The sequence below is a fragment of the Gymnoscopelus braueri genome (assembly GCF_963280865.1).
Source record: "Gymnoscopelus braueri genome assembly, chromosome: 13".
NCBI lineage: Eukaryota > Metazoa > Chordata > Actinopteri > Myctophiformes > Myctophidae > Gymnoscopelus > Gymnoscopelus braueri.
The window spans coordinates 54,232,569-54,293,516 of NC_137615.1; the positions used below are offsets into that span (position 1 = coordinate 54,232,569).

The following is a 60,948-nucleotide window of genomic DNA, read 5'->3' on the forward strand; positions in this document are numbered from 1 at the left end:
GTACTAAACTACAAAAACTAAAGTAAAGGAGAGTAAAAAGAAGAAAAAGTTGTGATCATTGTATGAGTGAAACCCAGTTAAAACCTCCTATGGACTGTACCATCCCTTACAAGCGGGGAAACTGCAAATATACTAAATAGCTTGACCCACGAGACCACTATACTAAGGATTGTCCTCCCACACAATGAAATCGTGTTTATTTCACACTACAAATGGACCTGTATGTCTCCTATCACCTGTTTATGATGCCACTCCTCTCTGCACCTGCGACACGCAGGCACACACGCACACACACGCACACACACACACACACACACACACACACACACACTCACAGAGAGTCACGCAGGCACACACATACACACGCACACACGCACGCACACAATGGCTGTAAACGCCTCACGTGGCTCAGGTTCCTGGCCAGTCAAACGCTTGTGAAAGTCAATCCATAAACATAAAGACCAGAGAGAGACCATGCGCCCATCCTCATCGACGGTGCTGCAGTGGAAAGGGTCAGCGAGTTCAAGTTCCTCGGAGTACACATCGAGGAGGACCTCAAATGGGAGACGCACTCCACACACGTGAGGAAAAAGGCTCAGCAGCGACTGTACTGGCTCCGCCGCCTGAAGAAGCTCGGAGTAGGACGTCGCATCCTCAGGCTGTACTACAACAGTTCTGTTGAAGGCATCCTAACAGGCTGTGTCACGGCCTGGTACGGGAACTGCACTGCCCGAGAAAAGATCAGCCTACAACGAGTAGTGCGATCGGCAGAGCGGATAATGGGAATCGAGCTCCCAGCGCTCCAGGAACTGTACAAAAAGCGGTGCGTGGTCAAAGCCAAGCGCATCATCAAGGACAAGCACCACCCAAGTCACAGACTGTTCAACCCCCTACAACGACCGCGACCGGGCAAGGGGCTCTACCGCAGTATCAAGAGTTCCACCACCAGGTACTGGTGTAGTTTCAATCCGGCTGCTGTCAGAATGCTGAATGGGGCATAAGCCTGAATGAGGCATAGGCCTTGTTCAGCAGCCTGACAACAGGCAGCGCAGACTTTTCTGGCTCTTCCTGAACACACCTGTGGATTATACCAGGGACAATGACTTGGACTTTAGCCCCCCCTCGGACACACCTGTGGACTACACCAGGTACAAATGACTTTTTGTTGCACTCCCTCATGGAGCTACTTGCGGATTATACTAGGGTCAGTCCACTCTAGGTGGACACGCACTGACCTTTTGCACCTTAATCCCTTGTATAACGCACTGACTTTTTTTTTTTTTTTTTTGTCTTTTTTTATTGTTCTCCTTTTCCTCTAAGCACCTTAACGTCCATTGTCTATCATGCACAGTATAAGTATAACATGCACAGTATACAATACATTGCTGCTATGCTCAGGCACCTTAGTTTAGTTTTTTTTAGTTTTTTTTATTATCTCAGGTAATTTGTAAATATGTAGATAACTTGTCTGGCCTTCTGTTGCTCTCTTGTTTTGATCTCCTTCCCACTTACCCCCCACCCTCTTCTTCTCCCCCCCCTCTTCTTTCTATGGAAACTAACGTTGCGATGGGAACGATGTACAAAAAAGAATTTCACCCACTTTTTTACCTTGTAAACCTGTGATGTGACAATAAAACTGATTCTGATTCTGATTCTGATTCTGATAAAGGCTTTCTGCTGGGGGGAGAGAGAGATAGAGAGAGATAGAGACGGACAACGAACAAACGCACAGACAGGTGGACACACAGTATATGTGAGTGTACAGTATGTATACAATCTTTACAGTATAAATCATTTTGTCTCAGTCAAGTAACGTAGCGATTTGTTTGCTCAAAAGCAGCGATAAAGGTAAACCCTTCCTGTAACTGTGTAAATGTGGTTCATTCATATGTGCACACAGGACTAAGTCATAATGTCATTTGTTGCTTTCAGGTGGATACCTATTATGTCCAAAACCGTTCATTTTAAGCTTGTAGATCGGCTATTTTTGTGTGACACTGATGAAGTAGCATCAAGGGCATGGATTTACAGAAACACATACCATTTTGAAACATGGAGATATGAGGTTTCTGCCTGACAGCAACAAATTATATATGTATATATTTCATATAGTACTGCACATAGTACTGCACAAACCTGAAGCACCTGAAAGAAGGGCATTGCTCAAACTACAGAGGGAGAGAAAGGAAAAGAGAAGAACCCTCCACAATCCTCCATTAAAAAAACAGCAGCAGCAACGTTGTGCAGAAGAACATCAAAGAAGCAGCACTGGTGCACCCATAAAAAGCTGGAGAGGCAGCCAGAGAGAGACTAACGGTTTGTTCGTTTAAGAGTTATACAATTTAGAACGTGCGTTCTAGTTCATGGTCATTTGTTTGTTTGATGTCTTCAAGCTAAAGCAACATGATTGTTTGATTTAAAAACAAATGTGATTTGTTTATTGAGATATGAAGACTGATAAAAAACGGTTTGAATGCTGCTAAAATTGTATTATATTTGCATTTCATATGAGACTGCATATGTTTAAAAACTGTTTAAAAACATAGTTCATAAAAAGACACTAAGAAGTAAAAAACAATATTTAGAAGTGTTTAAAACATATATGCAAAGCATGTATACTTGTATTTTTTATTTCATGTGCATTGTATTTACAGTAGTTAGTTTCATTTTAAGGTTTTTCACCTTACAATACTTACCTTACCCTTGCCTGTACAGCTGTACTAAACTACAAAAACTAAAGTAAAGGAGAGTAAAAAGAAGAAAAAGTTGTGACCATTGTATGAGTGAAACCCAGTTAAAACCTCCTATGGACTGTACCATCCCTTACAAGCGGGGAAACTGCAAATATACTAAATAGCTTGACCCACGAGACCACTATACTAAGGATTGTCCTCCCACACAATGAAATCGTGTTTATTTCACACTACAAATGGACCTGTATGTCTCCTATCACCTGTTTATGATGCCACTCCTCTCTGCACCTGCGACACGCAGGCACACGCACACACACACACACACACACACACACACACACACACACACACACACACACACACACACACACACACACACACACACACTCACAGAGAGTCACGCAGGTACACACATACGCAGGCACACACACACGCACACAATGGCTGTAAACGCCTCACGTGGCTCAGGTTACCTGGCCAGTCAAACGCTTGTGAAAGTCTATCCACAAACATAAAGGCTTTCTGCTGGGGGGAGAGAGAGATAGAGAGAGATAGAGACGGACAACGAAAAAACGGACAGACAGGTGGACACACAGTATATGTGAGTGTACACTATGTATACAATCTTTACAGTATAAATCATTTTGTCTCAGTCAAGTAACGTAGCGATTTGTTTGCTCAAAAGCAGCGATAAAGGTAAACCCTTCCATGTAACTGTGTAAATGTGGTTCATTCATATGTGCACACAGGACTAAGTCATAATGTCATTTGTTGCTGTCAGGTGGATACCTATTATGTCCAAAACCGTTCATTTTAAGCTTGTAGATCGGCTATTTTTGTGTGACACTGATGAAGTAGCATCAAGGGCATGGATTTACAGAAACACATACCATTTTGAAACATGGAGATATGAGGTTTCTGCCTGACAGCAACAAATTATAGTTTTCTCTACTGCCGTCGCTTCAAACCTTGTTCCCACTTCCTGGACAGGTGAACCGTCCGATCAAAGAACCGGTGTGGACTGGATCTGAACCAAGGTTATTATAGTTTTGGCATTTTCATCGTTTTTTTATTTAAATTTCGTTTTGACTCCATGTGTTCAATTTCAGTTTAGTTATTGGTTAGTTATTTTGTTTTAGAAAATAGCAAAAAGAGCGTGTCACAACACGTCGCAAGCTTTTAGATCAGCTATTTTAGCTAATTGTGAAGATTCTTGACAACAGGCCTTAAGTTGTCAAACACTAGTCTTATGTATGAAATATTGTCAAAAACTAAAACTAAGGACATTTTCTCAAACACACAATAGGCTACTGTTTCAGTAGCCTAAGTTATCGTTTTCTGTAAAGCCTTGTTTTGTATTCTTATTCCAACTAACTAAACTAAAATGTTTTTTTTTTTCAATTGTAGTCATAGTAATTTTTGGCAAAGCCTTGTATACATTTTTACTCCAGTTAACTGCCACACAAAAAAAGTGGAGAGTCCTAGGGTTCGCAAGGAGGCAAAAACTCAACGCTAAAACAACCGAGGAGGGAGACCACCTCAAACAGCTATATTTTACATCCTTTTCAGCAACGCGATTCAAGTACAAGTACAACTCTTCCTCAGGCAGCAATCTGTCTGAGGCAATCTGCCTCTTGTACTCAAAATACGTTACTGACACGGAGTAGTTGTAATATTTAAGCCAATTGTTTGTTCGTTTGCCAAAACAAAAAAGTTGTCAAATATAGTGTGAGTGTGTTTGTACACAGACAGAACAGATTTCTTACATAGTTTCCCTTTAAGAGTAAGGGGGTCTGCCAAATCTTTGTGTGATGGGGAACATTAGCCGAAAATAGCAGATCTACAAGCTCACAACGTGAGCTTGTAGAACAAGAGCTGACCAAGTACAGAGCCAACGGTCAAATTGACTATGTTATTGAGGGTTTAGAAGGTTAACTGTCTGAAAATACACACTGACATGAATCCAACATGTTAATAGAAAAGATAATGTGTAAACAAACAATGCATTTACACAACACCGATGATAGTGCTGTCAAATGACAGAGTTTAATCTGCAACAAAATCTTATATACAATATGCTTTTTAACAAAGCGTTTTCTTAATTTTCTTGGGCCTGTTTTCCCCCTTCTCTTTGCCCTGATTTTGAATTTGACCCTTTAGCCTAGTACGGTCCCATCATGTAATTGTTTGGTTGCTTCTGATTTTTTTATGCCATGTTTTTAAACCCTGTAGCACTTTGAGATTTGCAAAAATGTTAAGTGCGTTATAAATCAAATGTATTATTATTAGAAGATGGACGCCCCTCGCCGCGGTCTGGGACGCTGCTCGTGTGCCTTCTGGACGGCGGTGGCCTTCGATGTCTTCGGCCTGCTGGTGCTGCTGACGGGCGTGTTCGCCGATGTCTTCTTCTACGACTTCCTTATCTATGCCGGCGCTATCATCATCTTCCTGAGGTGAGGAGGTGTGAGAGACTTGGAAAGTCCTTTGTGCAGGTAGCTTTGAAGGTCTACAATTTGACAGACAATGATCGCTTGGCCAGGACAACCGTAACTTAACCTGGAATAAATAGATGTTTCAAAGACTCTGACCTCTAATGACATTCCGAGGGTGGGTTTCTTTGTGCTGTTGTTTCGCTGTGAGCACTTTCACTTCTCACGCTTTTGCACTGACCGAATGGACACTTTTTTGATTGGGATTGCACTGATAATTACTATTAGGCCTATTATTTGTTTTATGATGAGATCAGGTGAGACATTTATGAAGCACTGACTGTAATGGACAATTTATTTGTTTTTGCCTCTGTATACCGTTGCTCTGTATTGTTGATGCTTTTAGTTTTTTTGTTTTTGCCTTGTATTGCTGTACACAACAGTACTTTTTATTTTTCTTGCTCTTTACCTGTAACTCTGCAACCTTAACTGCTGTGCCGCCACTGGGCGCCACCTTTATATCCTGTGGCCGCCACCTTTATTATCCTGCGGGATAATAAAGGTATCTATCTATCTATCTTCCTCAGCCTCATATGGTGGGTGTTCTGGTACACGGGCAACATCGACGTGCCGCCAGAGGAGCTTGAGGACGATGTGGGCCTGCTGAAGAAGAAGAAAGACGGAGACCTGGGTGCCGCGGTCGGCGGCGCCGTGCGCCGCTTCTCCAGCCGCGTCCGGAACTCGTTCCGGCGGAACGGCGCGGCGGGAGGGGGAGGTTTGTTATGTTTTTTTATGTTCTATTTTGTTTTGACGTTTGATATAGCAACATGAGTTTTTCAGAATACTGAAATGTTGGGTAAAAAAATAAATAAAAATCAGTGTTGCTCAAACTTTTTCATCTCAAGGACCCCCAAAATTATATGAATTTGGCCACCGACCCCCATCTCAAAATATTTTGTTCCAGGGATCTCCAGAAGCAAAGATTTGAGTTAAAATGTTTCACTTTAAAAAATATCTTTATATTCAAAGATTTGCACAGATTGTTTTTTTTTAATTACTTCACGTAGCATTTTTTTTTTGCAGAAATCCGCAAATGGCAACAAACCGCTCTGTTCCCATTAAAGAGCATTGGCAGAATCGGCCCTCATAGGTAAAATTAAACTTCAGCAAGGCCGCGCTCTAAAGCAGGTTTGCTAGTATTTGAGTGTTTTTTATGTTGTTAAAAGGCTTAGGTTTTGGTTTAGTTTGTTCGTTCTAGCGTTAGTTTTAGTTTTTTGTTGTTGTTATATTGGGTAGTCAGGGGTGAGATTCAAAAAGAACCTCAGAACAATATCAAGATCTACTAATTTCTTTACTTTTGAGGATTTTGGACAATTTTCAATTATTTTTTATTTTGTAAGGCGTTGTTTTTATTTGTATTTCAGTTAACTAAAACGTTTTTTTCTCAATTCTATTTTTGGATATTTAGTTATCTTTTGAATGTAGGATAAGGATTTTGGTGTCTTGCTCAGGGACACCTCGACACATTGCTGAGGCCTGGAATCGAACCTGGGACCTTCGGTTTCCCAGGCGGGCTTCTCTAACCCAGTGGTTCTCAAACCTTTTTCATGTTAAGGACCCCCAAATTGACACATATTAGCCCACGGACCCCCATTTGAAAATATATGCCCCCCATATAAGAGAAGATTCTGACGGCTAAAGCAGTGATTCTCAACTATTTTAATTTCAAGGACCCCCAGTTTGACATGCATTAGACCACGGACCACCATTTGATACCATTTTGATCTCTGGGACCCAAATCTACACCATTATCATCTGTCCATTTACAGAAACATAAGGGTCCATTTGGTTCCTAGCTATCAATCATTTGTCTGGGGACCCCCTGGAAGCCCCTCAAGGACCCCTGGGGGGTCCCCGGACCCCACTTTGAGAACCACTGCTGTAATCATTCAGCTATGGCCGCCCCCCATAGTCAATCAAGGTCAAGGTCAAGGTAAACTTTATTGTCCACAAGGGAAATTTGGCTTGGGCTTTCACCCCTGCTGCAGCCACCCACAAAACATCCGTGACAAAAGACAAAATACATAACAGGGGGGGGACACAACATTACACAAATACACAGATCACACAGTGGTCAATCTAATCTTCTCACAGTCAATGCTGTTTCAGAGCCTCGTTCAGCAATTTAGTTGACACCGGTACGAACGTTTTTTTTAATCTGACATAGTTCCATTTTGGTTCGCTGTACCTTCTCCCAGAGGGCATCATTACAAACTTTCCATGTAGAACATGGGTAGCATCACTGACTATTTTCTGAGCCTGTTTTAACGTAGCCTGCTCGTAAATAGACTGCAGAGAGGGGAGTTGTCTTACTCCTATTATCTTCCCTGCAGTCTGCACCAATCGGAGCAATTTGGACCTCAGTTGCACTGAGAGATTACCAAACCAAACTGTGATGCCAAATCTGACCAGGCCAATGAGTACGATCAGATTATAGAAAGAGTACTATCAGATTATAGAGCTGTTTAACACTTATTGTAACAAAACAGTATCACGTACCTTAGCTTTAAAGGAGCAGTTCACCCAAAAAAGTTACTTATGGTATTTTCTATCAATTACACACCCCATGAAGCCTTGAATTTTTTGTTTTTGTCGTAATTCCTTAGCCAATAATTTGATGATGGTGGCTGCTTAGTGGGAGACTCAATTGAGACTCCGCTGATCTTCAAATGATTGGCTCAAGAATGCAAAAAAAAAAATCTCCATGAATTCAAGGAATTCGAGTGTAGATCTGCTATTTTTTTTAAATCGTGAAAATGTGTGCAAATCTTTTAATATATATTTTTTTAAAGCGAATATTTGTAACTGTCAAATGTTTCAACAAATGTCTTCATTTTTCTGAAAAACTATTGTTGCTATATCAGTGGTGCTCAAACTTGTTCATGTCAAGGACCCCCAAAATTACTGTTTTGCCGCCAATCCCCATCAAAATATGTTGTTCCAGGGACCCCCAGAAGTAAAGATTTGAGTTGAAAATGTTGTTTCAAAAAGATATATGTATTCAAAGATTTGCACAAAGATCAAGATTTTTCAAAAAATAACAGATCTACAAGCTCGTAGCGCGCTATGAGCTTGTAGATCTGCTATTTTTGAATAACCAAAGTCTATAAATAATAATTATAGCTAGAAATCAAAAATGACACAGATGCGTTCCCGGATTGAATGGGTTAACTATGATAACCTTGCAGGAGTGGGAGGCGCGCAGCAACAGGGTGCCGTATGTTCCTTTGCGGGCGCGAGGAAGACAAAAGCGGCACCCGGTGAGGCCCCTGACCCAGAGCGGCCAGACGACACGTCGCCGCAGGTCTCCCTGGCCATGACGACGGCCCCGCAGGAACACGATACGGTGACGAATAGGGACACACGTCACACACCTGTCCACGACGCCACAGAAACCTCACCTATATGACCCCGTCAAGTCGGACAGTTTATTTCCAGCTGGCATGGCCACATGTGGCCAGTGGTGGAAAGTAACATAAAGTACATTTACTTAAGTACTGTACTTAAGTACAATTTTGAGGTACTTTTACTTTACTGGAGTATATAATTTTTTTAATACTTTTACTTACACTACATCTCATAGTCAAATATTGTACTTTTTACTCCACTACAATTATTAAAAAAACTTTACTAGTTTTACTAGTAATCTACTTTGTAGATTTGGATTATTATCACAAAACATGCATTAACTACTTCAGCCCTATTTACAAGCTCGTTGTGAGCTTGTAGATCTGCTATTTTCTAACGATTTTTGTACATTTTATACATGTGAAACCTGTGAAATGGGACATTCTGCATAATGAGTACTTTTACTTTTGGTACTTCAAGTATATTTTGATGCCAATACTTTTGGACTTTTACTCAAGTACATTTTGAATACCGGACTTTTACTTGCAACAGAGTATTTCTGCATTGCAGTATTGATACTTTTACTTGAGTAAAACATTTGAGTACTTTTCCACCACTGCCTGTGGCACAGACTGGCGGCTCAATGTAGTGCCACCTCGGCCTCTGTTTGTTATTATAAGTTTATACATTTGCAGTGGTGGAAAGTACATTTAAGGAGTAGTTCACCCAAAAAAGAATCAAGAAAATCCAAATTTTCAATCAATTGCACACCCCATGAAGCCTTGACTTCATGGAGATTTTTTTTTTTTTGTCGCATTTCTACGGCAATAATTTGATGACCAGCAGAGTTTCCTAGTGACCAGCATCCCTGCCATCGAATTATTGTCTCAGGAATATGACAAAAACAAAATCTCTAGGAATTCAAAGCTTCATAGGGTGTGTAATTGATAGAAAATAAGTGAACTACTTCTTTAAGTACATTTTTTTGTGTAATTTACTTTGAGCATATCCTTTGTTTTGATACTTTAAACCTCTACTCCACTGCATTCAGAGGCAAATATTATACTTTTTACACCACAAAACAATATTTGATGTAACTTTCCTGTTCTACCCCTGATTTGAAGCCCGGTCTCCTGCGCAAGTGCTGACGTTTTTATTTTTTTATTTTTACCATTGAGCTGATAGAGCCTGCCTGCTTGCTCAGAGGAGAAATTGAATCTTGACCTTCAGGTCAAAATTTGTGCCAAACCAGAAACAGGATCGTGTCAAAGGTCATGTGTGGCCTAGACGCAGGATCTAAATGTCTCAATATAAGAGTAGGGAGATAAAATACAACCACCCCGATTGTATAAGTTATATTGTATTAACATACTCTAGTAGCCTGACACACAGCCTGAATTTTCATTTCGTTTCACTCCATTATTCAGTCTGAATGCCCCCTCAGTGCAGCCGTTTTCTGAGATGGGGGCTTGGCCAAAGTGGGACTCTTTGGTGATTGGTTCACACTGGATTATCCCGATTGGGCCGGGCCGCCGGTTCGATTTTCAACCGAGAAAACCCCTCCTTCTACAGCGTCACCACAGACCACACCCTGAATGCGAGGTTAGCGATTTCAGGGGCTGGAGCCAGGCTAATAAGTTATGTTGTATTAATATACTCTACCATACAGATTGTATGTTGTATTAACATACTCTACCATACAGATTGTATAAGATATACTTGTATTAACAGCTCATTCACTGCTAGACTTATTTCTGGCTGCGTTTGCCCACTGCCAGCGATTTCCGTTCTTCTTACCTTTTCAACTGGTGGTCACAGAATATTTATATCCAGTATGATCGATCGCCCGACGGTTGCTAAGCACGGAGGGTTTCACTGTGCTGCCGCAAGAAAGAAAAAAACTCAGGATGTTGAATATAGAATGTCTTGCCAAAATGCAGGGGAACAAAAGAGAACACAAGATACAGCTGATTTCCAAAAAAGCTAAACAGGAAGTGGATGTGGGGGGAAGTCTTTCGATCACGTGATCTCCTGGATTTGTCAGAAGTGGAGCGTGCCCTTGCTTGAGGGACGTGAGGGACTGGCCGTGTGCGGTGAAGCGAGAAGCGCGAGGGCGCGCTTCGATTCGAACCGAGGGGAGAGTGTAGCGTCCCCAAACCGCCACAACTTCCTCCACTGAGGGAGCTAGCTTCTTTGGCGCAGGGGGTTGTTGGCCGGACTGGTGAGCTGTGGGTCATGGGTTTGGCTCCAGCTCAGAGCGCTGCACTTCTCGGCCGTTACATTGGTGTCAGAAGTGGAGCGTGCCCTTGCGTGAGGGACGTGAGGGACTGGCCGTGTGCGGTGAAGCGAGAAGCGCGAGGGCGCGCTTCGATTCGAACCGGGGGTAGAGTGTAGCGTTCCCAAGCCGCCACAACTTCCTCCTCTGAGGGAGCTTGCTTCTTTGGCGCAGGGGGTTGTTGGCCGGACTGGTGAGCCATGGGTTATGGGTTCGACTTCAGCTCGGGGCACTGCACTTCTCGGCCATTATTTACAATATCAATGTAGATTTTATATTTATATTTCTCTTCAGTTAGATCAGTGCTTCTCAAATATTTTCATGTCAAGGACCCCCAAATGAATATGTATTTGTCCACGGACCCCACAAATACTTTGTGCCAGAGACCTTTTTTTAAAAGGATTTTCCCATTTATTTCAAGATTTTTTAAAATAGCAGGTTTAAAGTGGTTTAACTGTTTTGATGCTGTATTAACAGATTTTGCTGGGGACCCCCTGGAACCCCTTCAAGGAACCCATGGGGGTCCCCGGATCCCACTTTGAGAAGTGTTTTCTTGACTGAAAGAGTGGTGTGTGTGTGTGTGTGTGTGTGTGTGTGTGTGTGTGTGTGTGTGTGTGTGTGTGTGTGTGTGTGTGTGTGTGTGTGTGTGGGGGGGGTGCGCGCGCATGCCCATATCAGGAAGCAGTCTTATCAGCCATTACACATTAACCAGAGTGAACGCTGTGCACCTACTAAACACACTAGACACACCCTGCACTCTAAAGAAAAAATGGTGCTAAACAGCACTACACGTGATTCTTTGAATCGTAATTCTATAGCACCTATTTAACCCATTAACACCTGAGGCCGATTCTACAAATGCCTTCTAACTTTTTCATGCCCCCAAAATTATAATGTCATTAGACGTGGAACCCCAAGAAGAGAATTTGTGTGTTAAAAAAATAATATATATATATATATATATATATATATATATATATATTCAACATGTTTCAAACACTTTCACGATTTTTCCCAAAAAAATAGTACAAGCTCGCAGTACGGTACGAAGTGAGGCGCTGTGAGCTTGTAGATCTGCTATTTTTGTATAGCCAATGCAAAAATGTAATTACACAGATGCTTTCCCGGTACTATAGCCTACCCGACGTTTGCATCGTACGCTCTAACCTTTAATTGCCTTTCAATGAAACCATATTGGTAACCAGGTTTACTGATTTAGGAGAAAAAGAAAGCTTTCCATCTCACCCCATCCTATCCTATATTAAAATTGCCTTAAGGGTGGGTGGATGGGCGGGTGGGCCGACGGTGGATGGTGATCTGCGCTTTGTTGTGGATTAATGAAATTCCAGCCCACTTCTCTCTCTGTTGACAGTTTATTCTGGTAAGAATACACATACATCTCTGGTCAGTGACATCTTTTGGTGTAACACACCCAAGCCTCAGCACGTCTTGGGCAAATCTCATTTAGACTGGCCTATTCTAACAATCAATAAACATACAACACAATACATTACGGTATCACAGTAAACATACAGACTCTTGCTGAAAAATAATAGTTTGCTGAGGAACACATCTTACCTTGGGCAAATCTCATTTAGACTGGCACCACTCTAACATGGATGCCCATGTCTATCAATGAGGTGCCGCCCACTAACCAATAAGAAATGCACACGGTTGCTCTAATCTGCACCAAACTTGGTGCAAACACTGTTCAGGGGTCTGCCATGACATTAGTCACACCAGGGGCCAAATCAAGGGACCCCAGTGTACTCAGGCACACCACTGCTCCAATCCTCACCAAACATGGCACAAATGCTGTAATGGGGTCTGCCATGACAATAGTAAAAAAAAAAAATTGCACACATATGTGGCAACAGTGTTACAGCAGTGGCCATTTTAAATGGCTATAACTTCAAACTTCCAACATCCATTGCTCTGATCAGTGCAATATAGAACTAGATTTGAAAATCTAGTATAGAAAATATAAATATAAAAAAAATTATTTTTCCTTGCTTTTCATTGATGAAAGTACAACTTTATGCTGCACTCCCCAAGCAATGCACTATATGTATGTACATTATAGTACTGTACTGTACTGTTCTGAATTTATGTTAACACACAAATGTTCCAGTGCAATTACACATTGGTGAAGGTAAAATGCTGCTTAAGCACAATCCTTTTTGAAGAGACATCGACAATACACTTTTTAAAGGCCCTGAGAATGAATGATGTGTAAATATATGTACGTACATCATTACAATAGCCTTTACACACAGACACTCACGCACACACGCACGTATTACTTGTGAGGACATCAACATTTTAGGACACCCATTTACTCTGTTGTCACCTGTAACGTTACCAGTGGTTTGTGCTGATGTCATAACTATTGGTTTACCTCTTTTTCATGTTCTGCATCAGGCAGGGTGATTGTATAGTGTATACTGTATACGTCTGTATACTTGTATTAATATCTATCTATCTATCTTTTTTACCTCTTTTTATTTTCTTACATTTTTTAAAACCTTCCCCTAAAGCCTGAATACACCAACAATAGTAGATCTATAAGCTCACAATGTGTTGTGTTGTGTTGTGTTGTGTTGTGTTGTGTTGTGTTGACAGCCATGTCTTTTGGCCATTTATTGTTGTGTGGGTTAGAACCAGAATGATGAAATGGAAAACACTTACAACACCATTGGACTGTTATATACTGCCACCTTCTGGTGGAACACTTAAACTCCAGTACCTCCAATAATAAGGGGATGTGTTTTGCTTGTTGTCTTTTATGTCTCTTTGCATTTTTAATAACTGGTCTTTTAAAACCATCATGAGACTGTCCAGAAGACATAGACAATTCGACTTACTAAACCCAGTTAGTGAATTTAAATCACAATGGAGTGGGTGTGAGTGTGCGTGTGTGCGTGCGTGGGAGACATATCAAAGCCAAATATTGTACTTTCCACTCCATTGCATTTTTCTAGGAAGGAATACAGTACAGTACATTATGAATTAACTACTTGAGCCCTATTTAAAATAATAATGAAAATAGACGATCTACACGCTTACAATGTATTGCGATGTGACGCGATGTGAGCTTGTAGATCTGCTATTTTTAATATTATTGAACATTTTAGTACAGGAGTGTGTGTACATCATTACACACATTCCTACAGGACAGGAATTTACAGGAATCTTTGTTGAGTGATGTGGTCAGGAACGAAGCGCGTGCACTGAGCGCCGTAACGGCTTAGCCATTCTAGCAGTTGTGAGCTTGTAGAACGGCTAATTTTGCTATTCATGGTATGAGAAGTGCAATGTATTGACATTAAAGAGAAAATGCACTTTTGAACAAAGTATTTTTTTTAAAGCATTTACTTTTGAATACTCAAGCCAGTAACTCAAGTACAAATTGACTGAGCAACTTTTACTTGACATCAGAGATCCACACGGATCCCCACGCTTGTCTTGTATTCTAGTTTTACAAGTCAAGAAAAGCTCTTTCCTATTTTATCACATGAAACATCACCAATTTTGGATTCTTTGTCCAGGACAATGGTCAATATCACAGTGAAAAGACAATGAAACATGTTGGACAGCAGGATGAGGACAGTCATTTGTCTTTTTTAGAGATTGTCCTAACATGCTTTTTCTGCATTAATTAATCCCATGACCCTTGGTGTCCCTATTCTGGACGTGACCTAGGTGAACATTGGCTGAAAATAGCAAATCTACAAGCTCACAACGTGTCACAATGTGATGCGTTGTGAGCTTGTAGATTGACTATTTTCCTTGAAGAGATTTGATGTATAGGGGTAAAAGGAGGTGGGCAAGTACAGACCTCTGCAGGACCCCGGTCAATGAAGTATGTAGGGTTAAGTGTTTAAAATTAAATTAATTCAGCTTTGGAGCATTGAAAAGAAACCTACAGCATTTCTCTGCTTGGAAAGTTAGTATGCTGAAATAGAAAACATTAATAAAATGTTTTAAAAAGTTAGAAGTCTTGTTTGAAATGACTAAACCTCCCTGTGCACCATGTCCCTCAACGGTTATTTGATTAATTGATAAAGCAATCGATAGAATAATCATTGAGAAGCACAATCTCAGAATATATTTTCATGTTTTGTATATCAAAGAATCGATTAACAATTTGAGCCCCGTTTTATACTTTGTTGCACAATGGTCAATTGGTCATAGCCTACCCACTGTAGAGGTAGGACAGGCGGTCGCCTGCCTGACTAAGATCTCGCCTCCCCTAGAAGACCCAAATAACTCGAAAATGTGTCATTGCGTGCTTAATGTCCTCAAAGTCACGCATCCAAGCTTTGAACTGAGCAGATTGGACCTTCAGTTCCAGAGATAATGGCAAAAACATCTTGAAAACGGCCACTTTCACCGGTTTTCGAGGGGGGGGGGGGGCAAAACAAAAAATCTCGCCTGCCCTAAATGTAATTCCTGGGGACGCTACTGAGCCTGACACTCAGCCTGAATTTTCATTTCATTTCACTCCATTATTCAGTCTGAAAGCCCTCTCAGTGCAGCCGTTTTCTGAGATGGGGGCGATTGGTTCATACTGGATTATCTCGAGTCCGATTCGGCGTACAGATTTTCAACCGAGAAAGGCCTTCGACAGCGTCACCAGACCCTGAATGCGAGGCTAGCGATTCAGGGGGTGGAGCCAGGCTACAATGGTCAGGCAAAAATTGCAAATCTTCATAGTGATCTGCTATTTTCAATTTCTTTGGTGAAAATAATAGGCTTCTATTATTTAAATTATATATTTTTAATAAATTAAATTGATTAACTGTTGCACCCCTAACAGATATACAACTTAGAAATGTTACTTCACAAAGACTTTCAATAAGAAAACTTTCAATAAGGTTTCAGTTCAGTTGACAGCTTTCAGCATGTACCGCCAGTCAATTTGCTGCACGGCGGTGACGCTTGCCGACAACAACTGATCTTCAAGCAAAGTTGAAGATCAGTTCTTGGTTGGCAAGCGATAGTGTCATACTTTATATTCTAGAACCTGAACTTAGTACTTTGGCTCCTCTAGCTCAGTGGTTCTAAAAGTGGGGTTTGGGGACCTTGATGGGGTTCTAGTAATAAAGCATCAACATCTGTTGTGTTGGGTTGTAATGTGTAGTTATCTTGTCATACTGCAACTCCAAAAATGTATTATAGATAACTTCAATAGCTGCTCTGTTGATTAAACAAATCCAAGTCTCCTCATTTACTTATTGCAGTGAACAGCTCTCAAAGTCACTCCTAGTACAAACAAGTGGGTTGTATGTATGACATTTTCATTTCAAAACGCATTTTATTTAGTAGTTGACATTTCATAAATAATGCTGTAATGGGTTTTTTAAAGTTGTACATGGAATTTCTTAGTGTGCGCTAAAATAGTTACCGTTTTACTGCAATGCAGTTAAATTTCTAATCAGGAGCAGCTATTGACAATATCACACCAATATTTGGAGGTACATCATAGCAAGCTAACTACACAACTCAACTCGGTACGAAAGTAGAATTGTGCTTTAAGCCCTGATTTATAATTAATTTTGCAATGGTGTCTTGTGGGGAGAATACCCAATCTGTCAAAATTGTGAGCTTGTAGGTTGGCCATTTCCCATTTTTTTTAAATGTTTTTTTCCCCACCATACATGCCCAAAATTTAGATTAAAGTGATTTTAAAATCCAAGAGTTCAACAAATTAACACGCGTCACCGTTCCCCAATTCCATATTTTATTGTCATAGTAGTTTGCTTTAATAACATGTGAACACGCCCAGGCACACAGCCAGAACGCCATTAATGAGAAACCAAAAAAAAAAAACAATAAAATATAAATGGGTGGTAAAGTATAACCAGGATATCAACATTTTGGTTTCATCTGGTTAAACTGTTTCAAATTTTTTTTGCCGTTTACTTATTCCTAGCAAACTCCTGCTGGTCCACATCTGTGTAGAGATATAACGAAAGTTACCAACGTAACTACGGTTCTACAAATTCCCAATGACCACTAGAGGCGGAGTTTTAGGCACTGAATATAATACTGCACGCAGGATGTGCGGAGGCAGACATTCAGTGACTTAAACCCTATATACTTGAGTCCCCCAGAGGTCAATAGTAGGCCCCCTGATCCTTTTTGTCTACACTAGATATATTTGCCGAAAATAGCCGATCTACAAGCTCAGAACGCATCACAAACGCGACACGTTCTGAGCTTGTAGATCTATTTTCGCCAAATGCTGGCCCCAGAAAAGTGGATAAATCATCGCCTCTAGTAGTCAGCAGGGATTATATAGAATGTCTGCCACCTGTCATTTTCATCGATGAAAGCATAAAAAAAAGGAAATAATCATGAGTAGACTGGAATAGGTACATGGGGGGAGAGGGAGGGGGGGGGCTAACCCAAAAATGGCATAGCTGAGCTCTCAATATGAGAAAGCCGACTCGTGTGGACTTGATCTTGGTTTTTAATTATTTGCTTAAAAACAGGTTTTTCTTTTTCACAGAAGTGTTTTTTTAAGCCAGGCGGAGAGAGAGGGGTGGTGGGGTGCGGGGGGGGCGCGGCGAGGCGCTGGTTGCCGTGGTTTCCAACGAAGCAAGCCTCCGCCACCCTCCTCACATGGTCATGTGACCGGGGCTCCCATCCATCCATCCATCCATCCATCATGTGACGTGTTGGTCCTCTTCAGTCCCTCTCTGGAACCAACTTCAATACCTTACCGATGGCAATGGTTTTACCTGGAGACACAACACAAATATTCAACATGTGTAATATTGAACAAGGATTCATGCACATATAAAAATAAATGAAATTGCACAACTAAAACTTTTGGTCAGGCCAATTCGATTTGTAACAGAGCTCAGTTTCCGAAACAATGCATGTTAAGTTATTATAATGTACGTTTAGGTATTACTGTTCTACATACAGCCAAACAGTTGAAATATATAGACCATCAGGGTTTAATGGAAGATGCTTCCAAACCTGTATTCTATTGCTAGTTGTAACAATTCAAATACTGTTTAATCTTAAAATATGTAACATTACTGTACCACTCACATGGTGCAGAGCAGAAGTGTTAAGAGTTATAAGCAAAGTGAAAGACATGCTGGCCTCTATGGACATTCTATATACAAGTACGAAAGTAGAGCCCGACTGACGCCGATGTCCTAGCCCACCCATAACCGAAGTTTTGACACACATGTTGTCAAAAAGTGCACAATCTAGTCTAACCAATTTGAAAAATTTAAAATAGCCAATCTGCATGCTCACGTGAGCTGGTCGATCTGCTGGTTTTGAAAATATTTTTGCCTATAATGATATGTCTGAAATAGGCTGAAAGCAGGACACATTGGATGCATAAATTGCAATTTTGCCTTCAGAAAAGCTGATATCAATATAACACAAGTTAAGTCTTTGGTTCCTTAACTTTGTCTCAGTAATAAACAAAATAAAAAATAGCAGCAATAATTAACAGTAACAAAGATTTTTTTTTTTACTGGATTTGGCTCCATTACACTCAGAGTTAAAGGGACACAGTGTCCATCCCATAGATAAAAATGTTATCAAAGGGGGGTCTGTAGTTTAATGGAAATCAAACTGGGGGTCCTTGAAATTTAAAATCTTGAGAACCAGTGTTCTACGTTGGCCGTACCTTCGTCCCGTAGGGTGAAGCGTCCCATCTGGGGGAATTCTTTGAAGGTTTCAAGGCAGATGGTTCCTGCGGTGCGTAGACGAGCGATGCACACCTGGTCCTGTTTGACAAACCGCGGTCGCGTCTTGCTCTTCTCCCCCGACTTCTTGTCCACCATACAGATTAAGGCCTTTGGAAGAGTAGAACAGACCAGGGTTGTTTAACTAATGAAAACTAGAATTGGAAAAACATTTTAGTTAACTGAAATAAAAGCTATGATTAGGCTTTACAAAAGGGGTATTCATCTAGATTAGAAAGAGGGACAAAATTGTTAAATTAATTGAGGACGGGGCCACAGGGCTATGTATACAAAAAAAATAACCAAATGTTAATGGTTAACCGTTTAACCGGTAACTAGAGATGGTCCGATTGATCGGCCAAGGATCGGATCGGCCCGATTGAATGTAAAGAATGTGATCGGGACATTCCGATCACAGGTAAATTTACCGAGCTGATCGCCTTTGTATGGAATTGTATTCTCTCTCGGTAAAACACCGTTGTATGGAGAAGTATTATCTATGGGTCCGGGACCCTCCTCAGAGTTACTACAGGGGGGTCTCCAAATCATTGGGTGATAGGACCTTTTTCTAAGGGTGTCACGATACTCGATACGTACCAAAAATTACTTTCGATACAGTGTATCGTAATCAAAAGCCGTATCGCGATTCAAGGGTTAATTAAAAAAAAAAATACTCCCACGCATGCGCACATCCTATTGCACGTCCGGATAAAGCCATGCTCGAGCCGCTGTTATTGTTTTTCCGTGCATCGCGCATGCGTGCATACGACGGGGGAGGAAAAAAAAAAAGACAGGACAAACCCACACACACCACAGAGGAGTTTGGAGGAGACAGAGAGAGAGACAGCTGTAGTCTGTACTTTACATTTCACCATGGCCACTGCTGAAGCCAGCGATGGTAATGATGATAATACACAAACGGAAGAATTGGAAAACCCTCCCGCTTCCTTTAAGTCAAAAGTCTGGCAATATTTTGGCTTCCCAGTGAATTATGAGGGCACCCGACGCGTTGTTGACAAAACGGCTACCGTTTGTCAATTATGCTCCACACGCGTATGGCTTAGCTCAGGGGTCTTCAACGTTTTCAGCCCAAGGACCCCCTAGTTGAGAGAGAGATGAAGCAGGGACCCCCTCTATATTGTATAAAATTGTGTTTCAGATGAAACTTTTTTTGTTTACTTGGTCTTGGTCTCTTTTTCCCCTCTATAGATGGGTTTCCTGTTTGTAAACATGAGAGGATGATGCGCGCGCAGTGGAGGGTTGAGCAGTAGAGGGCGCTATTACCCGCAGCAGCTCTAGTCAAATGTACATTCATAAAAGAAATGGTCTTCACCGGGTTTAATGAAAGTAGATTAAATGATGCAGTTTGTAATATCTTCTTTACTCAATAAAAATGATTTGTCGGAAGTTGGATCTGTTTGTATATAATAGCAGCATTATGCCTATAATAGCAGCATTATGCCTATCTAAATCCCGAAAATAACAACAGAGTGAACGGCGCTTCCGGTTCGTTCTACCCCACGCATGCGCAGATTGCGCACTCTGCTCTGTGATGACGTCGTGCGGAAACCCATCTATACCTCTTTGCCAAAAATAGCCGATCTACAAGCTCACAACGCCTCGCAGCTGTGAGCTTGTAGATCTGCTATCTTTGGCTAAAGTTCACCTCAGAAAAGGGATGGGGTTAAGGTAAAAAAAATAATCATATCACACAAAGAATTGGCGGACCCCCTGTAGTAACTCTGAGGGTCCCGGACCCCCTGTTGAAGACCCCTGGCTTAGCTTATTATTCAATTTTTTTGAATTTGTTAAAGCTCTTACCTGTTCAAACAATGTGAACATACTTTAAGTTTAACTCTTCCAGTGCCATGCTTATTTATGGAATTTTGGTTCTGAGAGCCACAACCAAAATTAATTGTAAAAAAAAAGTGCCTTTTTCAGTAAAAAGTTAAACAAGAAGTGAATGGAGCAGCAAATCATCATATCTTGGGTTCTGAACATGTTTTTCCAAAAAAAAAATATTATTATTTTTATTTTTTTTATGACGTCTTTTCATGACGTCTTGGCGCTCAGGGCGTCAGGCCTCGTGACGTCTTAGACGTCATGTGGCACTGAATGAGTTAAGAACATGTAGCCAAATAACAGTTGTCTTTGGATCCTTTTTTCTTACATGTTCAACTTTGTATTTAGATTTTGTTTAGTTATAGAGCTTCACAAGTTGTTGTTGTTAACTCATCTTAAATAATCTGAAAATGACAGTTGTTGTAAGGGCATAAAACCCTTTTTGTTATTCTCATTTGATATTATTCAAATAAAAGGGACTTATTGAGAAACATGTGTTTTTCTTTACAAATCAAGACAATAGCCTAAATTAATAATCATATAACCCTCAAAGCTGAAAAAAGGACGTTTTAAAAATATACATCGTATCGAAAATCGAATCGTGGATTAGGCGTATCGTGACACCCCTGCCTTTTTCTTTTATTTACATTAACCACTTGAACCCTAATATCCCTATATTCTGAGGAGACTTTAGAAGAGGTAGAGTGTAGAGGGAAAAGAGCAGACCAAGTACAGAGCCTAGGGTCAACTTTACTAAGTACTGAGAGTTTAAATGTCTGATAAATACACTGATCTCAGTGCTGTCAAACAAGTCTATCAAGCCATCTATGGAAACTATGAAAAGGTTCTATCTGCAACACAAATACAATATTTATACAATATACTGTCCCTGCTTCATCTCTCCTTCAGCTAAGGGGTCCTTGACCTGAAAACCCTTGGAGGCCCTCTATGTCCCTCTCCCTCAGGCTAAATTTAAATGACAACTTAAAAGGACAACTTTGTTTTCCATCCTGAATGACACGTCTAATATTATTGCATTTTGTTAGGTGCAATAACTGCAAGCCAATGTTCAGAGGCATGGTCAGTATTTGTCTTAATTTCTTAGTTTTGAGACATATTGTCTTTTAATGCTACACAATAAATGAATAAAAACAAATTCTACATACATAAATAATTATTTGTTTTAATTAAAAAAAATAGAAATGGCCTCCCACATGATCGGATCGGCGATTTGACTTTGGTGATCGGCCCCAAAAAACCCGATCGGACCATCTCTACCGGTAAATGTTAAGAAATGTCGAACCAGTTAAACCAACTGTTAAATGGTTAATATTTATTTGTCATTTAATCCCCCAACCTAAAGGGGTGCCTGGAGGCAGATGCACAGCCACCACGTAAGACTACAATTCTGCCTTAAGTTAAACGCAGGGAAATAAAGTACCATGCGCACTTCAAGAAGTTGACAAGCTGACACAGACCTGAAGGCTGTGGGATTTCCTTTTCAAAACGTTGTTTCACAGAATAACACCATGTTTTGCAGTAAAACTATGATCTGAATTAATTTTTTTCTTCAATCAAAAATCTTGCAGTTTGATAACTGAGGCAATACATTTCCTACCAGACAGAGTGGAGGATCGTCCCCAAATATTCTGGAATACAGCTGCTTCCAATAAATAATTAGGCTACATTGCACAAAAGCAGGTCAAATCAGTTAAGCATGTCACTCCTCCAGCGCACATTGGGACTGTGAAATTAATTGATAACAAGACTATAATTATTTTCCCCAAATTATCATCAACATTGACCATCATCTTCAGTTTAAAAGTACATAAACAAGTGGAGTAAGTTCTCACATTGTTTCAGAGGACATGTAGACACTAATAACAAATACAATATAAATACTGACCCATAAAGATGAATGCCACTTATGTCAATAGTCATATTCTTGTCATCTGGACTTTACCAACCAAGTGTAGCCTGCCTAGTTATTAACAGCTTTAACAAAATATATATAAGCCAGAGAGGGTTGCTTGTAAAAAAAAAAAAGCTTTGGCTTTGATGCCATCTTAGAATAGATGTAGACCTATTTGACAGTGCAGAAACATAATTGCCTTGACATAAACGAGCGTCAACGAGCATCAGCTGGACACAGACACACACCTCCCCTCTGCAATGCTCTTAAGTGACTGCAGTCTGTCTCATTTCTTTCCAAAAGCTCTTGATGGAATATGATAAAGGATTACTGTGATTATGGTAAACTCACATTTCATATCGCACACACCATACCATAACTTTCACTAAACCCCCCAAAAAACATTTTAGAACAAAAGAAATTGGAAAATGTTTTCGTTCAACGATAAATTACTCCAGGGGCCACAAATAAGGTCCTCTGGGGCCGCCAGTTGAATATCTAGGCTTTACAAACTCCAGGGGGACTCCGGTCAACTAAGTGGTTAATCACATCTGGATGAGAAAACATCCTGTGATTTGGTTTAACAGCGTCTTTCTGTCAAATTGTGAAAACATACAGTTTGATATCCCCAACACTTTTGTGCATTAACCTTGAATCTTTTATGTTTGTTTTTGATAAATAAATGCCCTATTTTATTATTCGTATGACAGTATTGTGCAAAAGTAGAGAAAATAGCCGATCAACGACGATCAATGACTATTTTTGTTGTGTGTTATAATAACATTCCCAAATTAAGTACAATAGGTTTAAAGTTTAATTTTTTCCATTTCCTGAAAAGTAATGATTTTGGACATTCAAGTTCCTAGGTAGAGAAAAAGAACATCCACACTATTCCAAATGCATCTGTACATTCAGCACCTGTTCCGTGTGAAGCCATACACTGATAAATGCTTCTTCCAACATAACTTACCGTGATCTGCACTTCTTCAATGCAGGTGTGGATATGAAGCACTGCGTTGTAACCAGGACAGATGATGGACTTGTGTTCAATGATGACAATCTTAGAAAGCAAAAAAACACAAATAGAACATCACTCAATGGAACAAGGCTGTCTCTTCACTTTGTGATGTCACTGATTATCTAAAATAGTTATTTTCCAAACAGACAAAGTTACAATTTGATGGAGAGCATATTGAAACCGATAAGCCACTGGTTCTCAACCTGAGGCCTGGGAAACACCAGGGGCCGTGTTTTTAGTCCCTGAAAATTGTCTTTTTGGAAAACTCTGACCAGGGTGAAGATATTTAAAAATGCAGTTTTTGTGTTATAAATAGTTTTTCTTCCATGTCAGTGTGCGCCAGAGGTTTTTGACATCATCTATGTGCGCCGTTGTCTCTTTTCTTTACATCAGGACTACATTATATTCAGTGCAATAGCCGCAAGGGCGTAACCTTGTTCTAACCCTGCAAAGGGTAACTCAGTAGAATTGTAATGATGATGAACGGTTGTGATAAAATAGAACAGCTGAAACAGAATTCACTGTGAATGGGTACATTGATGTCCGTGTATGCCATGTCTGGACTATGAATTGGTCAACATTTGTTGAACAGGTAGGCCAAATCCCTTTAATCACCTTGTTTGTTTGCTGGAATTAACTGAGGTAAGTGATAACACAATATGTAGGTGCCTGGGCATCATGAATAAATGATAACAATGTGTAGGTACCTGGGCATCGAAGGTGCGTCCTGAGTGGCAGAGATTCTCAGCGTTACACAGGATGAAGCCCGGTAGGATCTCCTCTTCCTCGATGCCCTTCAGTCGCAGCTTGAGGTTCTCTCCAGGTTCAGCGTCCTCCGTCTCCACATCATCTGACAGCAGACTGAGCACCTCCACCACATGCTGCATGAGGAGAAACCATCAACACACTATTAGGAATTTGACACCATCATGTCATGTCAGTATAAATTAAGCTTCCGTGCTCTGTGTGCACTCCTTCTACAGTACACAATTGTTTAACCACTTGAACCCTAGTCCCTCAATTATGCACAGTAGGGGTGTGCCGATACACTAATTTCATATGATATTGGGCTCACAACTTCGATACGCACTTTTTTATTATGAAAATATATGGGGGAGAAAAAAAGCAAATGCAAACAAATAATTCTGTTTTTGCATTATTCAGACATGCAAACTTGTAGCTTTTCAGCTACAATAGCCGTTTTGAATCCAAATAGGGCAATAGTGTGACACCTTACCCGAAAAAAAAAACAACATGTTGTCACCCTTTTCACCTCGGGGCTGTTTGCATGCCTGATTATTATTATTTCCAAAACGATACATATCGTCACGAAAACGTATCGCGATATATCGCGGGACGATATATCGGCACAGCCCTAATGCACAGGCAAAATGGGAACATGCCCAGGGCCCTGGAGCCAATGGTGGTCCTTGGCCTTAAGATGTATTAATTAATCAACATGGAGAAACATATGCTTAGCTGGTAGGCATAACGTAAACTGATGAACCAATTCATTTAGACCTAAAGGACTGAACATTCCTCCATTTACACTTCTAAGAAACAATTCTCGATTGTGGATCACTGACAACATATCCCTATGTAGGCCTAAACTCCATGGTGAGTTTGTGTCCAGGACCTGTGGTCATTGTGGTTAATCCATCCATGGTGTCCCTATTCTGGAGCCAACATTTGGTGAAAATAGCCGATCTACAAACTCACGCGTCACAACGCAACATCTGCTTGTAGATCTGCTATTTTCAGCAAACGACACAGGCGTATGACCGAATGCAAATACCGGTACACTCAAAAGTGTAGTGTCCTATGAGGCTCTTACCCTGTTAGGCATCATGATGAGCTGCTGTGCTTTGCATATGGAGCCCGACTCCAGTTTACCCAGTATTACAGTCCCCATATCCTACAGAGAAATGAACATACAAACAAACTGTTAACTGTCAAACAAACATATTACCGGTAAACATGTTGACAAATACTAATCTACAAGCTCTACTAAGGTCTGGTATTTTTTAAATGGGGCTAAAGTCATACTGCGTAATATTAATTTGAGTGTTTTTGGAAACACCTGCTACAACTGCAAGTCCCAGATTCAGATCAAAATAAAACCACGGAAGTACCAGACCATAACGAATGCTGCAGGGACTTTTGTTGAGGATACTTTGGAAAGCAACAAGTTGTCAGAAATAGCTGTTGAGGATACTTTGGAAAGCAACAAGTTGTCAGAAATAGTAGTATGTTAAAATACATTATAAAGAAATGGCATTTTGGCACGAGAGTCTGGAGCTCACACTCAAAGTTGTGTTTACTTGTTTACTTGTCAAAAACCCCATTTATGTGGAATGGTTAAAATATACCACAGTGAAAGGTTATATCAAAGATGCAGGTCACATTGTTCAACTGATTCAATGGCTTGCATTACTTTAACACAAAGGAGAAGCAGATCCCAACAGACTCATTGCATAAAGGTTCTTTGATATAAAATTGTATTAATCAAAACAGCAGTGTGCCAATTCCAATCCAAGCAGGGGGTAATTCTTACCTTGTATTTGTCTACGATGGGTAATCTAACAGGGCCGTCACTTGATCTGTTGAAATTTGGCAAGCTGTCCAGGTGTGAAATGAATGGTAACCCTCTGTAATTACAACAAATGGAGTCATGAGGAAAAATAACAAAACTTCGCAGATGGAGGGGATTCATCGATTTTGCCCAATATTTAAAGAGGGTGTGATTTTGATTTTAAAGAGGGGGGGTGGGGGACTTTTGTAGCACAAAACACAGCTGATTTCACCTCAACTCAGAATGCCACTGCAGGCCAAGAAATAAAAGGTGATATAATAGTGAAATGTTTTCAGACTTACGTGTACCACGTGCACAGGTCCTCTACTGGTTCCTTGAGGTTGGCTCCAGTCAGACCAGAGCAGGGCATGAAGTAAATGTCTTTCTTGGGGTTGAAGCCCACCTTTTTTAAAAATGGCACTAACTTCTCCTTGCACTCCTCGTATCTGCACAAGGTTGGACAGAGTAACACTGGTCAGTGCCTGAGACACACTTGAACAAATGAAGTTTGATATGCATTAACAGACAACCCGCTTTTTGATGTGATTTTTTATCCCCCCAGGCCGAAGGATTATGCTTTCCCTCCTAGTCTATTAGTCTGTATGTCTGTGAACAGCTTATTTTGGGCACCACTGGACTGATCACCTGAAACTAAGCCCACACACCCCGAGTAGGCCAAGGAAGAACCTCCACCCAATTATTTCAAATTGGCCTGTTATAGCGCCACCATGAGGCAATTATTTAAAAAAATACAAAAACACTTTCCACTACTCCTTAAGACTTTGTCCATAAACTGCGCTCCAAGGAACACACTTTTCTGGTTTATCTCTGGGACACCAAACTACACTGTAAAATCCTCAGTGTTAAAAGTGTACAAATGGAGGTCCATTTTACAAAAGGGTCCATTTTGTTCCCAACTATTAATCATTTAGCTAGGGGCCCGTGGAAGTCATTCAAGGACCCTTGGGGATCCCCAGACCCCATGTTGAGAACCAGTCATCTACGGTACATGTCGTCTGTCATGAAATACGTCACCTCTCAAGGCTCCAGTTGACTGTGGGGTCATCCATTTTGTTGACCAGGACTATGAGGTGCTTGACGCCGGCTGTTTTGGCCAGCATGGCGTGCTCCCGCGTCTGACCGCCCTTCTCAAAGCCCGTCTCAAACTCCCCTTTCCTGGCCGAGATCACCTGGGGGGGATCATTAAGAAAATTGTTATGTCTTCACAATGTTTCTGGTGGAATGAGGGATACAGGACTGCTGTAAATGATGGCTGGGGACTATGTGTTTGTAATCAATGTTTGATTATTCAAAGATGCAATTAAAAGGTCCTGTTAAATTTTGTTTTGTTATAATAAGTTAATATTTCAATATTCCCCTGGTAATCATTGATATTGTGCGTTTGTTCAGTAACAGTGGTCTCCCTGTGTTTGTAGCTCTTTAGTAAACAGAAAAAAATACATTTTCAGGTTGAGATACCAATTTAATCTAATCAGAACTCATACAGGATAAACAAGTGAAATTGAAAGTGATGAAACAAAAAATTAGCTGAAGAAATTGGAGCTGGATTATAATATTTAAACTGATAATTGGACAGAAAATGTGTAATCCACCTGAAACTGTATTTTTTGTTTACTAAAGAACTGGAGAGACAGGGAGACCCCTGTTACAGAACAAACACTCTATAGCAATGATTGCCATCACAATATAGAGCTTTGACCATTTTAACACATTGAGTGCCAAAAACGGCCCTGGCTGTTTTTCATAATCCAACCATTGAGTGCCAAAAATATATATATTATTTTTTCCTTCACAGCACCAAGAGATATAATTTTTCGAAGATTTAGACTCCTATCCACTTCCTGGTTAACTTATTACTTTAAAAGCCTGTATCACGGCTCATGTGTACTTTTTTTTTTAATATGTATTTTTGACTATTTTCAACTGGCTGCAACTATGGAAGAGATTACCGAATGTTTTTGGGGTTTTTTTCACGATTCTTCGAGACCCCTGTGTGTGTAATGATGGGATCATTGTGAGGAAGGTGATCACAGAAAATATTTTGTGACTACTTGCAAAAGGTAGAAAAATGGTTAAAAACGCTGGCACTGGCTGTACCCTGTTTTAAAAAACCTCTGGCACTCAATGCGTTAACAAAAAACATACTAAAACTAACTAAAAATACCACACCACCTACAACAGCAAACCTGACATTCTTGTTTTGGGCATGTAGTTATAGCCGGATATTCTAAAAAAAATAGCCTTTATGCTTAATATTTACATAAGGTGTGGCACATAACAATACATACAATATGTAAGTGGTTAAAGTAGACGTGTAAAACATGTTTATGCAATGAACATGTCAAAATGGACCGGAGAAACATGCAATTCAGTGGCAATCTCCACTATACTGCTCTTTCAAATATTGTGGCGTTTTTGCATTGACCTAAAACTATTATTTCAGTGTAACCTTGTGTAAAGTAGATTGACATAACAAGTTTAACTTCAGAAAGGAGTCGAAACCTCTTATCTCCATATTTCAACTTTATCATTTTTTATTCAAAGAAAATAAACAAATGACTGCCCTAATTCCTCTTAATACAGTGTCACACAAAAGTGGCAAATTCGCAGATCTACAAGCTTACCATGTGTCACATTGTGGCACGTGGTGAGCTTGTAAGTGAAGGTGATTCAGTCTGTCTGTGGGTTTTATAAATATTGAACCAATGAAAAGTATTAACGAGAGCTTGTGCCTACATAATAACTACATTGGATCCATAGGAACACAGGTTCTCTTTTTTTGTTTTTACATTTCTTGAAAAGTAACAGTTTTGGACACGTTTCCACCCGACAGCAACGATATACATCTATGCAGAGGACTTCCTAAAGTTGCATACATAAAGAACTCACCAACACAGCCAGGTCGGCTTGCGACGCTCCTCCTATCATGTTAGGTACAAAACTTTTGTGACCTGGAGCATCGAGGATGGTAAAGTGCTTTTTCTCTGTCTCAAAGTATGCCCGGCCAACCTCCACAGTCTTTCCTTTGTCTCTCTCCTCTTGGTTTGTGTCCAGAGCCCAGGACAAATACCTACAAACGTAGACAAAGTTAAGAGATGACTGATTTGATCATTTTATACTCTATTTTTTTTTCTTCATTTTTTTGGAAATAGCAGATCTATCATGTAGTAATTGTGACAGGCCTAGACAGTCGCTACATGTTCACAGTAGTGCTACAGTATTTGCTAATGTGACACAAAGCAACTATGAAAGCATAAGTCAAGTCAAATTGTATTATAGCCCAATATCACAAAACATGTCCCAAAGGGCTGTACACAAAAACAAGCAGTAATAAAACAGTAATAAAAACAAGCACTGCAATGTACACATGTGTACAAATTACACGTGTTGGTAATTTAACACATTGTGTGCCAAAAACGGTCCGGACCGTTTTTGAGAAACCATGCGTCATGTGCCATAAACGGTCCAGACCGTTTTTTGCCAATTTTTTTTTTTATACGTGGGGCCCACGTGGGGCGCTCTAACGAAACTTTGGGATCATCCAAGGAGTCTCTGAGAAGGAGAGGCCGGGTGTGGATACATGTCAAAAATCCTTTCGGTCGGCCGCTCCAATGTTAACTCCTTGACTAAAAGCTTAATATCTCCCATTTATTTTTAACGTGGTGGAAGTGAGCCGTTTTCGATCGCCGATCACTCTGCAATGGAGGATCGCGTTAGAAATATTATTGTTCCAGGCGTTAGTCGGGACCCTCCGCCGTCTTGCACACAAGCTTTGTTTACATGCACTTCCGCGTCAGGACTTCTACAGCACGAAACGTATCAACGTAAGTGGATGGAAGATATGCAGGCACTGAACGTACAGTATTTTAATAAACCTCTGGCACACAATGTGTTAAAAATAAAGAGCAATGAGTTGGATGACGTAATGTAGTGCTTAGTTCAGACTAGATGATGTCAAAGGCTGATGCACAAAGGTGTGTTTTTTAATTTATTAGTTTACAACAGCTGGAAAAGTTAAGGAGGCCACTAGTGATGAGCGGGCCGACCCGTAACCCACGGGTCCTGCGGGTCAACCCGCGGCGCGGGTGGTCGAGTCAGGATTTCAGGCAATTATGCGGGCTACAGGTGAGCGGGTCAGCCGCTCTCACGCAAAAATAAATATATATATATATTTTGAACAACATGCTTGTTTATTTAGCCCATGACAATGTTGTGCTACTGTAGACATTTAAAGCAAATTTGGGTACTTAAAAGAGCCCTATATAAATCTGAGCTATTATGATGATGATTATCTTTTTTTCCCACCGCGGGGCGGGTTGAGCCATAGATTTATATATGGGTTCGCGGGGCGAGTTGAGGCGGGTTGGGTTCCGTGGCGGGGCGGGGTGGGTCATGAAAAAACCCGACCCGCACATCACTAGAGGCCACTGTCCCCCCCCCGAATGTGCCTTGGTTTGTAAATATTTTAACTATCTACCACTGTCCTGTGGCTCTCTCTTATGGAGAGTTTACATAATACCAATTTTGCTGGAAGTTCGAAGCATCCCCATTTTCCAAACAGACATTTATTTATAAAACAGAGTGAGCCTCACATCTTTTTGGCAGGTGAGTCAAACCCAAACAAGGTGACTTTATTTTCGTAAGAAACAAACAAATCAGTGGAAAAAAGATTGGAGTGGACATACTTATGTGGCCTACTGTCAGTGTGCATGCAAAGTTTCGCGTTCATCAGTCCAGCGAATTGTGAGGTTAGAGCCAGAACCACACACACTGTTAGTCTCTAATATAAAGCAGGATAATTTACACCAAGGTGTGTGTATAATGTAAAATAATAAACAGAGTTAGCAAACGGTCATTGTGCCGTTTTGTACACAAGCACCAACGGTTGTAGATGTCTGTGGACGTAGAGCTGGACTCACCAGGTTTCCCTGTTCTTCTCCTTGGCCTCCCTCTCATACTTCTCCAGAGTCCTCTTCTCCACCATGCCTGTTAGATACCTGCAGGGTCATTTGTGAAATGGCATAAAATAACCCCAAACACTGTTGTTCCGTTTCCTAAACGGGGATAAAAGTGTCTCTAAGATAAACTAAAAATGCCATTTTTTGGAGATGTGTTCTCACTGACTAGAAGATGGTGTTTAGTTTATTCAATGTGAATGTGTGTGCCAATCCATATGCTTCATTTTGTATTAGGCTGTGTCACACACAAGACATTGAAAGCTGCTGTTAGGCTTTTGAATTAATGTTTGCTGCTCAGTGCTTTGGATACATCAATAAGGACAGGAGACATAGTAGCCTACTACTGTACATATGACACAGAATGCTCAGCCACACCAAGAATAACATTTTAAAAAAGTGTGTTTGAAATTACCAAGCCTGCCTACACAGAGTAGACAGAAATGGTGCCATCTTATAATGAGCATTAGTGAGCGCTTATTATAATTGGCGCTCACTAATGAAGACGTTCATGGGTCGTTCACTATGAAGACAGGAATAGGAGAAGTGCTCCTTTAAACACTTGCTATTTTATACTTTTTGTCATGTGTCAAAAATAGCAAATGTACAAGCTCACAACACGGTGTGCATTGTGAGCTTGTAGATCTGCTATTTTTGCATATAAAATGTGCTCTAGTCTAGAAATGGAACTCCAATAAAAGGACATATGGACTTGTGTACTCACATGATCTGTCCTCCAATTGTGGACTTGCCAGCGTCTGGAGGTGAAGGCAAATAGAGAGGAATTAACTAAAACACCAGTAAGAATGGAACAAGCCGCATCACAAGCTCTCTATTGAAAATGTATCAAATCTGTTGACTTGACGTACGTCAACGCATTTGGTGTGATGGTAGCATACGTTTAAATCAGGCTATAGTGGACAATAAGTTGGGTCTGGGGACCACGCCAGGATTCCAAATGGTCCCTTAACGCAGTGGTTCTCAACCTTTTCAGGCTGCGACCCGCCAAAATAATCACATTTGAACTGGGGATCCCCCGTACATGGAATTGTAGGAGTTGAGGCATTGTGAATTGACCTGAATATGAAGCGATATGCAATAGCCCCAGAGAGAAAACACTCCCATTGACTAACATTGTAACGTAGCAACATTTATTACCAATTCCAACTAATCGTTTATTTGGAATCTGTTGCCGTTTGCTCACAGTAGTAACTCTAGTGTGTCATAACTCTTTCAATGCATGTACGGGGATATGAAACATCTGAAGCGTTAACGTAAAATATAACTTTAGTTTATAAAGACATCATATGGGGCCATCTTACATCGTTAAAGACAAATACTCATAATTTACAGGAAAATTCAACAGCGGCGCTCAACTTTCAGCAGCGGTGACGCACCACTGTTGCATGCATAGAGGGGAAACACTGGGGTCCGTAGCCTATTGCATATCAAACTGGGGGTCCTTGAAATTAAAAGTGTCGAGAAGCAGTGGGATAAGATAAGTCACTCACCTACGTGTCCTATGAACACCACGTTGACGTGCTCCTTCTTGGGAGTGTCTGGTGGGATGGCCGCCACCTTGGGGATGATTGGCACTTCCTCCTCGTCCTCCATCACCTCCAGGGACGTCACCATGTCGTCCGTGGTCACCTCCGCCGTGCCCGGCACCCCGTCTCCACCAAACCCGCCTCCGGGCTCCGCCTCATTTGGCTCTGTCCCTTTCTGGTCCCACGTCTCCTCTGTGCTCATCTCGGCGTCGCCGTTCTCCACCGGTGCTGGAAAAGCAGGGTGACACAATTTACAATTTAGAGTTACTACAGGGGGGTCCGCCAAATCATTGTGTGATTGGAAATTCTTCTTTACATTAACCACTTGAACCCTACCATCCCTATTCTGGGGGGAACGCAACCAGACCAGTATTGGTTGGGTAGCTTGTCAATCAAGAACGGGGGTGGGGAATGAATGCTATTGGTTGTGTATCTTGTCAATCAAATCATCCCGCCCCTCCTAGAGCATACTTTATCGTCAATTTTACAATAAAATGGGACCATTATTTCCCAAAACGCATATCATGATGATTGAAAGGAGACTTTAAACTAGTGACTGGAAGCATATATGACAATGTTTATTAAAGGTAAGAAAAAATCAAGTCTAAAGTTTGTCAAAAACCCATCCGCTTGCATTGAGATAAATTCTTTCTGACACCAGCAGGGGTAAAACAGCGAAACTACAGGCCATTCATATGTACTGTCACTTCTCTTCCTTATTCGAGTCAATTTCAATGCAGGAAGCTGGGCCCTTGGTGTAAACAAACAAAAACCTTAATTTACATAACACTGATGATGTTGCTCCCAAACAAGTCTATGAAGCCATCTATGAAATCTACAAAAATGTATTAATCTGCAACACAATATGTAGTGGGGGTCCCTGCTTCATCCTTCTCTCAGCTAAGGGGTCCTTGGCTTGAAAAACGTCGAAGACCCCTGATTTAGGCAGTTAGCAGACACTCTTATCCAGAGTGACTTACAATAAGTAAGGTAAACACATACATAGAAGGCAGAGACGGTGTAGTGCCTCAAACAACTAGGATTCACAGGTAAACCAGGAACCTAGCATCAGTCTAAACATCATACGATCAAAATAACATAAAATATGTAGATTGAAAATGAAACCGGTAAACCCAGTAATAACATGCTAAATAACTCACTAAATTACAATTGTGGTCAGGAAAAAAACAAGCCTACTAACAAAAACATGAGCGAATGACAAAGATATGTCTGTAAGGCAGCCTTGATTGACTCTAGGACATGATGCATAGGGCTGTCACTATCATGAAATTGTACTAGTTTTGCCATTTTAGAACAGATATAAAAAACCCACACACGTTTAAATATTTTAACTTTCACTTATAACTATTGAACCAAAAAGCATCAACAAGATCAAAGACAAAATAATAACTACATTGGATCACAGGTTCTTTCAATTTCCTGAAAAGTAACCATTTTGGACAAGAGGTTTCAACCCCACAGTGACAAAATGCTGAGCTGCTAGAAAAGGCAGCAGCAATGACCGACACTATGGATGAACTGAGCGTTGCACACACAGCCCAGACAAGGTGAAGGGGGGCCAACTGCCCAGTGATGCTGTGTAGGGAGAAGCGCGTCATCCAGAGAAAGGCAGCGCTATGACGCTATTCACTGGGGAACAGTACTTTACCCCACACTTGATGTGTGACGTGGGTAGTACGGGTACAGACGTCAAAAAGGTGACAAAGTAGGTGCAGCAGTATTTATGTATCCTAGCACATCAGTTTCACTCTGGACCACATATAAACGCTCAAATTCTTAAGTAAAAACCAGCCAAGACTAAGGTCCATTGTAGAGTTGTTTTACTTTGCTAATAGGCCCCAGCCGTTAGATGGCCTTTTTATCCTTCCTTCTTCATTGTAGAATGCGTAAAACTTTAAGTTGACGATTCATGTTTAGTCTCCAATTACTTAAAAGTCCTCTAATTAAAATGGTTAAGATTTAGCTTAAGAATGTGCCTTGGTTATTGATTCACAGGAACAACAATTTGCCAAGTTGCAGCGGTATTATTTATTTTGTATTAATTATTCAAATAACAATTGGCAGTCATAATTCTGTGCTCAGCTTATATGACCTGTAATTCAGTGACGATGGTGAAAGAAAAGAACAAAACATGCTCAGCAAATTAGTACCTTGCGTAAGGTATGATGACCATTGACCCACTGAGTTCTGTGAATGTACTTGTATGGCTACACTTTTCCCCCCATTTTATACTTTACACACTGAAAAATTGCCAATCTACAAGGTCACAACGCGAAACGCTGAAACACGTTGTGGGCTTGTAGGCTATTTTCAGACATCTTCAGTGTTTGTGTGCGTGTGGCGTTAATTCAGCAAAAGCAGCACCACATACACAATATAAAAAGAACAACCCCTGTCCCACCCAATGACGAGGCATGGAGGGCTGAGACAAGTGTAACTGAGGTTGTTAGTGATCGTCATATGTTCTTACAAACAGATTATCTGTTCAGCACCAGTTCAGGGTGTTTTTTTTATAAACTTCTGAACTTGAGATGCTTGCTCTATCCACAACCACTGCAGTTAATCGATTATCTATAGCGATCTACAGGTAGCTGCTGACTTAACTTTATCTTTCTGCCGTCTTGCTAACCTACCCCTCTCCTTCTCCTGCCTGGCTAGCATGCTTTTTTGTTACCTCTCCCTCTTCTGCCCCCATTCCAGTGACACAGAGTGTCAATAGATGGGAGTATAAAATAAAATATGCTCGTTTTATTCTTAATTGCCCGCATTAAGGCACGAGGTCGACACGTCGAGTCGTGAGCTTGCAGATCGGCTATTTTCGGTGTGAAAACACTCGTACCCAAGTTAAAAACAACCTTCATGCCAAGACACATCACTACAGACACCCTGGCAGAACAGTACATGGGGCAAAACAGCATGGTGCGGCTGTGGAGCAGACCTGTCTGCGTAACCAGATGATCAAATAACGAATCACAGAGAGAAAAAATATTCAAGAAGATGTTTAGTCAAGTGTTTTTTTAAGGGGGGTCTGGGGACTCCCAGGGGTCCTTGAGGGGGTTCCAGGGGTCCTCAGCTAAATCAGTTAATATAGCATCATAATCATTTAAACCTCTCCAGCTCTATATACACATCGGCTATTTGAAAATAGGCGATCTACAAGCTCAAAACGTGAGACACACGTTTTCAGATGGGGGTCTGTAGCCAAATACATGTTAATTTAGGGGTCCTTGAAATGGAAACGTTTGAGAACCACTGCTTAACCACTTTAACTCTGAAATAAAATAAAATACAAAAAGGTTATCCTTTTTCGTCAGGGCTGGTATAGTAGACTTTACCACATCTACAGACATTAAAACAGGAAGGAGTGGCTTGGTTTAGGTGCTCATTGAGGAGATTGTCGCTGTCGGGTGGAAAACCTGTTACTGTTACTGTTACTTTTCAGGAAACAGAAACAACATCATGTGTTCCAATGTAGTTATATAATTTAGTCAAAAGCTCTTGTTAATATTTTTCATTGGTTCAACACAAAAAACAAGACAAACACAAGAACTCAATAGGTAAAAAAGCCAAATCGACAAGCTCACAACACATTAGAGGGTAGCATGGGTCAAAAAAAATGGACCCGAACCGAAACGGACCCTAGAAAGAAATCAAATTTACTGGACCCTGCCCGAAACGGCACCGAGAATGATTGGATCCGGTCCGAAACGGAGCCGATTAAAATTGGACCCGGGTAAAATGGAGCCGATCCGGCCGGGTCTTTAGACCCGAACCGTGTCCGATGCTATATTATGCTTATTTTCTCCATAACATCGAGACTGGTCGTCTCAGCGAGTCAGCGCCACCCTCCCCCGCCTCTCCGAGGCGAGCTACAGCGGAGGGTTGCGTCATGCAGAAGTTGAACAGCTATCACAGACTTTCATATCCCCCCAGCTCAACCTATAAATTAACATAGGAATGAGCCTAGATGCATATCAATTGTCCATTGTGACCTCTCCTGTTGTAGGTGTTAAAAATGAAATGAATAAAGTGGGCATGAGTGAACTGCTGCGCAACGAATACCAAAACTATGAAAACGCCCGCTCGCCCCAAAACACAGTCGCCCCGGGGAAAATCTGGCGGTATTCGCCTGGTATTCCTAAACATATCAGTAAACTATGCCTAAACCTAACCTTATTCCTAATCTTAACCTCAGTAAAACTATGCCTAATCCTAAACCTATTTCTACCCTTATCCTCAGTAAAACAAATACAAGAATACAAGAACCGCTGGTCGCCTGAAAAATGGGGGCGAGGGTGTTTTGGGGCGAGCTGCGCCAGAGCCTTTCGCTGCGCAACATCGTCGCCCAACTTTCACCACTTTATCCATTGCAGACAGACAGTCACTGTGCTTGCATAATATCCACGACCCACACGTGTTCGGGTCCCTTTATCGACAATTGGGTCCGGCTTGGTTCAGATTCTATCAGTGACACCTCGGAAAATCCCGGTTCTGTTTATCAACACCGAGCGAACACCCTACTCAGCGCTGATTAGGAGGAGACACAGCTGTGTCTCTCAGTCTCAGCTGTGTTGTGGCGTATCAAAAATAGCAGACATACAAGCTCACAAAGCGGCGCGTTGCAACGTGCTGTGAGCTTGTAGCTCTGATATTTTCAACGCGCGACACCATCGTACAACGAATAGGCTAATCTTTAACTGCAGCGCGCAGCAGCAGAACAGGCTGTCGGAATTAAACCACACAGTCAGATCATGATAAAAACTTTAAATTATTATGATTTTAATGGTTGTAGCCAGCTACATTATCCAAATAATAATATTAATAGGCTTAAATGATAAAATAGCCTATTTAACAGCATTTTCCCAACCGGCCACGGTGGCCGGTGGCGTTTATAATTACCGGCCAATTAAACATTTTACCGGTCAATGGCCGATTGGCCGGTAAATACCGGCTAACGGAATCCCTGATTATATATATATATATATATATATATATATATATATATATATATATATATATATATATATATATATATATATATATATGTTTTTTTTAAAAGCACGGGTCCATACGGGTCTATCCATTTCAAATGGATCCGACCAAGCCCTGTGGGAATTGGAACCGATCAGACCCTGCCCGACGGACAAGTCAATATTTTTTGACCCGAAAATGTTCAGTTCTCGGTTCGGGTCTCGGGTATTCGGTTCCGGGTGGACCCATGCTACCCTCTACAGCACATAGCAATACAATACGCTGCTTGTAGTTCTGCCATCTTCGATAGATTTGTGCGATACTCCTGAAGTAGGGCATTAATTTACTAAACAAACAAAAACTAGTTGAAATATGGAGATACAAGGTTTCTGACCGACAGCAATGATTATGTATCTATATGGACCTAAATAGATGAAGGAAGTGAGGCAAGTAGATTAAAGCTGCATTTCTCAAACAGTTGCTGTGACACAAACATGGATCATGCGACATTCTCCCAGGGTCACAGGCATAAACAAATGAGACAGAGGAACACGACCTTATCTAGTATCGTCACAGTGGTCACTTTTACTGATGGAATACCAGCATTTCACACATAGGTTTTTACTTGGGCAAGCTGCCCACTATATACGTGTACATTAACCCATTAACACATTGACTGCCATAGGGTTTTCTAGAAAAGGCTTCCCCATTGCCAGACATTTTGACCATTCTGACTCATCTTTGAGGACTCACAGAATGTTTTGTACTATGACTATGAACACATGGAATATCTCAAAACAAAGCTTAGAATCTCTTCTTTCATCTGAAGCTTCCTTTTCCAAACTTTTGGCCCACACAAGTCAAAATCTCAAGCCACACCTGTATTCATAGCAACAAATAGCAGATCTACAAGCTTTTACTGAGCTTGTAGATCAGCTTTTTTTTCTTTTATGCCATTTATGACAATTTGTGAAAATAAATAAAAATAAGGGATGCCAGGGTGTGACCCCCCAAAATAATCATATTTGAACTGGGGACCACCATTTTGTTTGACTGGTTCCACAGATAAATATTGTGAAAATAGCAGATCTACAAGCTAGTAGTCTTCTCCTCCTCCTCCTCCTCCCTCTCTCTCTCTCTCTCTCTCTGTGTGTCTGTCTGTCTTGTGTGATCTGTCTATATATTTATTTAATGTTTTTGATTTTTTTTTTGTATCCTGATGGCTGCTTGGTACAAAATGAATTTCCGCAAGGACAATAAAGTATATCTGTCTACAAGCTCACAACGAGGCGTTGAGATCCCAACCCACAGGTTGAAGACCCTCTGCTAGCGGTCACGTGAGACACATTCCACGCCAGGTTGTGAGAGAGAAATAAGCAACCAGGTCTATGAAAACAAGCCCAAACAAAGTGATAGATATGTACTATTTGTACCGCGTAACTTACTAAATTGACTAATAGTCCACACATCACATTTCAAGTCGAGTGGGGAAATAGCCGATCCACAACACACAGTTGTGAGCACGGCGATCCGGGAGAGGGAGAGACTAGCCTCGGAAGTTTGTTTCAAAGATACTAACTGTGTGTGTGTAAGCGCGCGTCTGTGCAGCCTCACGCACACACGCCCACGTTTTTCTTTGTTTGTTTCATAACAACACTTAGGGATCGGCAACTCTTGTGTGCGTCTGTGTGAGGCGTGCGCGCGCGCGCACGGACGCACGCACACACACACAAACACAAGCGTAACTTTTCTCTTTGTTTCAAACAACAACGCGATCGGCGACTACACGCGCGCACACACACACACACACACACACAGCCTCCGGTGAGAGAGAGGAGAGGAGAGAGAGAGGAGAGGAACCACCAGGGACCCCCGGAGGTGTAAAAAGAACAAACCTTCGCGGTCGTCCTCTGCAACCCGACGATCCATGAGTCACGCACGGATTAATCCATATAAAAATAAACTCCATGGACGGATCATGGCGACTGTGACGCACGCGTGTTCCAATGATCGCGGTAAGTTTTTCTTTATTTGTTTCAAGACAATTATAGCGAGGCGACCACATCACTCGGCTTGGCTGATGTCGGCTTTATTTGTTTCAAAACAATGATGGCGAGGCGATCACATCACTCCGCTTGGCTGATGTGTTTGGGGTCAGGGAAAGTGCATCCCCGAGCGTGTATGTGTATGAGCATACTTGTGCACGAGCATTACTAGCGCAAGCATGTGACGTGAACACGGATGCTTCCCCCCGGTGCAGCATGCATGCTCCCCCTCCCACTGAACACAGGCAGCCGCGCGTGCACATTACAAGCGCAAGCACGTGCGCAAGCACGGTCGGCTGCTGCATGTTTTCCCCGGGTGCTTCCTCACTGATCACATGCAGCCGCTTGCTGCTCGGATTAAACTTACGGTTTGATGGCGGACCCCCTGATTGACGTTATATCTTGGCTTTAGTGTTTTGTAATAATAACAATAATACAATTTAAAAAATCACTTTTTTCAACTTCTATGTAATTTTCATGGATGAGATTAACTGACAATGTGCCTGAGGGGGTAATCTAACCTGGACCATTAAAAAGACCATAGCCCGTAGCCTACGGGATCGGCACTTTACGGTTGGATTTATCGGCCCGTAGAACTACGGGCCCGGCGGTCAATGTGTTAAGACCGTGAACGCATGATCTTGTATATCTAACTCTTTTTTTTTAAAATCATGACTTGGGTTTTAAATCATGACTTGGGCAAGCTGCCCATATACGTGTACATTAACCCATTAAGACCGGGAACGCATGATCTCGTATATCCGCTTTTTTTTTTAAATAATGAAAATGTGTGCAAATCTTTGAATATGTTTTTTAAGAGAATATTTTTAACTCAAATCTTTGCCTCTGGGGATTCTACAAATGTCTTCTAAATACTTTAAAAATAAAACTTTTTTTTTTAGAAAAAGAAACGTATGTTGTTCTCAAACAAGGACCTCCAAAATGACATGTATTTGGCCGCAGACCGCAGATCTACAAGCTCATAGCGCGGCACTATGAGCTTGTATATCTGCTATTTTTGAATAGCCAAAGTATCAAATAATGGTATAAGTGCTTACACAGATGCGTTCCCGGTTTGAATGGTTAACAGCTGCCAAAGTATATTTGGAGAACCAAAACATTATTTCCTATCAGTCTGAGAAAACGCCATCTGCGATCGACTAACTGGTGTATAATCTCTCCTTGCTGCTCTAGCCCTGCTGCCCGTTTGTTCTGCTGTAGTGATACGAGTCTACTTCATCACTGGTTCTCAAACCGTTTCATGTATTTGGCCGATACAAAGTTTCACAATATTCGAAGATTTTTTTTAAATAGCAGATCTACAACCTCACGTGTCGTTAAAGATGGGACGATATGAAAATTACATGTCACGATTATTATGGCAAAAATAATTACGATATTATCGCAATAATCAAAATATGCTTCAAACTTAAAATGCCACTTTTGTTAACCACTTGAACACACAGCATCCCTATTCTAGGGGCATTGTTTGGCCAAAATAGCTGATCCAAAAGCTCAGTGCGTTGCGAGCTTGTAGAATCGATTTGTGTAGAGTGAAATAAGAGCTCTTTACAATGTCCATTTTATCAAGTACACTTGATATTGGTTTATTGGTACTGAATTTGCAGCTCAACAAAAGCTAATTCATTCCAGTGTATGACGGAGGACAATTTCACGATACATTAAAATCTCTGCGATATGATTGTGAGTGGTGTTTTATCACGCTAAACGATAATAACGATTATCGTCCCATCACTACATGGTGATCTTGTAGATGTGGCTGTTTATTTTCAAATAGTCTGCGTATATGGGCTTAGGGTCTGCAGTAGAGATGCCGCGAACCATGCCGGTCCGAACATTTTATGAACTGTCAACAGGTCCATGGTAACAGAAAGGTTGGGAACCCCTGTTTTAATCATTAACCCACAGGATTTATTATTGTCCGTCTTATTAAAAAAGACAATGCCTACATAAAAGGGAAACTTAGATGGCGTCTTTTGCAACATAATAGGCCTAGCTGTCCATAGGCTCTTTACACTGATGCTTTAAAAGTGATTCAGACACAGCAAAATACTTTTCTTTTCTTTTTTCCGAGTGGTGTGCGGAGCGAGAGGTGCGCGACGGGGTGGGGGGGGGTGGGTCAACATGAGATAGACAGTATAGAGACTATTATGTGCCTTATCGGATCGGAATTAATCGGAATCGGATCGGTTTTGATGCTGCCTGATCGGAATCGGATCGGATCGCAAAAACCTTGATCGCAGTACCTCTAGTCTGCAGAGAAGAAGTTCTCTGGCATTACACTACAGACAGTCCATGTCCAGTTCATTACAAGCATGGACCAAAAACCAAGGCCTGCATTTTGCTATGGAATGGGCATTAGGCATACTTTTACTGATTCTCTCTCACACACACATAATTGTGCTAAATTAACTAGACGCGTCGCAATTCAGGGCAATTGCAGAGTGTGGTTGCACCGACGCGAGTCGCGGGTCGCTGCCGCCGGGACTCGAGGAATACGCTGGGAGGAATACCATCGGAGGCTGCGCCAATTACATTGTCACATAACTCCTGAGATCACTTGCGTTTCATTTTGAGAGGATTGGTCCCCCCAACATATGGTTTTTGCATCAAACGGTTACATTTTGAGCATTTGTGGCGCCCCCTATGGATCAAAGTGGAAATGCTTTTGGCGATTTGTTGAGTAAACCACCCTTGACATGTGATTCAAATTTGGGATTGACTGGACGTTTCGTTCGTGATTTGTGGCCTTTTTTGTAAAACGGGCCCCTTCCGCTAACTTTGGAAGCCATTTACGGACGAACGGTATGGACTATCAAAATTCTGTTTCGGTCCAGATTACCGCATGGGTCCAGAGATCATTTGTACCGATTTTCGTGAAATTTGGAGAAAATATGTGGGAGGAGCTAAAAGTGTGTTTTGAAGAAAATTCAAAATGGCGGAAAATCTATCCTGACGCAAATGGGCGTGGCCTATATGGGGAGTTGCGTCATGACCCAAGGAATCTAGGGAAAATAAATTTTGATTTTACGACCTACGGTTCAAGAGTTATAGGCCAAAACGTAAAGGGGGCTGTTATAGCGCCACCATGTGGCCGATTAGTGTAATTATTTTTTAAATAATTTCAGACTAAATTATAAACCTCCCCTCCAAATCTGGTAACGCTAGCTCTTACGGTTTCTGAGAAAAAAATACTTGAATTTGAGTTTTCACTTTTTCATTAAAGTGGATGGGGAAATTTAATGCACTAATAAATCAATATCAATAAAACTATGCAACCAATCTCTTAGCAAAATACAAGCACGCGATTCCCGGTGAAGCCGGTCATTTTGACATATGGCACTAAATTGGGAAAAATAAACTGTGGGAGGAGATGCGGTTCAAAGTATTGTTTATCTATAAATAAATAAACAAATAAAGAGTATAGAGTATCTTCGCACGAGTATAGAGTATCTTCGCACTTTATTAGTGTGGTTGCCCTGTTAGGGCAACCACAATAATAAAGTGCGAAGATTACTATAGTCTGGTTGCCCTGTTAGGGCAACCACACTAATAAGTCCTGTTTTCCATAATAGTGGATGAGTCCACGGACACAAGTAGTAACACAGTAAACAACTCATGTAAGGGCTTTTTTTTCCTTCTTTAGAGAATCCCTAACCAAATGAACACTGGCAACCTTCTGGGCATGTCATAATAATAGGCGGAAATAGACGTACATTCGTCGAAAATAGAACTACAAGCTACAATCCATTTTCACTATTGACATGCAATTAAGTATATAGGGCTTAAATTGAATCTGAGATGGACAATGTTAGATCTTTAGTTAAACTTGCATGTAGTGTACACCCCCCCCTCCCAACCAACGCACACCACCCAAAAGTGTATAAACCCCCCCTATGTGAAGCATTTAACTCATTAACTCTCATGGACGAATTAATTCGTCAAATCTGCTATGGCAAGGACGAGTTTGGACGAGTTTTGAAAAAAAAAAAGATTTTTTTCACACAGAACCAGAGATAACGCGATCCGAAGATGTGCTGCTCCATTCACTCCCTGTTTAACTTATTGCTTAAAAATGCTCTCTCGGCTCCTGTGTACTTTTTTTTTACACTATATATTTTTGGCAAAACATGCTATTTTCAACTTGCCACAACTATGGAACGGATTACCGCTATCGGATAATTTCCCCCCCATTCTATGAGACCCCTGTGTGTGTAATGAGGGGATCACCGTGCGGATAGCATTCACAGAAAATATTCCATGATTTTTCAAAGGATGATAAAATCACTTGTTTTCGCTGGCAGCAGCGCAACACTATTACACTATTACTCTGGCAGTTAAATAGTTAAGGTGGGAATCCCCTCATTTCAAAATAATTATTTCATGTCCTGACATTAAGTGCGAGATCCACATGGGAGCCACGCCGTTCCTGTGTGAATCCTGAGATCCACATGATTCCTTTTTGGTCATTTGTCACATGTAGTAGTTTCTGTGCCAGCTGGTCATGATGACCGTGTGTGTCATGCACAACGTTAGCCCCTTTTACACAGCATGTACAAGACCAGAATGTTGCACCACAGTCACAGACCCGCTTCAAAATTTGTATAAAAGGATCAGCAGACATGGCGGAACAAAGGGGTGGCGTCTAAGTTCCGGGCACCATTCTGCCTCCAACCGCTCCCTGCTTCTTTAAGTTCTTCTCCAACATACTGCATTTCCAATCACACAAACCCATCGCTCGCATTATTCCACTATTGTAATGTTACGCATCAACATGTTCTCTCCCTCCCTCACACGCACACAGTAATTCGTTTAGGCGTATTAACATAGTTAAATCGATTACTCTAAATGAATAGCTCTAATGTAAATGCATGAATATATTTTTTGTCTATATTTTGTGGGAAGTGAGTAGGCTTTCGTAGGCTTTCGTAATGTATAAAACAGCTGGGGTGTGAATCTTCTGGTAGCCCAAGATTCGATTTTGATTCTTGTCATCACGATTCAATTCAAAATGCATTCGATTCCAAATATATGTTATCCATTTTTTTTTATACATAAATCAATGCCGGGCGGCTTTGTTTGATTCTGTGTAAAAAAAGCAAAGATGCCATAAACGACACATCTTTTTAGCACTATTTCAGGATCCTTGTGTACAAATGGCAGCTGATTAACATGCAAGCATAATGAGAGCCCTGCAATGGCCATGATGGTGAACTCTGCATTACCGGTGTCAAAGATGTTATGGGCATGAATGGTTAATCAATAATGTTTAAAAAAATAAAAATTATCCCGCGATTTCGTAATCCTTTTTCACCCGGTGCCAATTATCTAAGTGATCCTGGGCGCTACACTCCCCTCACCAGCCTAGGGAGCCCAGGGCCGAGCTCATGCCTCCTTCAATGCATGAGAGCCAACTGACCTTCTTATCACCTGATAGGGGGGAGTTTCACCGGGTAGGACGTAGCACGTGGAAGCAAACCCTAGCATCATTATTCTGGTGATCTGGACATGTCATAAGTGAACATTGAATCAAATTTGTGAAAATAGGCCAACTTTAGGGGGAAAAGCAGATGTACAATCTCTGCTTGTAGATCTCATTTTTTTGCATATATATAGGGTGTGGTGGTTTAAGAAGCACTTGCCTAACGGCTAAATATATGATAATTTTACCTTTGCGGCATTAGGCACATGTACGTAACAGTAGTGTGTGTGTGGGTACTTCATTGTACAATGGTGTTGCATGCCAAAAAGGTGGGTGTACGACAGAGCATAAATTAAGCATAATAGCACAGCAGAGAACCTTACTACCGTCTATACATACCAGGTGTTTCTGAGAGCTCCATAGTGGCTACCGATTCAACAGCAACTGAAAAGGAGGAGAAACGGGTTATTTTGTTTGTTTTGGGAGAGCTTTAAGGAGCCTCCAATAATAATAATAGTCTAGATCTGATGTCCTAACGACAGATGATATTTATTAACAACTGGTAACTGTGCACAAATTATGCAAATTACGAGTCACCGAGATGCAAACCTGACTGTTACTTCTCAGTGATGGAATATGGATTCCAATAGTTTTCTGTACATAGGTAGAGAGGTTATTGTGATCTGTTCTTGTGTGTTGACCTCTAGAGCCTCGAAATGAGTAAATGTTTTGTCTGCTGCTGAATGTAGCATTACCTCGTAGCTGTATTGTGGAGTCTAAGACTATCAGGATATTAACAGATCCAGTATTCCACAAGAAGCACTGACGTGTTCTAATGCCTTCCAACTAGGCGATATATGTAAGTGCACGGTGTTTGGGGAGGGGCGAGGCTCCCCCTTTTGGGCGGGGGCGCGGGCAGGGACTTTCTTCTACAATAGAAGAGTTAGGACGTCACATTCTAATACAGCCCGAATACCCAATCTCGGCACCGACCACTTGGCGTACCTCGCTAATCATCAGACTCCCAATCCATTACCACTGGGAGTCTGGGTTCGACTCCCGATTCGGACAAAACTTTTTCAAACATCCGCGGACTACATTTTTTTCGCTGATAAAGTATAGTTTTGGACCATGAAGGAGGCGCGCCGACTCAGCAGACCTTGAGGCCGAGGAGTCGCGCGTGCCCGCGACGATCGGCCGATGGTCTGCTAGTCGACTAAGCGCCGTCCGAGTTATGTACCGATAGGCACAGAATCGTAAATGATGTTGGTGGGACTGCGTTTGCCCCAACTGCCACTTAAAGTGACTATTGGCCAATCACAGTGCGTCTTTCCCGGGACTTACCCAGCTCTCAACTTCCAGTACACAACCACAGTGCACTTACATAGCTGGCTCCAACTAGTCCAACTTATGTAAAACATTTTTTTAGCATTTGTTGTTAGGCTACATTTTCTATTTCAACAGAAACCGTAGTCTCACAAACATAAACGTCGGTACCCAGAAAGCAGGCATGTATGCATGTTACCTAAACTCAACGTTCATTGACCACTTACAACCTCTATACTTTGAAAAAAGACTGAACTAAGTACAGTTGCAACTCGGTCGGTTTTACTCTACACGAGATCTCTTAAAAATAGCCGATAGACATTTTTTTTGCAACTGTTCCACCAAAATGTGGATGCTGGGATTCAAGTGGTTATCAACTGGGATGGGATGATAAGCGTTATTGTAATTTATTGCGATAAAAAACGCTCACAATAATCAGAGATTTTAACATCGTGAAATTGTCCGTAATACACTGGACCAGAGTTGGCCCTGTACTTGGAGCGCTTTTTTCCGTCAACCCCAAATTCCTGCCGATGTTCCCCCCAGAATATGGATGATGGATGCTAGTGATTAACAAAAGTGGCATTTTCAGAGAATTAAGCATATTTTCATTATCGCGATAATATCGTTAATCGCAATTATTTTGGCCACAATAATCGTGACTTTCGGGATTTTTATCAGCACTGACGCACAGAAGGGACAACAGTGGTGGGGCTTTAACGCCAAACTCAGAAAGCGCACGATTCAGCAAGCAAACTATCTGGCTTCAACAGCGTTATGAACATGTAGCTCATTACAGTGGTTCTCAAAATGGGGTCTGGTGACCCACTGTAGTCCTAGGGGGGGTCCAGGAGGTCCCCAGCCAACACTCAGGAGTTTAAGAAACACTGAGGATTTTACAGTGTAGATTGTATCACATTGGGGATTGTGGCCTAATGCATATCAAAAGGAGGATCTTTGAAATGAAAAACGTTGACAAATACTATAATTAGACAACTTGATGTACTTTAGACCAAAACATATTAATTCACGGTGAAAGTTATTTAAAACGGGGGTCCGTGGCCTAATCAAAGTATATGTGGGGGGGGTGGGGGGGGGTACACGTGAGTAGTTGAAGGGTGACGCTCGCCGGGTGCATGAGTAAGTTCCAGGCCGGACGCGTCAGCTAAAGTTGTTGGTAGACAAAACAAGCTAAAGCTGGCAGACGCTTTTCTTCTTATTATTATTATTAAGGACTTTCCTATCGGGTTGGTGGTCGCGTTAATAGCCTACAACGAGCAACACCGCCACGTTGTTGGTTGCCCATTCTCGGCAAGCGAAGCCATCGTGGCAACGTGACAGTGGCCGCGAGTGCAAAGGGACGCGTGTCTTTTTCTTTCCCCCCCAACACACATCTACGGGGAGCCACCTACCGGGGTGAGCTAGCTTATGTTAGCATGCTAACCAGTGTTGCCATGTCAGCTTATTATAAGCGACTTTGGGCTTATTTTTCTGATAAGTTGCTTGTAAATATTGGTTACTTGCGGGTTGCAGGTTTTTTGGGGCTTGCTTTACTAAATGTTTAAAACAGCGGTTCTCAAACATTTTCTTGTCAAGGATCCCCAAAATGTATTTGGCCCACGGACCACCCCTCATCTAAAAGTATTTCGTGACCCCTGTACCAGAATAGTTCAAATGTTTCACAAAAAGAATATTCAAAATGTTTCCCGTTTTTCCAGAATCTTTTTGATTCTGCTGTGAGCAGATCTACAAGCTGTGAGCTTGTAAACGTTGCTAGTTGCTTGTTTCTCTTTTTTTGGGGGGGCTTGTTTCTAGAGTGTATTTGCTTATTTTGAGCCGGCTATGTAATGTTGTTTCAACAGTAGTTCTCAAACATTTTCAAGGACTCCCAAATTAATATGCAGATGTGTCTGCAGAGTCAGACCCCCATCTGAAAATATTGTATTAATGATTAAAACATTATTCACATTTTCTTCCAGATGTGTTTTGATCTGCAAGCTTGTAGATTGGCTATTTTCAAATAGCCGATGTATAGGTTAAAAGGGCTCATGTGGCTCTCGAACTTTTTAACGTCAAGGAAGGACCCCCAAAATGATATGCATTGGCCGCGGAGCCCCATCTCAAAAGAAAATATTTTGTTCCAGGGACCCCCAAAGCAAAGATCTGAGTTACAAATGTTCGCTTTAAAATATATATTCAGAGGTTTGAGTGCCGCGCTATGAGCTTGTATATCTGCTATTTTTGAATAGAAAAAGTACAAAAGGTTTAAGTGGTTAAAATGATTGTGATGCTACATTAACACATTTTGCTGGGGAATCCCTGGGACCCCACTTTGAGAACCAAACCAGCACTATAGTCACTTCCTTTGGGCTTGTTTTAATAGACGCAGTTGCTCATTTCTCTCCTAATATCTGGCAACGCTGATGCTAACTGCTAAGCTACGGTGTTAGCGCCCCCGCCTCCCCGGCTGTCAACGTGACCGACTCCTCGCCCCGAGAGAGAAACCGGCTCCAACTCACCGCCGACGGGGGACTCGTCTCCTCCCCGGTTGTTTGTGTCCGACGACGCCGGCGCCGCGTCTTTGTCGTTGCTGCTGTTTGTCGGCGGTATGAGGAATGAGGAGAAGGCCGGCACGAACTCCACGGCGTCGACGTTGGGGACGAACGGCTTGGCGTTGACGTTGAGCGCCGTGATGGCGTTCTCCAGCAGCCGCTGTTCCCCGGCGGCGGCGGCGGCCTCGGCCGCGTCGTCCTCCTGCTCCCAGGAGTCAGGGGCAGTGTCTCTTGGGTCCATTTTTGTGGAGGGGTTCTTCGTGTGACTTTACTTGTTCAAAAAAAGGCTACGCAGTTTCTTCTAACGGGTAAAAAAGCAGTTGAAACCCGCCCGGAACCCGCACGCGACGTTACGATTTTTTACGAGGTCGTCGAACCCCTTAAAAAAAAGCAGAATGGAACTTTCTCCACCAACTCTTCGAACGTCTTTGAAGTGGGAATGTATAAAAAAACAAGCAGCCGGTTCGGTTAGTTGTTCTGTGTGACGGGTAAACGTTGGACGTCGCTCCCAGAGACAGTCCAGCTCCGTCCGTCCGTCCGTCCGTCCTACCCTACCTACCGCGTGAGAGTTGACTCTGCTCTACGTATGTCCTGGGTTCATTGATGGCCGCCGAATTGCACCCTGGGGAATGTAGTTTTATGGCAGTCTCCGTCACGTTCCAAAAAGGTGACAGAGACTGCCGTAAAACGACATTTCCCGACGGCCGGTCAAAACACGCCTGGAAGAAGTGCACCTTGGGATGTGTAGTGGTCATGATGAAGCCGGTGCCGAACCGAGACTGTACATAACACTACATTTCCCTACACCCGACCAAAAAAGAGAGGCTTCGTCAACGGTTCCTGACCTTTTGAGGAACTACTTACTGTACATCCATGCCGCACATTCAACACATTTTGTTGTCATCATCATGTGTGAATTCTCAAAAAGTAAACTGTCCTACAAAGGATTATAAGCTTTGTTTTAAATCCATTAAATGCTAAAGCAATCAAATGAATTTGCATTATAGTTTTGTATGTATTGTCATAGTGTCCTGTATGTGTGTGCGCGCTTGTACTTGTGTGTGTGTGTGCGTGTGTGTGTGTGTATATATGTATATGCATATATACGTATTATATATATATATATATATATATATATATATATATATATATATATATATATACATATACATATACATATACATATACATATACATATATATATATATATAATACGTATATATATATACACATACATACATGTATATACAAATGTGTATATATATATATATATATATATATATATATATATATATATATACATACAATTACTGAAAATTCTCTGTGGTAACTGGGGATCACTTTATTAAAGTGGGGGAGACATTGCAGAACTTATCAAGTGCAAAATATATACTTAAGCCTATACAATGAAACTATATATAGATAATATATTTGAGCGACTGGTCCTTCAGCACCTGAAACCACAGCTGAGCTGACGTTGACTGCAGTTTGCTTTTGGCGTACACCAGTGGTTCTCAAAGTGAAGTCCGGGGACCCCCAGGAGGTCATCGAAGAGGTTCCAGGAGGTCCCCATGCTAAATTATTGATAATAAGGAACTAAATGGACCCTTATGGGTTTGTAACTATAAGAGTGACCAAATGGACCCCATTTGGTTCCATTTGTACACACTCCGAGTTATGGGGATCTGTGGCCTAATGCATACCAAAATGGGGTTCCTTGAAATGAAAAGGTTTGAGAACCACTGGGGTAGAAGATGGATGCTAAACAGAGCCTATACTCATTTGGGTATCGGGGGCAACACCATAAAGGTAGCTCTCCACCAAACAGAGTAGTACATTTTTATTTAGCGACTAATCCTCCTTTCAGTCTTTGGAGAGGACAAACTTCTATGATGTGCTCCATAGTTTGCTCCTCTCCACAAGCACATAGTGGGCTTGGGCTACTGCCCCATTTGTGAAGGCTGGCCAAGCAGGGGCCATGTCCAGTCCTGAATCGATTGAGTGTCGACCACTGTCTCCTTGGGAGGTTGGTGCCAGGGACCTGTTGGTTGGGGTCTGACACCAGATGTTTGTTTGGGACCTCCTTGGACTCCCATTAATTTTTCCAAGCTGATTGGATGGTGAAGACAATGGCGGACAATGGATTAGCGTTCACGCCGCGTCTAATGCGAAACTAATGATCCTTCCAGCAGACTGAATTCTAAGAGACGACGCCTGAGAGCCAAGTCAAAGAATCCTAGTCACAGTCCTAAAGCCGAAAGCAAACTGCCACAAGAGTAGTACAGATTACTACAGACTGGCAGTCGAATGAAGTTGGGAGATCATTCGGTTGGAAGGTATGAAAAAAAGTTGCTGAATGCACCTGACAGCCGACGTCGACAGACGGCTATGGTGCTAAAAAATAGCCTATGGCTTGATGTCTTTTTCAACAACAAGCCCGCTGCTATCCGATGGTCCCTAAAACGTGCGACCCGAGGCGTCAGTGAACCCACCACCCATTCAACAGCAGATTTTCGGCAACAGGCGCTTTCCAACACTTACAGACAGCGACGTCGGTGCGGTGGAGAGCTACCTTAAGAGTCATGATCTTCGACTTCTCCAGCGCCTTCCAACCACACTGGCTGAGAAGCTCCCAGGGATGCAGGTAGGCCTGGTTAACTGGATCAGGACTACGTCACCTGCAGACCACACATCAGACTACAGGGCTGGCTGTCAGATGTGCTGGTAAGCAGGTGTACCCTCTACACCGCCAACATCTGTCACCTTCAGAAGTTCTCCAATGACACCATTGTCACCTGCATCACGAATGACAGCACGGATGAACACAATTCTCTATTGGAGATCTTCATGCAGTGGTGTTATTATAGAAATAAGTCTCCGCCGGCAGACCCGTGCTATTTTAATCAAATGAAATCACTTACCCTATCTTTAACCATAGTTCTCTAGGAATGTTCTAATTCTTACTTAAAATAGAACATGTTACTATATCATAGCAATTATATTATCATAACAATAACTAATGAGATACAGTAGGGTAAAAGATATATCTTTTAGTTAAACAAAAAGTTATTTGTTAAAAGGTGAATGTTAAAGTAATTTATGTACCCCTGAGATGAGGAACAATGTCAGAGACATTGATGTTGGTTGTCAACATGACTCTGGCCCCAACTGCTACAGACACGACCTCCCGTAAGCCTCCTGTATGCGATGGGTTGCTTGATAGTGTAACATTAACTAGTCCTGTCTTACAATCTTTTTGTGAATCAATTGCGGTGATGTTGGATATTTCTGTTGGCAACTTTATTAGCTTTTCGCCATTGTGTGAATCTGTGGCTGCATTTGTTCTGAAGACATGCAATGTGTCACTTGGGTATGAGGGATCTGTTTTAGAGACGATTCTGGTGTGTAGCAGTGCAATATCTTCTGCACAGCATGTGTTTGTACGAACTCTCATAAACAGTTCTGCAAAGGGTTGGTCATCTTTCTGGCGCATCGTTTCTGTTAGTTCAAATAGTTGGAAGTTTTCTTTCCACAATGAACCATGTAGTCTGACATAGGCATCAGAAGGGGTATCGAATACTTGTTTTGCCATGACTGGTGGTAGTTGGTACAGGTCACCGACTGCGAGGATACTGACATTGCCAAAACGGGACTCTGAGCTGTGTATGCCTGTGATGTCTTGAAGGCATTTGTGAATGTGATGTAGAAGATCTGCACCCACCATGGAAACTTCGTCAATGATTATCAGTTTTAGCTTCCCCAGCCGTGAGCGCAATGTATTTAATGCGTCCTGTTGTTAAAGTTGCATTGTGTGATCTCAGCCTCTCCTGTCTAAGCTATTTATATATTTATATTACATATTGTGATGTCACGTGAAACTGAATGTCACTCAGAGGTGTTCTCAGAGGGACACACACACGCACGGACGGGTGATTTGTACTGGAAGGTACTGTTCCAATCAAGACTGATTGATCCTGTCTTACCTCACTTCAAAAACATAAATGGCTTTTTGAAGTGACACACCTATTTATAGATTTTATTTCGTCATGCGTCCCTCTAGCCAATCAAAAGCATTGGTGTCAACATATTGTCACATGTCACATGGAGCTTGACCAATGTTAGCTTGGCTAGGGGCCAAGCTAACACACGGCGGGACGAAGCGAAAACATACTCTCCGCCTCCGGCGGAGACAATAATAATATTCCATTCGGGTGAAGTTTTAGATCATTTATTAGGAAGATTTCAGCAGAGCAAACAGCATACAGATCATGAGAAGCAGGGCTCAGGCCCTGCTCCTCCAGCCCCTCGGGGCACAAGCCTCCTCAACCTCATCTAACACAGTTCTTTATAGTCCACATTGTACCAAAGATACTATTCTAAATAGCCATATAAGGTATGTACTAAAGATAAGAGAGACGCGAACATAGCTACGCAAATACAAATAGCTTACACAGTGAGAGTAGCATGGGGGAAACAGGTCAGCTGTTAGATTGACAGCTGTAGCTGAGTTGGAATTAGCACATTTATGTGAAACCTTGCTTCAATGAGATAACCACCAAATACACAGTATATATACAGGTTGGCATTCTAAAATATCCATTACATTCCAGAGTTTTTTGTTTTTGTACATGAATAATCATATTCATGTACATACGACAGGAGATTTATAGAATGACAAATCAATAGACATTTTACTACCTACATGTTGATACAGTTATCTTACAGAATAGTATATCTGCTTGTTTGGGTTTGAGAGTTCTTCTCTCATCTTTCTAGAATTTAGTATATGTGAAATCTTTTATCTGGTTGGACGTTAAATCTCTGTTTTTCAAGGCAAAGGGCCCTTAGCACGCAGGCAAATTTTCTGGGTGGATACGCGTATTAATACTTCTCTCCCTTCTAAACGTTAAAAGGCCAGAGGCTACGCAGTCAAAACAAATATTTTCACATTAGTGGCCAATGCCCAGTTGACACATTTTTTAGATATCAGCTTTTATCTAAAACTCCTATATTGATTAATACAGATTAATATCAAACATATCACATGAAACGTATTGAAGAGACAGGAACTATTCTTAGACTATTTTGTCAAATCTATATCTGTTTGTAAGTTTAAATCTCTGTTTCTCAAGGCTGAGGGACCCATAGATTATCCGAATTCAACGGCATTACATGAGTTGTCCGAATTTTTATACGGCTCACCCTTCTAGACGTTGACAGGCCAGAGATTAGGCAGTAAGAACAAATATTTGCCAGACCCAGGGGGTCGGCCTACATGAGGCTTTGTCGGTCGGTCTGTCCCTCTTTTCCTCTCCTCTGTCCCTCTTTTCCTTCCTGTCCCTCTTTTCCTCTGCACACACGTCATGCGAAGTCCGGCCATTCAGATTTCAACCACTAGGGGTCTGGCAGTACCAGGTCTCCTGGTTCCCTTGTTTCAGTTAGATATCAAATATAGTTTTCCAGTCTTCATGGCTCTTTCCTCCATCTTCACTTGGCGTACGGGTCCATTTGGTTTACATTTCTGACAGTGATCTCCACTGGGCTGGTGGGTCCCAGTGTTCAGTGGCTCTCACGTGCAGCATGTATCTCTGTGGCAGTGATCTCCACTGAGCTGGTGGGTCCCAGTGTTCAGTGGCTCTCATGTGCCGTGCGGTATGTATCTCTGTGGCTTGGTCTCCTACTGTGGCAAAGTCTCTTGGTGTTTGACTGCTGCATGGTGACAGTGGCGACATTGTTGGTGCTGCTCACATGGCTGAAGCTCTGCTACTTCCCTTTGTCATTTGAAGCTTGTGGTTTCCTTGTTGTCATCACAGACAGAGTAGATCGGTCTGCGAGGTTCCAATCGTGTAGACCTTGTTGAAGTAGATCATCAGAAGTTGATTCTGCATAGCTTGCTTCTATGGCGGTCTCCTCTTTGTCCTCCATCGTCTGGATCTGGTCCGGATCCGCTTTGGAAAATCTTCTTCCCAAAAAGTCCTTCACCCTCAAGTTCTTTTGATCAATCCATAATCATAATGTTTATGATGATGAAATATTGATCCCATCCTCGTCACCAATTATTATAGAAATATTAATAATAATAATATTCCATTCGGGTGAAGTTTTAGATCATTTATTAGGAAGATTTCAGCAGAGTAAACAGCATACAGATCATGAGAAGCATGGCTCCGGCCCTGCTCCTCCAGCCCCTCGGGGCACAAGCCTCCTCAACCTCATCTAACACAGTTCTTTATAGTCCACATTGTACCAAAGATGCTATTCTAAATAGCCATGTGATAAAGACAAACACTGCCTTTCCCACTTTACCTTTATAGCCTCACATGTTCCATTATTTTCATTATTTTCTGTTTAACATATCGTCAGTGTCCAGCCGGGACCAGCTAACTAATTTTTTTTTTCATAAATCAACGCTATTGAACCCCCTCTACATCTGTGTAATTTTTTTTAAAATAATAACATGAAAAGTATTAAAAAGCGCCTCTGACGAAAACTCCTAACTCCATTGGACCCTCAAACTGTCCGTCAAAAACAAACAACTCCCCCCTCCTCTTAGGCTCTCAGAGAAGCTCTGCTCTGTATGAGGCAGACAGGGAGAAGATTAACTGGGAACATAAACTGGGAAGAGAAGAGAATGTATGTGCAAGGTTTGATAGATGTCACCCCAGTAAAGAGGAGAAGGGTGTCTTCACAAAGGTCATCTGCTCGTGTTTTCTTTTTAAATGTTAATGTTTTCTTTTTAAATGTTAATGGACAGAGAATGAGTGTGTGCAGGAGTTTGTTTCAAACATCTCCAAGAGCTCAAGGAGCTTTTATGACAATCTGAAGCACTAAGAAACACCCACCACACACACGCAACACACAACACACAACAGTGTGATAATAAAATTTTGATAGGTATATGATAGATAAATTCAACTGTGGTTGTTATTGTTAGTGCAGTAGGCTACAGATTTGATAGGCTACAGATTCTATTTTTCATGAATGTATTTTGTATTTATATGCCATTTATTTATTGTTGATGTGCCATGATTGCTTTTGTTAAATACATGATTGAGTATTGAGGCAGAATTGTTTGTTGCACTCAACTGTAGAAGAACAACAGTGTTGTAACAGTTAGATCCATAGTTGTTTACAATGCATGTTAAAATAAAAGTTGTTTAAGTACAGAATTCAGATTGATCTATACTTAGTATATGAGGATGGCACTCACCATAAATAGCTGATCTCCAAGCTCACAATGCGTTGTGATGTGTTGTGAGCTTTGAGATCCATTGCCAGCTGTTCTTATCAATGATGGACAAAACTCCACTTGTGCTGGATTTGTGTTTGGACAAAACTCCTAACTCCACTTGAGCTGGATTTGGGTAAAGTGGTGATAATATAATGACACATGCAAGTATCTGATAATATATAAAGTCACAATACCAAGTTTGATGAGGCAGTATTGCTTTGTTTTAAAAATATAAGGTTTTCTTCATTTTCAGAAAAAAATATATTTTGTTTTTCATTTCCTGAACAATTAGCATTTTGGATTTAGCTGGTTCCGGCCGGACAGCAGAGATATGCATTTGTCATACTACTCATTTCATATTCATTTCATTTAGACAAACAACACAATTGTTTGTTTAAAACATAACCACTTTATTTTATCTCAACAGTTTAAAGCTCCTCACCACACCAAACAAACACACATACTTGCCATGACCTCTTCCTGGTCTGAGGATCTGAAAAGAGTAACACATGACCGCAGTGCTCCTTATATGGAGGGTAGGGGAATTGGGACATACCATTTGACAGGGGAGTGTTGGGTTTTTCTTTATAAGGTATATTATGATTGAAAAGAGGTGTGTTGTTAAACATGATTAATACTTACTTTTTGATTGATTTGAATGATTTCTGTAAAGTTTGGAAAATGTTTTCTTTGTTTGAGTTCACTAGTATTTTAGGTGAATGTGTTGAGGTTACCTGTCTTTTAAGACATGGTTGAGGCCACTAGAGAGAGGCCATACAGGTAGATGATATGAGTCAGTCTAGTCTCAGGCCTGAGAAAGAAAAAACATGGGCACAATGCTGCTGCTAAAGCTCTGCCCTTTATTTCAGTCTGACAGAGTCAGTTAATTCTCTGTACTGTTGCTTGTTTGAAGCATGTAAGTTTATTGTTTTTGTATTTTTTAATTACCTTTTTTTTAAACTATTTTTGAACATCATTTTTGTGCACCTTTAAGAAAAATAAATCCGGATTATTGCAACATTTGGTTTGTCATTCTGTCTACCTAGCCCTCATCCGAAAGAACTCTTTTACAAGCCATATAAGGTATGAGACGCAAACATAGCTACGCAAATACAAATAGCTTACACAGTGAGAGTAGCATGGTGGAAACAGGTCAGCTGTTAGATTGACAGCTGTAGCTGAGTTGGAATTAGCACATTTATGTGAAACCTTGCTTCAATGAGATAACCACCAAATACACAATATATATACAGGTTGGCATTCTAATATATCCATTACAGTGTGACGGCAACCACCTTTGGCTCAATGTAGGGAAGACCAAGGAGCTGGTGGTGGACTTCTGCCAGAGCAACAAGAGATCCCCAGCACCATTCACTGGAGATTGTGGACACCTACAGTACAAGCGCCCCTCCTATGCGTATACTCGAACAAGCTGAAGCCTGAACTGGACCAACAACACAGATGCTCTCTGCAGGGGAATGGAGACTAGTTCAGAGGGTGTGGAGAGCTGGTAGCAGAATGTCCAGGGCTCCGCTGATCAGGGCGGTACCTCGAATGGGGGGTCTTCGCAAGGAGTTGGGTTATCCTCTGCGAGGGGGCCCTATGTCGGTATTGAGTCTAATAATTATCGGCAATTGGGTTGTAAGGCCAATTACCTGTTCCAATATTATTCTTACTGAACTGAAATATCTCTAGACTGGTTTGTCCGTCATCGGCTCAGCCTTATATCGTGGCGGTTTGTACTCGCCATATAAGGACGGCCCTAGGGCATAACCGTTTCATTCGTCATCCATATAATTCTATTCAGGAGGTGCCCGTATAGGGACATCTCCGTAACATCGCCGCCTCCAAATTTAGTGTGTAGATTTGCTCCTATTGGATCTGATTTTATCAAATTCTTCCTCTATATCTGGGGGTAGTTGGGCGTTAGGATAAGCTTAACCATCGTGTATAGGGGTTTCTCCTTTACTCGTACCGTGGCACTTCTCACTCGGTTATCTCTTCCTAGTATTATGTCCTTCCCGGTCCCTAGGGGTTATTGGGCTCTAGGGAGCTGTTGGTCTAAGGAGGATTAGGACTTTAGGCACGACGCTGATGTTTTCCTTCTCCGTTTGCCATTTGTTTCTCATTTGGAGGGTCTGTAGGTAGTTCTTCATAGAGCTCCTCCAGAATCGGTCAGCGATGATCTGGGAGTACTTCCATCTCTTACGTCTGAGTAACTCAGATTTTGGGTAGATCACTTCTTCCATTTAGCAGAAAGTATGGTGTGATCGGGTCTGCATCTGCGACGTCTAAGGATACATAACCTAGTCCTTTCGGATTGATTATACCTTCACTTCAGCTAGAGTCGTTTCTAGTACTTCATGAGTTGATATCTGGTCTCTTAGGGCGGTTCTGGGGATGACTTCACCGTCGTCCCTTCTCGTCCCCAGGAGCCACCCATGTGAGGTGCTGCGGTAGGATTGAAGCAAATGTGAACCTTTATTAAATCTTTGCCCGCCTTGATGGTTACTAGTTCCTCCGGTAACGGTCTAGTTGGACTTGCTTTAAGAGCGTTAACTCGGCTTCCGGTAGGTATCTGCATCTATGACAGTTTCTGTCCTGGCCGTCTCGTGCTGTTACCTGGGGTGTTCATACGTACGAGTCGCCTCGTGTTCTAACTGCGAGGGTTAACTGTACTTGTAGGTTGTAGGCTTACGAATATCAAACAACGTGGTAGTAGTACCAGTGTAATTGTCACTGTGGGGGAGCTGGTCTGAAGATAATCCAGAGTGGACTCACCCGAACTGAACTGGTGTAGCAGGCAGTGACCGTAAGGGTAACATAGGTAATAAGGGTAACAAGACCAAGGATAGTGGTTCCTTTGACCAGGGTCTTTATTATTAGGTAGTTGTAGTTAGAATGCAACCTGGTCGCGGTGATCTGTGCTGTATTCTTGGAGTGATATTCTTGGGGACTCTGGGAGATAAGATTAATAATAATCTGGAGACCTACCGGTCACTGCCGCATGTGGGTTAAATGCAGTCTGAAATGTCTTTGAGGTAACTGAACTAGGCGAGATTATAGTCTGCGCGTAGTCGCTGGTCTCCTCGATCTGACCGCATGGGTTAGTTTCTGGGGTAGTGTCTTGCCAGCAGTTGTCCTTTCACAGTCTCCTATGGGCAGTGACTCATCATGGCTAGCTTCTGGCAGGGGATCGTCATGGGTTGTCCCTGTTTGAATATTCGTTGGCGTTGGTGGTTTCTGGTATTGGTCCAATGCGTCACTGTCGTGGGCGTGTTGGGCTCCACAATCGGCTTGTTGAGTTAGTGTTTCAGATGGAGGGCGGTTCTCCTGGTGATGACACTGTTCTATTATATAACAGTCACCGTTATCCGCTTTACTGTCGGCCGCCTCGTGTAGAACCTGGGACTCACCTGGATGAGCGACGTCTTGGCTTTGTATCTCCAAGTCTTGCATGACCGGGTTGTCTAGAGACAGACTGTCATCCTGTGCGTCCACAGTTACTTCAGCACCCTCTGCAGGTTCAGCTGACACCCGGGTGATAGCCATCACAAGTGGAGGTGACTGGGTGGTGTCGGCTGGATCAGGCTCTACTGGGCCCTGTATGGTGGGGTCCGGATGAAACGAATTGTCGTTGGTAACGAGTACCTCTTGCAAGGATGTGGACATTGGCATGTCACGGTTCTGATCATCTTGTCCAAAGGAGTTGTAAAGTCCCATAGTAGGTGGCTCAATCTGTTGTCCTAGATTCGGTGCACTGGTGAGTGTGGGTGATGGGTTCAGTTCATCTGTCGTCGCGCTATGTAGTGCATCTGGAGGGCTTTCAGTTGACTCGTAGGCCGCCCGTGCATCGGCTGGGGTATCCGAGTCACAGCAGTCTTGGTCTTTGCATCTTGTAAATTATCATCTACTTGGTGCAGCACTTGACTGATAGGGTCTGTTGGGCGGTCGATGTGGTATAGTTTTCCTGTGTCTTCATTAGACTCAATTATGGTTGGTTTTGGTACAGGTGTCTCGTGGTGGCTTGGAACTGGAACGGTGTTGATATTGTGAAGGTTTTCGAGGTGTTGTCCTTGACATAGTTGGCATTTAGTTCTCAGTGTACAGTCTGATCCTTGGTGGACACAGGTACATTTGAGGCATCTACCTGTATGTGATAACCATCCCTTCTTGTCCTGCGCCGTGAGGGACTCGAGTTTCCAGCAGTGGGTTATAGAGTGTGGTAAGGTACAGAAGTGACATTCTTCCTTAAGCTCTCCTATTGGGGACTCGGTTCGGGACCCTTTGGTGTTAGGGTTTATTTGGGTGTTATGTAGTATCTGACTCGTCCTTGATTTATAGTTGGGCCGTTCGCCTCGCAGGGGTTGTCTGTTCCTGGAGTCGTATGGTCTGTTATTACCATATCTATTCCTGTTATCGACTGAGTTTGCTCCTTGTCTAGTACTTGTATCACTAGGCATGCTGTCGAAGCTATAGGTGCTCCTTATTTCGACTGTGTCCCTTACAAGGTCTGCGAGTTGGTCGAGATCTGCTTCTGCGCCATATCTCTGTTTGTATTTGTACGCCTCTTTTCTCCATTCACTGATAATGGACTCTGGTAGTCTTTTGACAAACAGTCCTAAGATGTCACGCATATCCATGGTTTGGTACGCTGGGTCGGCCTTCAGATTACCGCGGCACTGATTTATGAAAGATGAGAAGTCACGTAGAGCCTTGTGGTCTCCTTCTTTCACGTAGGACTGTTTCCTAACTGCGTCCTTTACTGCCTTAGCGATCACGTGTGCGGAACAAAATTCCTTTTTTAGCTCGTTCATAGCACTCCTATATCCTATGTCAGCGAGGGGTGCTGTTCGGCAGGAGGTTACTATCTCTTGTGCTCTTCCTGAGGTATACTGTTGCAGGTAGCCTAGTTTTATATCGTCTCGGTCTGTTATATCCACAATATTCATAGCGAAGTCTTTGAGCC

General features: G+C 41.8%; 2 protein-coding genes across 3 annotated transcripts; one reads left to right on the forward strand and one right to left on the reverse strand.

The window, feature by feature from the left end:
* Positions 1-3,208: 3,208 nt before the first annotated feature.
* LOC308098242 (uncharacterized protein) lies at positions 3,209-8,657 on the forward strand. 2 transcript variants are annotated; one of them, XM_080446524.1, is made up of 5 exons: positions 3,209-3,294; positions 3,684-3,730; positions 4,983-5,146; positions 5,710-5,897; positions 8,371-8,657. In XM_080446524.1, exons 3-5 carry the CDS (start codon positions 4,986-4,988, stop codon positions 8,589-8,591), a joined length of 570 nt encoding a protein of 189 aa, XP_080302650.1. In that variant the 5' UTR covers positions 3,209-3,294; positions 3,684-3,730; positions 4,983-4,985; the 3' UTR covers positions 8,592-8,657. The 2 variants fall into 2 exon arrangements, with proteins under 2 accessions (XP_080302650.1, XP_080302651.1); XM_080446525.1 differs by having other exon boundaries at positions 3,275-3,389.
* A 7,868-nt stretch (positions 8,658-16,525) lies between these two features.
* gspt1l (G1 to S phase transition 1, like) lies at positions 16,526-49,642 on the reverse strand. The gene is made up of 14 exons (XM_080447941.1): positions 48,716-49,642; positions 45,270-45,314; positions 32,355-32,618; positions 31,568-31,601; positions 30,808-30,885; positions 28,778-28,958; positions 26,903-27,057; positions 26,170-26,313; positions 25,850-25,943; positions 25,130-25,210; positions 24,003-24,176; positions 23,248-23,337; positions 18,466-18,634; positions 16,526-17,551 (listed from the first exon to the last, which is right to left on the reverse strand). The coding sequence occupies exons 1-14, from the start codon at positions 48,987-48,989 to the stop codon at positions 17,499-17,501; spliced, it is 1,836 nt and encodes a 611-aa protein (XP_080304067.1). The 5' UTR covers positions 48,990-49,642; the 3' UTR covers positions 16,526-17,498.
* Positions 49,643-60,948: the final 11,306 nt, after the last annotated feature.

What these genes read in the sequence shown, in the direction of transcription:
- gspt1l (XM_080447941.1), bottom strand. Translation starts at nt 48,989, where the DNA reads ATGGACCCAAGAGACACTGCCCCTGACTCCTGGGAGCAGGAGGACGAC. An exon ending in GGAGCTCTCAGAAACACCTG is followed by an intron (nt 32,619 to 45,269) that starts GTATGTATAGAC and finishes CTGCTTTTCCAG; the next exon opens with CACCGGTGGAGAACGGCGAC. An exon ending in CTTCACCCTACGGGACGAAG is followed by an intron (nt 17,552 to 18,465) that starts GTACGGCCAACG and finishes TTGTGTCTCCAG; the next exon opens with GTAAAACCATTGCCATCGGT.
- LOC308098242 (XM_080446524.1), top strand. Translation starts at nt 4,986, where the DNA reads ATGGACGCCCCTCGCCGCGGTCTGGGACGCTGCTCGTGTGCCTTCTGG. An exon ending in GCTATCATCATCTTCCTGAG is followed by an intron (nt 5,147 to 5,709) that starts GTGAGGAGGTGT and finishes TATCTTCCTCAG; the next exon opens with CCTCATATGGTGGGTGTTCT. An exon ending in CGGCGCGGCGGGAGGGGGAG is followed by an intron (nt 5,898 to 8,370) that starts GTTTGTTATGTT and finishes ATAACCTTGCAG; the next exon opens with GAGTGGGAGGCGCGCAGCAA.